Source organism: Balaenoptera physalus (assembly GCF_965194825.1).
Source record: "Balaenoptera physalus genome assembly, chromosome: 1".
NCBI classification, from domain to species: Eukaryota; Metazoa; Chordata; class Mammalia; order Artiodactyla; family Balaenopteridae; genus Balaenoptera; species Balaenoptera physalus.
The window spans coordinates 115,935,153-116,007,241 of record NC_138882.1 but is presented as its reverse complement, the minus strand read 5'-3'; the positions used below and the strand labels follow the sequence as shown (position 1 = coordinate 116,007,241).

The following is a 72,089-nucleotide window of genomic DNA, read 5'->3' as shown; positions in this document are numbered from 1 at the left end:
CTTTTTCTTCTGCATATCTAATCTGTTGTTAATTCTATCTAGTATATTTTTACCTCACATATTGTTTCATCTCTAGAAGTTAGACTTGGGTCCTTTTTACATTGTCAATGTCTCTAACTTTTTGATGATATGAAATACAATTATAACTATTTTCTAATGTCTTTGCTAATTCTAACTGTGTGTCATTTCTGGGTCAGTTTCAATTGATTAATTTTCTCCTCATGACAGGTTATATTTTCCTGTTTCTCTGTATAGCTGGTAATTTTTGATTGGGTGCACTGTGAATTTTAACTTATTGGGTCCTAGTTATTTTTGTATGTCTATAAACATTGTTGGGCTTTGTTAAGTTACTTGGAAACAATTTGGTCCCTTTGTGTCTTGCTTATAAGATTGTTAAACAGAAGCAGAACAGTGCCCAGTCTAGAGCTAATTATTACCCACTATTGCAGCAAGTAGCATTTGTATAATGTACCTAGTGCCCCATAAACTTGGAGGTTTTCCTGTCTGACTGGTGGGGAATGGGCATTATTTCTAGCCCTGTTACTTCTAATCCATGCGGGTGGTTCTTCCCAGCCAAAGGCACATGTTTCCTGGCCAAAGGTGAGATTCTTTACTCTTATGATCATGCTTATCAGTACTCAGCTGAATACTTGAGAGGACCCTCTGCAGATCTATGGAGTTTTTCTCTGATATCTCTCGTCCCTGTGATTCTCCTTCCTGTAAGCTCTAGCTGTGTTGGTCTCCCTATACTTTCAGCTCTATCTCCTTAACTCAGAGATTCTTCCAGACTCCATCTGGGTTCCTCCTTCCTGTGCTGGGACCTAGAAACTCTCTCAGAGCATACCCCACCCCCAAGTCATGAATGGAGCACAAAAAAATTAAAGAGTTATTAACTTATTAATTCTATAACTTATAGAGACTGGGGTGCTCATGAAACAATGAGACTGGAATCTCATTCTCCAAGTGGGCAGATTCCTAGGCAGTGGTCCTTTTGATTGTCCTGTATCTACCTAAGCAGGGGAAAGCAATTGGAATGGGCTATAGAGAAGGGGTTTTAGGGAATAGGCATAGTAAGAATGCATGAATTCCCCATGGGTAATATCAGGAGAGTAGGAGGGCTTTAACCATCGTACTAGTGCCCCAGCTAGATGGGAATTCTGCTGGTTGACATGACACCAGTAGCAAGAGGCAATCAATGGGGTAAACCATCCTTGAGGGTGTCAAGGAAGTGGTTCCTCTGAAAAATCCCACAAATGCCCCCACCAGAAACAGCAGTCAGACATCTGGCACAGAGGGCACAAATGTCGAGTCAACATTAACCAGAGAAGTGATGCACATCCATTTCAGTAATGGGCTCAGCTAAGTAAAAAGACTAGTGCACTTTTCCTTTTATCTTTTTCCCCTTCTCTCAAGTCCAAGGAGCTTGAAGAGGGAGAGGGAGAAGAGAGCATGAAAAAGCAGCTCTTGTCTCCCTGTCCTTGTCCCCTGAGCCACAATCAAGCCAGGGCTGGGGAGGAAAGAAGATGATGTTAGAGTTTTAAACTGACCAGACTGATTGTTTAATAACTGAGGGTGACTAGAAAGTTATGTATTTGCCTACGATTCTATTGAGAGAGCAATGATTGGAGAAAAATAAAACCACTCCGTGTTTATTCCCCAGTAAGTTCAAACTGCTAGATAAATTGGTTACATTTCTACCTTCAACACAGAGTCCCCCAGAACATAAGAACTATTTATTAAACTAATCAATTAATAGCCCCTGATTATTTGGAATTATAATTTTTATTTATTTATATATTTTTTAACATCTTTATTGGAGTATGATTGCTTTACAATTGTGTGTTAGTTTCTGCTTTATAACAAAGTGAATCAGCTATACATATACATATATCCCCATATCTCCTCCCTCTTGTGTCTCCCTCCCACCCTAGCTATCCCACCCCTCTAGGTGGACATAAAGCACCGAGCTGATCTCCCTGTGCTATGTGGCTCCTTCCCACTAGCTATCTATTTTACATTTGGTAGTGTATATATGTCCATGTCACTCTCTCACTTCGTCCAAGCTTACCCTTCCCCCTCCCCGTGTCCTTAAGTCCATTCTCTACATCTGTGTCTTTATTCCTGTCCTGCCCCTAGGTTCTTCAGAACCTTTTTTTCTTTTTTTTAGATTCCATATGTATGTGTTAGCATACAGTATTTGTTTTTCTCTTTCTGACTTACAATGGAATATTACTCAGCCATAAAAAGGAATTATAATTTTTAGATGATGTAAGTACATAATGCAAATTAAAATCTGTCAGGACTAAATCTTAGCTGTTAGGCAGCTGCCTGGATTCTCCAACATTTAGTCTGATAAAAGAAACAATTATATGAAACTGATTCTCAAATATAAAAGCAATTATTTAAATTTTTTATTTCAACTGTCAAATCAGGTATTTCCTTTGTGCTGTTTTTCAATATTTGTGATGAATTTCTCCCTTTCTCTACGTTAGGAAAAACAGTATGCTTTTATGAAATACTGTCTGGGGCTAAGGTGATATTTACGTGACAGTTCTTTGTTGTAAAAAGGTAAGTGACCCACTAAAAATTACCCCACCCTCATTCAGCATCGAATGTAAACCACAGTGAATTTACACTGCCGCATGTGATAGATAAGTCTCTTTACCACTAGATGGCCTGATCCTCTCAAAAAATGTCTAAGAGCAATTTAATATTGGAGACTGGCATTAATTGCCCTGTAAGTAAAGAGAACTAAGTTCAAGTAAGGGTATGAGACTGAGAAATTTTTGTTGAAATGATTGAGCTTTAATTAACTTTTCCTGATATATTTTTTAAAAGATTATTCCCGGGCTTCCCTGGTGGCACAGTGGTTGAGAATCTGCCTGCCAATGCAGGGGACACGGGTTCGAGCCCTGGTCTGGGAAGATCCCACGTGCTGCAGAGCAACTGGGCCCGTGAGCCACAACTACTGAGCCTGCGCGTCTGGAGCCTGTGCTCCGCAACAAGAGAGGCCACGATAGTGAGAGGCCCGCGCACCGCGATGAAGAGTGCCCCCCACTTGCCGCAACTAGAGAAAGCCCTCACACAGAAACGAAGACCCAACACAGCCAAAACTAAATAAATAAATAAATAAAAAAATTAAAAAAAAAAAAAAAAAAAAAAAGATTATTCCCACTTCTACTATTATATTTTATCATTTTCCACATGGTATATGCTATTTGCCTTTTAAAATTCTCAGAATATCTTGCTATGGAAATGATTAGGAATAAGCTGTATAATTCCCATAATCACACTCTTTTCAAACCGCATAGTTATAGTTTCATCATTGGAAGGATACTCATTGCCTTTTAAGCATTTCATAAAGGAAAAAAAAAATGAGGAGTCTTCATTTTAAAAAAGACCATATGCCTGTCATAAAATCCTTAGGAGTTCATAAAGCATTAAAATTCTTTAATAAATACCTTAAATAGGGACTTCCCTGGTGGCGCAGCGGTTAAGAATCCACCTGCCAATGCAGGGGACACGGGTTCGAGCCCTGGTCCGGGAAGATCCCACATGCTGCAGAACAGCTAGGTCAGTGCGCTACAACTACTGAGCCTGCGCTCTAGGGCCCTCAAGCCACAGCTACTGAGCCCATGCACCACAACTACTGAAGCCTGAGCATCTAGAGCCCGTGCTCCACAACAAGAGAAGCCACTGCAATGAGAAGCCCGTCGACACAACTAGAGAAAGCCCGCATGCAGCAACAAAGACCTAACGCAGCCAAAAATAAATAAATAAAATAAATAAAATTAAAAAAAAAAAAAAAAGAATCCACCTGCCAATGCACGGGACACGGGTTAGATCCCTGGTCTGGGAAGATCCCCCATGCTGCGGAGCAACTAAGCCTGTGCACCACAACTACTGAGCCTGCAGTCTAGAGCACACGAGCCACAACTACTGAGCCTGTGTGCCACAACTACTGAAACCTGTGTGCCCTAGACCCCATGTGCCTCAACTACTGAGCCCACGTGCCGCAACTACTGAAGCCCGCGTGCTCTAGGACCTGTGCTCCACAAGAGAAGCCACCACAATGACAAGCCTATGCACCACAACAAAGAGTAGCCTCCGCTCACCTCAACTAGAGAAAGCGCACACGCAGCAACGAAGACCCAACGCAGCCAAAACTAAATAAATAATTTTAAAAAACCCTTAGATATCATTTTCTCTCCCTTTACATTCATAGAACTTGCAATTATTCAGGGCTTGAGCATTAATTCTGTAAGCTAATTCAGAGACCTCAAATCCCTATTCTTCTCTTAAGTGCAACTGGCCTTTAGGTTATTTCCCTGCTCATTAGTACCTCGACCACAGGATGGACAAGGAAAACAAAAGCTCTGTTCTTTTCTAAACGCACTCCTGGAATATAAATGACTGGTGCTGCAATAACTCATGTCCTTTATTTAGAAAGGAAGTAGGTAGAAAAGAATTAAAGATGAGATATGTCTGGCACAGCTCTCTGTACCAGGCCCCACAGGCATAGCAAGACTGAGGCAAGTCCTGCTTTTAAAAAGCAAATATATAAGATCTTTTTCCAGGTTCTTGGAATTTCCCTCCATTCATATTTGTGAGCATGATTAGAACTGCCTGAACTTTGGTGCTTTCCGTGATCGTTCCATTTTGTGAGCCCAGAAAAGTAGCACACAGGCAATGTCCATGTTTCTATAAAACCTCCGTTTTATTGTATATTCTTGGGTTTGCATTATTTCATAAAAAGTACATGGAAAGTTAAGGCTACCCTGGCTGCATTCACAAAAGTTCAGACTTACTGAAATATTCCCAATTAATCTATCAACCACAAATACATAAGGTGAATATAACAGCAATTGCCTTGCAGAGTTATTAGAGGATATTATTAGAGAATTACAGACATGGATAATGTATGTAACACAATGCCTTGCATATTAATAGATGCTCAATAAATTAGACTATAATAAAATATATTCAGCAATGATAATAGTCTTAATTTTTTAAGTATTTATAGTACTTACTAACAAATTTATATCATTATTAGATAATTCAGAAGTTAACTCAGAACCTGGAAGTACCTCAAGGTCATTGTCCCCTATATCCAGTTAGTCACCATTATCACCTACAACTCTGAGAGCACCCAGGAGTCCTATATAAGCTAGAACAAAAGTGCTTCAAAACCCCATCTAAGGTTCCTTAGTATTTCTACCAGACTCAGTCTGCCCTCTCTCTGCCTTCCATATCTTTTTATTTCCCATCCATAGCTTGATTCCCCCCCTCTTCCCCTACCCCTATGGATTAGTAACCCTGCTTTTAGTCATAGCTATAATCCTGGCATCCCTTCAAGGCACAATTTCTGTAATCTCATCAAAGAAAAGAAGTAACCAACACACCGCCTCCACCCTTGCTAGAGCCTTGTCTGATGGTAGAGAAAGTCTGGGCACCAGACTCTACTGATTCTGATACAAGTAACAGACATATTTTGAATTAGCTTCAGCAAAAGGAATTTATTGGTAATGATTCTGACTCCAATTCCAATGTGTGTGTGTTCACGGGATTGGTTCCCCACACCACCAAGCAATTCTCCTACACCAGCTGAGCGTCCTACAATTCAACTCAATTCTGACACTATCTACCTGGGGATAGTGTCAGATTCCACAGGGTAAGGGCTCAGTCCCACAGGACTGTCCACCCCTGCCTTCAGACACCAGTCAAAAGTCCAGGTTATCACTTGTGCTTCTGACTAAACTGCTATACATTGGAGGTTCCAACAACCCCTTTCTTGGGTTCAATTAATTTGCTAGAGTAGCTCACGGAACTCAGAGAAACATTTTACTTACTAGATTATCAATTTATTATAAAGGGATATAACTCAGGAACAGCCAGGTGGAAGAGATATACAAGGCAAGGTATGGGGAAAGGGCATGGAGCTTCCATGCCCTCTCCAAGCATGCTACGCTCCCCAAATTGCCATGTGTTCACCAACCTGGAAGCTCTCCAAATCCCATCCTTTGGGGTTTTTATGGAGTCTTCATTATGTAAGAGGCATGATTGACCAAATCATTGGCCATGGGCAATTGATTCAGTCCCTCAGACGTGGGGGGTAGGGGTGGGGAATAAAAGTTCTGACCCTCTAATCACAAGGTTAGTTCTCCTGGCAACCACCCCTTATCCTTAGGTGGGCTCCAAAAATTACCTCATTAACATAACATAAGACACATTTATAGCTCACATCACTTAGGAAATTCCAAGAGTTATAGGAGCTCTGTGCCCGAAATGAGGATGAAGACCAAATACATACATCTTACTATAAATCACCCCCCACCCCCTTCTATCTCTGTCTTTGTTCCAAAGCTGCCCTAAGTTTTTATTTTCATGTGGCCAACATAGCTTCCAAATTTACACCATCTTTGCTCTTGGGAAGACTTCAAACTTACTAGATGACTCAATCCAAATTTCAAATTCTCAGGAAAGGATGTGATTGGCCCAGTTTAGGTGAGGTGTAATCCACCTTGGTCCAGTCAGCTATGGACAAGGGGCAGATTCAAGTAATACAAATATGGCAACAGAGGGTCCACTTTTATGTTCTCAGAGAAGAGATGGGTCGTCAGACCTGAATGGTGTCTCCTACATCATGTCTCACCCATTCTTCCCTTCTTTTCCATTCCCACTGCCACCATTCCTGGCCCTTCAAGTCAAGTAGGCCTTCCCATTCACTTCCCCCAAAGCTTTCCTCCTCCTTTCTCTTCCACCTCTGACTTTTTTCATTCACTTTCACCTATTTTTGTTGTTGTTGTTGTTTTTAACTTTTTAAAAAATTGAGGTATAATTGACATATAACATTATATTAGTTTCAGGTTCCAACATGATGATTTGATATTTGTATACACTGCGAAATGATTCCCACAATAAGTCTAGTTACCATTTGTCACTCTACATAGTTACAAATTTTTTTTCTTATGTAACTTCCGCAATTTACTCTCTTAGCAACTTTCAAATATGCAATGCAGTATTATTAACTATAGTCACCATGCTACACCTTACAACCCCATGACTTATTTTTTTTATAACTGGAAGTTTGTACCTTTTGACCTCCTCCCATCCCTCTCCCCTCTGGCAACCATCAATCTGTTCCTTTTATCTATGAGCTTGGTTGTTTTGTTTTCTTTTGCTTGTTTGTTTGTTTTGATTTTTTAGATTGCACATATAAGTGAAAGCATACAGTATTTGTCTTTCTCTTTGTGATTTATTTCACTTCGCATAATGCCCTCAAGGTCCATCATGTTGTCACAAATGGCAAGATTCCATTCTTTTTTATGGCTAAGTAGTATTACATTGCGTATATATACCACATCTTCTTTATCCATTCATCATCCATCAATGGACACTTAGGTTGCTTCCATGTCTTGGCTATTGTAAATAATGCTTCAATGAACATGGGGTGCATATATCTTTTTGAATTAGTGTTTTCATTTTCTTCAGATAAATACCCAAAAGTGGAATTGCTGGATCATATAGTAGTTCTATTTTTAGTTTTTTGAGGAGCCTCCATACTGTTTTCCATAGTGGCTGCACCAATTACATTCCCACAGTACATAAGGGCTCCCTTTTCTCCAGATCCTCATGTGACATTTGTTATTTCTTGTCTTTTTGAGAATAGCCATTCTGACAGGTGCAAGGTGGTATCTCATTGTGGCTTTGATTTGCATTTCCCTGATAATTAGTGATGTTGAGCTTCTTTTTCACCTCTTTATTTTTAAATTTTTGGTTCATACCCCAGCTTTTATTTCTGCTCCTGGTCTCTTTGTGATTTTGTGACCCTTGACCACTCACTGTCACATTAAACTTCAACTTGCCCTTATGATTTGTGACTCAGCTTACTTCTCTTGGTCCAGCAAATCCACTGGCCATCTCAGATGAAGGGTTCTGTTATAGTCCTAATCCCTCAGAACCCCATTCCCTTCTCCTCTGCCCATTTCAGCAATGGTCCCATGAGAGGGAAGACGGAGAACATGAGCCTGCAAACTGCTTCATGATGAGTACAATATTCCTAAAACACTTCTTAGATCATATCACTCCTTGCCTCAAAAATTCTTCCATGATTCTTTAGCCTGATATTCAAAGATCTTTCAGAGTCAGGCTCCAAGCTATTTTCCCAACCTTTTCTCTATTTCCTTAATGAAGGGTCTAATCCACACACATTCCCTGAATGCTTTGCACAGAATTGTATTGCAGGTCTATTGTATACCTGGCACCTGGGAAGCAATACATACTTGTTTCCTGTATGAATAAATGCAGAGTAAATGTCGGTCTGGCATAAGTTGATTTATTTGACCTTGAACAGTTTTTACAGTATAGCTATATGGAAGATGTGAGAAATTACATTAAACCTATACTGACCCTATGGCATATGTTGGTGCTGGTTTTTAAACCAAAATTCTGACAACAGCATATTTCCTATTTGTCTTTTTTCATAAAAATAGAGTGCAGAATATGACAGGAAAACATCTTAACTATTTGCATATGCTGGTTGTTTGAATTCCAAGCTAAACAAAAGTTTACTGTATTTCTAAATCCATCCTTTACTAGATGCCAGTAACTTGGGCTGTATTGTGAAGCCATCTGTAATTTTTTGCCTCTAGGATCTTTTGGCCTCTGGACAATACTGTTGCTTATCCTCTTTATCAAGTTTAGCCAAGTAAAATGAGACAAAGCCTGTTTTGTATGCTATAAGAGCAACCACTACAAGTAAAATTCTTTCGAGTCTGTTCTCACATAATTTCGTGTCACAGATACAAAAATCTTGACCTTCATTCTCTAAAATCTGTCTTTTGAAAGGTCATAATGAATCACAATACCAAAAAATGATGTAAGCATAAACATTTTTTGCCGATGTATGAAGATACTCTTGTGAAAGGAATATTTTACTATGAAATATACTATATCTGTTTTAGCTCACCACATAAACCAACTTTAGTGTGGGTATCAATAAATACTTGTTAAATGAATGAATGAACAAATATGGAAAGTAAGAGAATCATGCATTTCCAGTCAATGACAGCTGCATTAAATGGAGTTAGATATAGGTTAATTAATTTTAAAAGTAATTAAAGAAAATAAAATACCTAGTTGCGCTAACTAAATTTATTCTATATTATTCATTCCATAACTGTCTTTCTACCCTTTTCTTTTATCTTCTCTAAAAAAGAAAATTATATTTAAAAATTTTGGTGTTAAGATTTTTCAGTTTTTACATTACTGTATAAATTTATAATGCTTATTCACTGCTTCTGTATTGAATTTTAAAATATGTTTTATCTTGGCATAGTGACCTTTGAATTATTTTATTCAACTTTTTAACTGTCATGTATGCAAGGTGGCGTTGGGGCAGGGGAGGCATGGTGTCTCAGCCTGAGTTCCTAAAACTGATGCTGTGACGAATTTTGGATGAAGTTTTCTCAGGCTACTTTTGTAGTGGAAAAGGGCTGTCTTTTTAAAGGGTCATTCAATCCTTGCCTTTTTAAAAATCATAATCAAAATCTCTTTAAATATTCTTTAAATTTTAGAAATAGATTTTTTAATATATGAGGCTCATTCATTAAGCTAAGATTCCAATAAATTTTCACTTATAATATTGGAAATCTTATTGCCAATTATGTTAAATTTATGATAATATTTTCAAGCTTTTAAAATATATCTAATAATACTAATAGCTAACATTTTTTCAGGGTCCTTGGTCTATGTCAGATACTATGTTGGGGATTTAACATGAATTATCTTACTTAAGCCTCACAATAACCTTATTTGTGCCCATTATACAGATAAGAAAACAGTAATTGAGAAACAAACGATGCTCAAGATCATACAGCTGGCAAATGGCAGGACCAGGATTTGAAACCAGATCTGTCTGATACCAAAGCCTCCAGTTTTCAAATCTGCAACATTATGGCGAAGTCCCCTAGTAACACAGTCCTGAGAGAGGGCATTTCAGAGAGGCAAAGCCTTGAAGGAGGTTGATTGCTTTGGCATACCTTCCAGGTCTTCAGTACAGATTAGTATTTGCCTGCTTGCCAGAGGCAAATAGAAATGGTACAACAGGAGAACGAGTTAGAAGCCATTGCATTTCCAGGGTTAGTGCACTACAGCAGCTGCTACATCCTGGTATACCGGATTCTTGCCCTTTGGAAAGTGGGTTGCAAACAGTTGTGCTCAATTATGAGGTTTAGATGAAAGAGAATGGAAAGTCTGGAGAGCTATTTTAAATTGTGTGAGCATGAGGATGTGGGGATGACTGTTTAAGGAGAAGTAAAGGGACCCTCTCCCTGACCCTCTCCAGCCCCAAAGGAGAAAATACCCACTACCCTACTGCTCATGGGTACACCTGGATTTTCCTCTTTACCTGGTACTGCAGGAATCAGACATCTCTGGGAATTTTTCAAAGTTAATTTGTCCCCAAAGGGAGTACAAAGGAATGGCATGCTTTTAGATCTCTTTTTGCTGGTTTAAGCCAAGAATGATGCTTCTAGACAGCAGTGGAAGTTGAGTATGTGGCTGAGTGCAGCATGTGGTCCTTTAATTTCACTAGAGTTCCATCCTGCAGACTGAGGCTGTTAGATGTCATCTTAAGTGTGTGTTTAATTTTTCTCAGTTTTGAACTTTGACCTTAATCAGGGCAGGCATATGCAGCTACTTGTTTTTAAATGGGGACACCAGCATTCTTTTTGTGTCAGTGTTTCAGGTCATACTCCTTGGGTATCAGATATTCCCAGAAAAAGTCTAGCATTTCCAGACTTAATTTTTTAAAGTCATCACTGATGGTTCTTGAAAAGAAAGATCCAACTAGCATGCTAAAGTGAAATTTCCAAGGCTGAGTATACAATAACTGTTTAAAAGGTATTTTGCAAAACTCTGATCCAGTTCTTCCCCTCATGTTAAGTAACATATATTTGCCACACACACTCTCCACCAGCTCTTCTAGGAGCGGGCCTTTGGTTTCACATCCCATTCTCATTCCAGCCTCATCACTATGCTGAAACTGCTTTGTTAAGGTCACCAGAAAACTTTATATTGCTACATTCTAAGATCTTCTTTTAGTTATTTTATTGTTGTTGCTAATCCAGTCAAGTTCCTTATCCCCTTTTTATATAGTGAAACATACATAAATTTAGTCCAAATGAAATGCCTCCCACCCCCTACCGTGGCCGGATAGATGCAGTGGATTTTTCCAAGACTCCTCAAAATCCCCACAGGACATACTGCTGCCAGTGACTGTATCTGCACCAGGTGGAATCTTGCTAAATCCGAGACACTTAACTCCGTGCAGTGCCAAGCCATTTTATACTTGGAACTTACATCACCGTTCAGGAAGTACCTACACGCCTGTCTATAAATGGTTTCTGGTTTTGGCTCAAATTTTCTCCTCATTTTCTTTCTATTTTTTTGGCTGTTCTTTCTTAGTCTCTTATGTCAGCTTCTCATCTGCTACCCAACAATTAAATGTCAGTGTTCCTCAGAATTCTGTCCTAGGCCCTCCACTCTTTGCCCTCTATACTTTCCACTGAGAAAATATCAATTCCCATGAGTTCAGTTGTCTATACACTGACAAATCCCAAATTTGTATCTCTGGCACAGATCACACTTCTGAGTAACACATTTGAATATGGAACTGCCTCCAGGACACTTCAGTGTGGATGTCTCAAATGTATCCCCAAGTCATTCAGTGTGTCCAAGACTGAACACACTGATCAGTGTTTCTTATCTGAGTTTATGGCTCCATTATTCATCCAGTTACTCAAGTCATAATCCTGGGGCCCATCCTTGACTCCTACTTCTCCCTCATCCCTCCCATCCAGTCAGCCAATCAAATTCTTAGATATGATTTACCATTGTCATCATCCAATGGAAAGTGTCCTTGGCCACAGATGCAAGCATCTTAGTCCTTGGGATAGGTATATCTCATTTATGGTTTACCTATTACCAAACACGGAACTGAAGAAAGACCATCACATCTGTGACAAACACTCCCCCAGTGATGATAGTTCACTGCTGGTTGCCCCAGCAGTAACATCAGCTGCAGGTTATGTGCAGTTCCTGGCACTAACACCAACTCCATCCATTTCTCTCTCACAGATGTATGACACATGGAACTCTCCTTACTGTAATCTGTACTCAGATTTCATTTGCTAAGCAAACATTCCAGTCTTTGGGACAGTTACTAATATATAGATGTTCTGGCTTTTTCCATCAGTCTTTGTGGGCTGATTAATATAAGCCACTAATGACAAATAGATCTACGTTGTAAGTGTTGATAAAATCCAGTTTCTAAATCTACAGGACTGAGAGCCAGATCATAGGCTGTGGTAAATTCACCAAGATAATCCATCCTGCGGAGCCTCTTGAAAGGAGGCCAGTTGATCTTGCCTAGAGATACCCATGTGCTTTCCATTTGCAATGTCTCTGAGGTCTTCTTGTGAAGATACCTAAAGCCCTTGAACATTTGTTGAAAAAAATATACAAAATTGCTTGATTTAGTATAATACATGCACAGACTCCCTTTAGTGATGGGGATTATTTGCAAAAATATGCCAGAATCTGGGATAGCAAAGGGAGTTGTTCACCAGCCATTCAGAGTGCCTGGATGTGGTATTCCTCCTACACTGGTAAATATAGTGGCTACACAGAGAATTAACAATGTGGTGTTTCTCATAATAGCAACCTGAATATAAATGCCTTTGTTCATCTAATGTTTTATCCTTCTCCCAAAGAGGACTGACCACCATATGAAATATGCCTTTGGGGTCCATTTTGTGACAAGTAACCTCAGAGATGGTTCAGCCCAAATACAGCTGACTCTGGCACATACAGTGCCCGTCCAAGTCAAGTTCACCATGGCTGCGACACTGAATTGGGTTCACTAAAAGCATCCTGCTGGAATCATTGCAGCCTACATGGCAAACAACTGGCCGTTCTCTGTGTGTGGCAGGCATTTTAGGGCTTCAAGGACACCTTTCGTGGCCCATCCAGTAGAAACCACAAACTGCTTTAGGAACTCAGAACGATGAGAAGAAATGAGGCTAAAAAAGACAGGACTTCAAGGAGGAAACAGCATTCCCTGAGTACAAGAGGAGAAGGTAGGGCATTCCAGACAGAGACAAGTTTTGGAAGCAAAAATGAGCTTTAAGAAGACCAGCCTGCAGAAAGCAGAGGGTACAAATCATGCCAAAGTTTGGAAAACAGTGCAAATGGAGGGTTGGTGCCAGATTGTGGAGGGCCTTGAAAGCCAGGAAAAGGACTTTAATCTTGACCGGTTGGAAAAAGGGAGCATCTTGAGGACAGCTTGGAGAACAGAGACCAAGAATCAGGAAGACTAACCAGATGACTATTGTAATAACCAGGGTCTAAGGATGTGAACTAAACTGGCCGCTGTAAGAAAGAGAGGCGTTTCTGAAAGGAAAATGGTACAGTAGAAAATAACCCAATTCACAATTATAACCAGCTATCATGCATAAGAGATAGTGTAGGGCTTGGCACTATGAGTCTCTCAATGGGGTCCATAAAATGTTTATAAGCACCCACCTTGGCTTTCTTTCATCACACACGCCTTGACTCAAAATTCTGGAACATTTTCCTGTTCCCTATCTGAGCTGCAGATAAGGGAAAGGGGAAAGCTTTCTAGGCTTCTAGAAAATTGTTGTCCCACAGGGCAAGAAAATTACCTTGGTTCTCCCTCTTTGTCCCTCATATTTAATGTCATCAAGCCCTGCAGATCCCAAACCTCCCTTGTATCTGCCCTTTTTCATCCATCTCCACTGCCTCTGTTCTCATTGCTGCATCTGGGTTCCTACCATAGATAACTAACACATCACCCATCTTCCAGTCTTGCCCCTTTCCAATATATCCTCCATACTTCTATCAGTGAACTGATAATCTTTGCAAAACTCTAGTCTGACTATGTCAATTCCACTTTAAAATATTAGTGATTTCCTGCTAAATGTGTTTAGAAGGAAGTTCAATCTCTTTATCCTAATATACAAGGGTTATCTTGATTTGGCCCAGATGTTGCAGACAGATGCATTTTGTTTGGCCACATGATATTTTAAGATGTTTGGGAAAATTCACATAAAAATCTGTATGTTAGATTTCTCTTGAAAAAATAACAAAAAAATATCTGACAATATTTGGACCTTCATTCATAATGACCACATCAGGCTGGAGTGAGGAATTGTTGCCCATTTGGACAAAGCATGTGCTCTCTGGTTTATCACTGTCTCCACTCTCCATATTGTATTTTACCCAACCTGCTTCACTCATTCACCTTATCTGCTTAGTTTCGGAAGCATTTTTGTTTGCAGCCTGTGGATACCCTCATATCATCCCCTATTACTTCTTCCCACACCCCTTATTTTACTGAACTACTTATAAGAAGAGGTAATATTGCAATAGGTAATGTAGCTTCCGGACTGTGTGACTTTGTAAATGCTGCTTCCTCTGTTTAGAACATTCTGCCTTTACCCTTTACCTAACTAACACCAACTTTCCTTCAAGACAGTTCAAGGGCTCCTTCTCTAACTTCCCCTTAGTTCCCAGGCTCATTTCTTTGCCCTTCTCTGTAGTTTTCAACTCTTACAACTTGACTTTTATTGCCCCCATCACACCCTATACCTGCTCATTCACAGCACCTATCATAGTGTGCTATAGTTAATAATTAGAATATTTTCCACACTAGACTATAAGTTCCTTGCTAGATTTGCATTTCCTTTGCTTGGCACAGTGCCTGGCATCTTATAAGAGCTGAGTAAATGTTAAGTGAGTGCTGTTGGAAAAATTTATTTAGAGGTAACAGGCAAAACTAGTAAGTACAAAAAAGAATGTAATGGAAAGAGGAAGAGGACTGAACAATAGTTAGTAGGTGAGAAAAGGGAAAGGAAACAAAGAAGAATTAATTTAGAGGAGAATTTGTCTAAACAATCTTAAAGGCAAAAGGAAGAGAGAGTTTCAAGTTCCAAAGGGAGACTCAGAGCCATCAAATGCCCTAGAAATACCAAGGATGACGGTATATTGAGAAAGTCCAGGCTTTAAACAAACTGATATCCAACCCTCAGTTCCACCACTTACTAGCCGTGTGATCCAGCAAGTTACTTAAGTTACTTAGCTCTTTTGAAACTCAGTTTCCTAATTTGTCAAATAAAACCTACTGTGGCAAGGGAGTGATTGATTAGAAATAAAAAGCCAAAAGCTGAGAGAACTATTTTCATTAAAAATTCTATCATACACTGGTACCCCTTTATCAGTGTGTGGCAGGTACATTCTCCCTCACTTCTCCATAGAACACCATATAAATCTGAAACCCTCAAGACTTCAGGCCATTGACAGTGGTAGCCAACGGAATTGATAGTGATGCCCAGCAGAAACAATGGTACCAATCAGGAACAGCAGTGCAGGACAAGGCTGATGCCCATCAAAGCCCAGAGGAAGCAGCACTAGTGGCTGGCAATCTGCAGCAACGTGTGCGTGGTAGACACAGCGGTACCCAGGAAAGATGGTCACTGGCTGAACTTGTCTGTGAACACGTGAGGCCCCACTGAGGACTCTCAGAAATATTTTAGGGTAAGCAGGGAGTTTTGAAAAGCATTAGCAGGTAAGAGCAAAATCCAGAAAAACTCAGGTTAAATTACCATGGACAGTTGTTAGGATTCAAGACAATGCATAGTAAATTAGCTAGCAGAGCACCTGGCATTTTGTAGGCACTTTATAGTATTCAAAAAAGATGTGTATTGCTGTTATCATTATGAGAAGAGCCAATCATCACAAAGACCTTGTCACAGAAACTGCCTTCCACTTGCTTTTTATAAGTACCATGTTTTACCTTTTCTTTGCCTATGTTTATCTCATCTAAACAATTCAACCAGAATACCAGCTTCTTCTACATACCTTCCCATGCTTACTATTTTATTCTTCCCCCAATCTTGGATTCCAATGTTGCAAAGTGTCAGAGAAGTCCAGTTGAAAGATTTCACTTCGCTTAGCCAATAAAACATATCTTCTGTCTTATTTGCAATGGAAAATATGCCACCTATTCTAATTTCCCACCCCTTCCCCGCCAGGCAGAACCTGCTATCTCCTGAGAATTTCCCCAAAATCTTCAAAATACTAGCAATAGACATTTAATGATGGCCCAGTAGGATGTTCAGTTTTCCTGTCTCTTCACTAGGAATTGGAGTATTTCATCTTCTCCACGTATGACCTGAAGGAATAAATGAGCTTCTTCATGTTTCTAGTAGTCTCTGCTGATAACTTACTCAATAACCAAAAGATAACAAATTACAGGAGTATGCACTGTTTCTTAAAAAAAATTCCACTCATATAATTTTTATGTGCTTGTCTTGATAATAATTAGATTACAAGTTACATTACCCAGTTTCAATGTAAATTCTTTTTTTTTTTTTTTTTTGGCCACACCGCATGGCATGTGGGATCTTAGTTCCCCAAACAGGGATCGAACCTGCACCCCCTGTATTGGACGCGTAGCATCTTAACCACTGAACTGCCAGAGAAGTCCCTGCCATATTCTACAAGTTCCTCAAAGCAAAGAACAATTAAATTTTATCTTTGAAATATTGTAAATTATAGAAAGAATTATTTCATAACACGTGACCTCTTAAAATTGTTTGAATAGTAGACATAAATTTGAAGAAACAGAGTCAATATATTTCTTCATCAAAAGTGACCTTTAGGGAGTTTCCTGGTGGTCCAGTGGTTAGGACTCGGTGCTTTCACTGCTGTGGCCCGCCGGGTTCAATCACTGGTTGGAAACTAAGATCCTGCAAGCTGCTTGGCAAGGACCAAAAAAAAAAAAGTTACATTAAACATACTCTAAAGGTAGAGTGAGACATTTAAAAGAGTAACTGCCATGTACACACACAAAAAAGCTTATTTATTAACAAAAATTAAAGAACTACGTTTCCTAATAATAAAGCTGAAAAACAGAATTTCTGACATAAAACCAAAGGTTGCCAATGAGGACAACCAACAAAATTGTCTAGCAACAAGAAGAAATGAAAGAAGGCAGGGAGTTGTTCTAAACTCTAGAGTTAGTTCATTAGGTTCTAGGACGACTAGTTGACCTGCTGACTCTCTGACCATTCCTGACAACCTGATCTCCTAAAAAGGCAAGAGGTGCTTCATGGGAAGAGGGTAGTGGACTAGAGCAGAGAATCTGTGTTTACTGGAAATCATCATGGCTTCAGGTCTCTTATTTTGGTCTTCAGAATATAATCAGCCTCATAGAATACAAAACATACAGACATATATGCTATCTATGGCTAACATATACAAATTTGGTAATTTTGCTAGAAATTGTCTTAGTGAAAGATCACACAGTGGTTGAAAAGGAGGATTTTATCTAAGTAGCATTATTTTTATTTTACTCATGGATAATTAAGAACTCTAAATATATTGGTATGAAACATAGAACCACAGATGATTTGAGATTCTCTTCGCCACTACAAGTTGAAAGGGCAAAGGTTTATAAAACCACAGTGATAGATGTGTATAATGAAACAAAGGAGAAATGACTAAATAGTATACATTTATTTATACACATATTGAAGTTATGATTTTAATATCAAAGTAGCTGTTGACTTACATCATCCTACATTTAAAAACAAAGATCCTTCTTGATCTCAGGCTCTTGAATGATTACATCAGGAAAAATCTTAGTAATTAAGGCTTTTGGTGTCTCTAGCGTAGCTCCAAATGGGAACATTTTAATAGGCTTATATAAACTAGAAATAGGGTGATCACATAATTTACTGTCCAAGCCATGACAATTTTGAGATAGAAAGGGGGCACTGACCAGATGGCACATGAGGAAATTAGGCATAAACTAGGACTGTCCCAGGCAAACCAGTGTGTGTATTCCTTCTAGTCTAGTGGAGATAAATCTCTTCTCCCATCTCAGCTTTTTATAGACATTTCCCAGTTTCAGCCTTGTCCTACCCCATGGCTGTAAGGTAGTGTGGAGGGAGAAGTCCATCTTTCACCCCTACCCTAATTTCCCCCTTAATTCAAAGAGGCTTCATCTTCCCTTTGAGAGATTTCCTCACTGGCAACATTCAGCACTTGCCTACATGTCCAGCATCAATAAATCAAATGATTATCAAAATCACATACAACATATCTGTCAACTAGAGAAAAGATAAAAGACTTTCAAAGACTAAAGACAAAAAAGATTGTAGATTATCACCTGATGACTCTGCTTAAAATGTGGTGGAATATTATCTATGAAGTATTAACAGAATATTTTTCTTTGACACTTTCCCATCTTTTAACACTTCCCCTCCTTCGTTGCCTCAGGGAAGGGGTGTTACAGAAGAAAGCAGATTTTAAAAGAGCCTCTTCCTTGCTTTTAAGTTTCAAAACCCAGGGCCTCAGGAGACCTGAACAGACTCAGGGCAGTTTTAAGAAAAAAAGAAAAAAGGAGAAAAGAAACAAAAATAAGAACCTGGCTTCAGGCCTGGAGGGTGGAAGGAGAGGAGAATCAAGGGGAAGAAATAAGATCTTAGAAGCTTGGGGTCCTTGAGAAAAGAGCATCTGCACTTCCTCACCCCATCCCTCAGGTTGAATTGAGACCTGCAGGGGTCTACAGAAATTTGGGATAGGTTTAGGAGAGCCAAGAACAGAGGGGGGGTCCTGCAGGTGGCAGGACCCTGGAGAACAGGCACCTTAGACAGCCTCACCCATCTCCCAAGATGGTGCAGAAAGCATGGAACACCTTCTGTGTGCCCAAGAGGGTGATGAATGACCCTGACACCTTACAGAGTTTTCCACTTCCCAGCAGGTCATGGGAGCACTTGACTCAGCAGCAGAATGACCACTGTTGCCCAAGAGGAGGGGCCAGACCCAAAGGGGGCTTTAGGAATGAGCCTGAGAGCTGACTCAATGTCAGCCCGCATAGAGCACAGACTGAGGACTCAGTGAGGCGATGGTGGCCCCAGAGGATGTCAGTTTGGCCAGATGATCTAATGCCCAACCCCCACCTCACACCCTGGCACTCCTGAAACATAGGCACAACCATGGGAAAAGGGAAGAGAAACCCCAATTTAACTGAAATTATGTTTCTGCCATCTGAGGGGAAAGCTCAAAACAGAACTTAGGCTGAGCTAGAGAAAAAGACATTTATATTTCTTATTCATACGTGTTTGTGGATGAGAATTTGAGCCCAGTACATATAAACAAGGACATGCAAAATGACAGATCGTAGTGCGACCTACACAAAAAGAACAAGGAGGAAGAATATCAACCAGAACAGCTTTGAATCCAGACCTCCTCCACTCACACAGTGAATTCAGATAGGTCCTCCGCCCCTCCATTCTTTTCAAACCACTTTAACCACTATGTTAACAAGTCCTTTCAATGCCATTTCCTTGACACCATCCCCTTCTTTCTATCTCCAGTGCCACTGCTTTAGCCCAAGCACTCACCATTTCTCTTTTGCACTAATGTATTGTATTAATAATAATAACAATAACAGCAACAACAAGCTAACATTTATGTGGGCCTCCTATGTGGCAGGCATTGTGCTGTTTGCTGTATCTCTACTAACTCTTTTAATTGTCACATCAATCCTATGAGGTAGTTACTATCTTTATCCCCATTTCACAGAGGAAAAAACTGAGGCACAAAGAAGCTAAATAAATTATCCACAGCCATAGAGCTAGAAAATGATGAAGTCAGAAAATCTGGGCCCAGGCACCTGTCTCCAGAGCTATTTCAAATGACTACTCTATACTGCTTCCTCTTAGTTTCCTAACTCTCCCTGCATCTAATATTGTGCCTCTCTCTTCCACATTATTACCTACATAATCTTTCTAAACCATAAATCTGAACAGAGTACATCTTTCATAAAATCCTTTAAAGGCTTCCCATCATTTTTAGCATAAAATATAAACTTCTTAGAAAGCTGTCATGATTCAGCTCCTGCCTGTCCAGTCCCATCCTATAAGCATATTTTCCTGGCAGTGTAGAATTTTCCTGACATATAGTACTGGCAATATTCCCTGACCCAAATGAACGGACAGGATGTCTCACTCACACAAACCCCCAAATTCCCACTTGCTCCTTTTAAGAGTTCACTTATGTGCTTCCTGGTTTTGGAAGCATGTTTTTTTATGATCCTAACCTAAAATATATAATAATAAATTCTAATCAGTAACTTTCTTGTCTGGTCAGCGAATTTTTTGTCTATCTTCCCAATACACTGGGAGCATCCTAAAGTCAGGCTATATTTGATTTTATTTGTATTGGGCCAGAATGTGGCAGGCACTCAATACAATTGCCGAATGAAATAATCAAAATATCTTTCATATCCTCATCCATTCGGCTCAATTCAACAATAATTTTACAAATATAAATGCCAGGCACTTTGAAATACTTTCAAATTCAATTCTGCCGGCAATATTATAAGATAGCCATTAGCATTCCAGTTTTAAAGATAAAGAAGACTGAAACTGAGAAGTGCATATAGAATAAAACAAGGTAATAATGTATTATCTTGCAATATTTTTTGAGAATTAAAAATAACATAAATAAGTACCAAGTACCAAACATAGCAGTAACTCAATAACTGGCGATCCTTACAATTATTGATCTGTTGTAAGTACCAGGACTTATTAATGTTTCCTAACTATATGTCAAGGCTGGTCCAGATATACCACATCTGCTCATAATTTAAAATTAATGTCCCATTTTTTTTTTCCTAAGAATGTTACTTCCATTCTTTAGTGCTCATTCTGATCCTTGGTGTTAACCCTTGGTTCCCACAAGGTCCACATTTCTAATATCTACAGATCATTTCACAAAATGAGACACAGCTCCCCCCCTGGGGACCTCCTAACCCCATTTTGCAAAATACATTCTTACATTTTTCCCAGCATTTTAAAAGAATTTCCTTCCTGGCTTTAAGAAACTGGATGCTGCCTGCTTCTTGTCATTTTAAGAGTTGATGAGTTACAGCCTTGCCTACACACGGCCATGGAGGACTGTGAGAGAAGCAGCTGGCTCTGCTCAGATGAACTAAGCAAGACTCCCTCAACCTTCAGTTTCACTCTCCAGCCCCTGTCCGCTAGCACCTGGAAATGCTCATGGGGTACCATAAAATATTTGCTTCCCACTTCAGGGTGGGGTGGGGTTGGCGCTGCCCAGCCCAGATGAGCAGTGCCCAATTTTAGGATGCCAGTCCCAACGGGCTCCCACCCTGACTTCATGCTCCCTCCCTCCTGGCACTTCTGAGCCTTCTCCTCAGGAATTTAGGGAGAAGGGAAAGGAAGAGAGGAAAAGAGTGCAAAGAAAAGCCAGGAGCGGGTCCCAGATGAGCTCACACTCACTCAGAAAAGAGGATCTAAATTTGAAGATCCATTAGAGTAGGAGTGAACGTTGAAGCCAACTAGTTTACTGGTGAGTAAACGTCTTTGCATTTGGGCCGCAATGAAAATGTCTGCAGGTGTGGCAGGAATGAATCTTTGCAATTTAACAGAGAGTTTTTACTCCACATTTCCTCATACCTCACAACCCTTCTCTTTACACAGGTGGCAGATAGAATATGAGGCACGTATTACCTCAAAGAAAAGATGACATAGCAGGCCACGTAAAAATTCTTGGCTTATGAATTTCAAATTCATGGGCTTAATAATAATATTTTATCAAACTAAACATTTTGCATGTATTCTCTTATTTAATCTCCATAATTATGTGGTGTGGTAGATAGAATAATGGTCCCCTCAAAGATCTCCATGTCCTAATTCCTGAAACCTGTGAATAGGTTACCTTAGATGGCAAAAGAAACTTTGCAGATGTGGTTAAGGATCTTGAGATGGGGCGATAAGCTTGGATTATCCTGGTGGGTGAAATGTAATCACAAGGGTCCTTATAACAGGGAGGCAGAAGACTCAGAGTCAGAGAAGGAGATGTGATGGTGAGATGAGGTGAGTTGAAGGGGAGAGCAGGGGAGGGAAGGGAATGGAGTTCAAGGAGTCATTCACTCTAACCAGGACCGGGGAACGTTTGTTTACGTGATTTGGACAAGGTTCATGTTCTGTTCTGACATAAGTATAGAGTGGACTTGCTTTTGCCTTGATCCATCCCCTTCACAGACTGGCCTTGTCGGATGTTGCTGTTTTGCGAAATTGTTTATGTTGAACAGGGGAACAGTAAGGCCTAGCCAACAGTACCAGGCTAGCTCTTGTATGTCAGGGGCTGCTTCTTTCTCATTTTTATAGTTTGTATAATCATCCATTTGATGTTTCATTCTTTATTTAACTATGCCCTTCTCTTGAACATATAGGTTGTTTCCAGATTTTCAGTATTACAAATAAACCTGTAAACTTAGGCCTCCAGCTGCCTTAAATAATAAAGGAGATTTACTGGCTCCTGTAACTCATATGTCAAGAAAATGGAAAGACAAGCCACAGACTGGAAGAAAATATTGGCAAATCAAATACCTGATAAAGGCTTTGTGTGTCTAACGTACACAAAGAACTCTCAAACCTCAGTAATTTTTTTCTTTTTAATGCACAAAAGGTTTTAACACATTACAAAATATATATATACATTGGGCATACAAACAAATGAAAATATGCTTAGCATCATTAGTCATTAGGAACATGCACAATGAGATACTACCATACACATATTAGAATGACTAAAATGAAAAAGACTAACCATACCAAGCGCTGGCAAGGATATAGAGGAACTGGAAGTCTCATAAACTACTAGTGAGATGTATAACCACTTTGGAAAACAGTCTGGCAGTTTCTTAAAAAGTTAAACACATACCTACTGTGTTATACAGCCACTCTACTCCTAGGTATTTACCTAAAAGAAAAGGAAATATATGTCATACAAAGACTTGTATACAATTGATCATAGCAGTTTTATTTGTAATAGCCAAAAACTAGAAACAACCCAAATGTGCATCAGCAGGTACGTGGATAAACAATTGTGGTACATCCATACAATGGCACACTACTCAACCATAAAAAGGAAGGAATTTTTGATACATACAACATGAATAAATTTTTTAAATAATTATGCTGAATGAAAGAAGCCAGATGGAAAAAAGTACACCTATTTATATAAAAAGTACATTCTAATTATATGAAACCCAGAAAACGCAGCTAGTCTATAGTGAAAGGAAGCATATCAGATGTTATCTGGGGAATGGGAGGGGTGGGAGTGACTGATTACAAAGGGGCAGGAGGAAACTTCTGGAAGTGATGGATAGGTTCACTGTCTTGTTTGTGGTGATGGTTTTACAGGATATACATACATCAAAACTCATTAAATTATACAATTTAAATATGTGCAGTTTAAATCATTATTTTTTAAAAGGAGGGAGAGTGAGGATGGGCTTCAAAGAAGCCAGTGACTGTCATCAGAGATCCAATTTCTTTCCCATTCTCCACTGTGCCTCTTGGTCTGGAAGACAGAAAGCATCCCCTGATTGACAGGGGATTTCCAAGCAAGATGCCTGAGACCTGAAATTCACCCCGACTGAATATGCTTAGGTCATGTGGCTATTTTCCAAACAATCACTATGGTCAGAGGAACAAAATACAGGGAACTAGGCTCACCACTGGAGAAGGGGTCATATATCTTTGTAGCTCTGATTATTTCCTTGTGAGAATATTATAAGTAGAATTACTCTGAAAAAAAAAGTTACCAAAATTTGTAAGTCTTAATGTCCTGGGGGAAAAAAAAGAAAGGCAGAGTTAGAAGGGTAATTAAGGAGAGTTTAGTGAAGGACTGTTTACAAAGATGTGAGGAAAATTAAGGGCTAATGAAATTCCTGGGGGTACTAACAACAGTGAGAGAGATGGGGAGATGGGGCAGGGAACCTTTTCCATTTTCTAGACCTGAAGGTGAATGGAGGAGCTTCTCTTGCAACCTGGTGAGAGAGAAAACTATGGGAGAGGAAATACGGGTGGGTTGCTGCAGCCTTATGTAGGGAACACAGCCAGTCAATTTGGGGCCCAGCAGGGATGGAGATACGGAAACAAAGCCCCAACCTCTCTTTCCTTCTCACCTCTCTCCTGCCGGTTAACCAACCTTGCCCAGAGTCTGGAGGTTAAAGGATCCTTGGTGATGTGGTCCAGTCAGTAGGGATCAGCTTCCCAGGGCACAGAGTGGAGAAGGGTGAATAGGGGATATTGAACAAAGAGAATATCCAGCACAGTACTTCTTGCTCAGTTGCTTTCCTCAAAGCTACCTTTTATTTTTATTCTTTCATAAATTTATGTATTTGTTTATTTATTTTTGGCTGATTTGGATCTTCATTGCTGCTTACGGGCTTTCTCTAGGTGTGGCGACCGGGGGCTACTCTTCGTCGCGGTGCATGGGCTTCTCATTGCAGTGGCTTCTCTTTGTTGCAGAGCACGGGCTCTAGGCACGTGGGCTTCAGTAGTTATGGTGCACCGGTTTTGTTGCTCCGCGGCATGCAGGATCTTCCCGGACCAGGGCTCGAACCCGTGTCCCCTGCATTGGCAGGTGGATTCTTAACCACTGCACCACCAGGGAAGTCCAAAGCTACCTTTTAAGTTTTTGTATTTTCCTTTCTTAAAATACCGCTGGCAGGTGGTTAATGAAGGACTTCCATGCCCTGCTAAGAAACAGCCTCCTGTCTTATCCCTGTCCCCACATTGTTTGCTAAATATGTTTGAGGTTGTCCTACAACAACTGAAGTTCTCCGAAAGGTAGGACAGCTGGGCATCTGGCAGCACAAACGGGGAATGGCTTTTTACGGGAGTGTCTTGCCAGCTCCAAAGGCCTAAGTCAAAAGAAAGTTCAGATGATCTCTTTCTCTCGGTTTCTGCCCTCTCCCCAAATTCATAAGCAGAATAGTCCTAACTGGATAAAGATGTAAGATAGCAGTCTCCTCAATTTGTCATTAAAAAACGTAAACATATGGTAGGTACCACTGAATGGCCATGTTAGGAAATAGGAGAGGAACTGAGAAAAGATAGTGACTTCCTTTCCATCGTAAAACAAAGAGATTCGTGCCTTTACTTTCCAAGGTTTGGTATCTGTTATAAAATGATATTGTTGTTTTGTTGGAGCAGTAGGGAGCACTGTCTAAGCAGTGAGTCACTCTGCAGACCAGACTTGTCTGAGTGTGTCTGCAAATCACTAGAAGATGGGGGCGGTGGTGGGGGGAGGTGGGGGTGATGGTGGGAGTCCTGGTCTGAGTCAGAAAGCTGAGATCAGGAACACCCACGTTCAAGGACAGGAGAAGGTGGATGTCTCAATTCAAGCAGAGAGGGCAAATTCACCCTTCCTCTACCTTTTTGCTCTACTCTCTTTTGGTTCAGTGGATTGGATCATGCCTACGGGACCTGGCAGGGTGCTCTTGACTCAGTCTACTGATTCAAATGCCAATCTGGAAACACCCTCACAGACACACCCAGAAAAAAATGTTCTACCAGCTATCTGGCCATTCCGTAGCCCAGTCAAGTTGACACATAAGTTTAACCATCACACTGTGTTTGAAAAAAAGAAAAACCTGCTTTTACTACCTGCCTAACAGGATTATTGAAATATTACACTAAAAAATTTAACGTGAAATAAAGCACAATGTCTGGTTCATAATAGGCAAAGTTAGTTTTCTTCTTTTTCATACTATCTGCTTCCCCATTCAATGCCACCGTCTACGTAAAACCTCTTTTCATCAGTCATAAGAAGTTGTTTTTAATCACTTGACTGCTTTGTTCATTTTTTTTTCTTTTTGTTGAGATTTCAGCTGCCACTCAGTCAGGTATAATTTGCTAATATCCTTTTGAACATACTCTGATTTAAGTTAAGATAAATGCTGTGTACATTTAAGGAAGGAAGGGAAAATGGGACAGTCACTATAGTGGATTGAATAGTGCCCCCCAAAGACAGGCCCAGCTCCAAATCTCTGGAACCCGTAAATGTGACCTTATTTGAAAAAAGGGTCTTTGCAGGTGTAATTAAGCCAAGAATCTCAAGATGAGATCATTCTGGTTAATCTGGGTAGGGCTCAAATCCAATGACAAGTGTCCTTATACGAGACACATAAGGAGAAACAGGGAGAGAAAACAAGAAGATCACGTGACGGTGGAGGCAGAGATTGGAATTATGCTGCCGCCAACCAGGGTATACCTGGAGCCCCCAGAAGTTGCACCAGGCAAGAAAGGACCCCTCTAGAGCTTTCAGAGGGCGAGTGGCCCTGCTGACACCTTGATTTCAGATGTCTGGCCTCCATAACTGTGAGAGAATAAATTTCTGTTGTAAACCATCCAGTGTGTGGTAATTTATTATAGCAGCCACAGGTACTGCTATAAGAAATCACATCTACTGCATGCTAGCGCTCTTACAGGAGCTTCAAACATGCTGTGTCATTTAGCCCTCAAAAGAACCCGTTCAGGTAGTATTACAATCAGTGCCTATTTTTAGATGAAGTAATTTATCCACAGTCACAGAGTTAATGAATGATAAGCTGAGATTAAATCTAATAACTTTTATCATAAAGCTCATACACTATCCATTGTATCATGCTACCTGTCAAATACATTATGCTATTTAAAGAGAATGTGACATTGAAAAAAAATCAAGTTTTTTTTTTAACCCATAAACATACAAAGTAGTCTCACCATGTAAGTGTTCATAAATATTTTCCACCTGCTTGATAATTGAATGGACAGGAATGTTTAAGGAGAGATAAGATGACAATACCCTATTAAGTATGTCAAGGAGTGCTACACTTCAGTATTGGTATTTATGTTTCTTTTGAATCTTTTATCTTTTCCTTTAGGTGACCTTAGTTTTTCATTTATTCATTTAATAATTCATATGTGCCAGGTATTGTGCTAGGTGATAGTGATGTAAAAATAAATAAGATACTATTCCCGTCCAAGTTACTCCAAAAGGAAAATTAATTACAGCTTATAGGTTGTATAAAATAGATTGTTCAAACCCTTTAACCATCGATAATGTAATGTTGCTAAAATTTTCATACCTTCTGCTCTTTACTGCTATTCAAACAATGAAGATTTCCCACCTTGGTGTGAAACATAAATTTACAAAAGCTCTGTTTTACATGTATGCATGGAACAAGTTGTCAATATGACATAAGTACATGTAGTTATTAGTCATGACGATAATGTGTGGGAATGGGTAACGGTCAAGGCAGACCCAAAGAACTTCTAAGGTTTTTCATAGTTTAGCTCAGATCATTGCGTGAATTTTCCCAACCCAGGAACAAGAGACTCTGAAGAGATTATCTCATTTAAGCAAGGTGACCAGTCTCAAAAGGCTCTTAACATTTCTGTTACTGAAACCTGTTAAACTCCATTTCTACTGAATACCACTCGTAAATGTTGGGAGATAATTTTCTATTGATCTCTCACTTTTCCGCACGTCATGTTAGTAGAATCACTGATAGCTACTGTTCTAGGCTGTCTTTTTAAGGATGTCTGTCTATATAGCAAACAGCTTGGGACGACTGAGATAGTATTTGTCTCTGGAGTAGAGGGCAGATTTATTTGCTGACCAATAAAATAAAGATCATGTCTTTCACCAGGGAAAAGTTTGAGCAGGTCTGCTTGTGGCCACTCTGGCATGTGCAACTTGGAAGGGAGGAGGGAGTTGACCAACGGGGAAGAGAAAGCAGTGAATAAATACTTGCTTCCTCTTTTAAACCTGCGTGAAAAGTTCTATAACACATTTCAAAAGCCCCCTCAGAGGATTCTGCAAGATTGTGCACCAGTCACCCACAGGGGTGGCCAGACCCTTAACACATCCTTGTCTTGGCTTCTCCACCTTCCTGCCTGTTATGCCTGCTCCCTGGAATAACACAGTTTAATAAATGTTACTGGCCTTAAGGGGAATCCACACAAAGATACCATCTTATATATCTTGGTTTTAACAATTGTTATTTTCCTGTAAATTAATGTCTGGAATATTTGAAGAGTTATTATTATCAGTGTTGGGACTAAGCTGTTAGTGCAAAAATCCTGGGTTCTAACAGAATCCAATGCTTTTCAGGTGCCTTAAGAAGAGTGGTTATTTCCTCTCTTAATTTCTTTCATAGGACTCCCTAATTTCATATTGAAAAAGAGAAAATGTAAACTGATAACCACAAAAGAGCATGGAAGAGAGAAGTGGGCATATTCCATGAATACATTAGTTTCTATAACTGCCTACTCAAGATTAACTAAAAAAAAAAAATAAGAAAAAAGACAGGAAAATTTGGGATGCTGGTTGTTAAACCAGTTTTACAATAAAGTGTTCACTTTGTTCAAGCAAAGTGTAAAGTTTAGGGAACTTATCCTTCATTTTTAATATTCATGATGACTATCCATGGGTAAACTGCAGTGGAAATGTGGTGGAAAGAACTCACTGGCCAGAGGTCTTGCTACAAGGAACTATCTTGTAAAGTTAACTTGCTTTGACAAGTTCCAGATGTGCTTCATCTGACCAGAATTATTGACATACTGGAGCTGAGCATAGATCAAGGAGATGTGATTTCTTGAAATATAGAAGATGAGTGTTTATATAATCAATTGTTTGTCTTATAGAATCTAAAACTAGAATATATATATTTTTTATTTTAATCATTTTTGGTAAGACTGTTGTTATGCTTTATGTGTGTGTCACATGAAAGAAGGCACCAATCATTTTCATTTCTGGGCCTCTATTTTCCCTTCTCTTTTATATTTTGGTTACCACCTTCCACCACTTTCTTAGCTATGTGATGGCTTGAAGTGATAGTGGCTATACCTTCTTAAAGCCAATAACTCACTACCTTCAAGGATGGCTAGTAGGCAAGGGACCCTCTTTAGGTCCCTCTAACATATTCTGAGATCAGAGTTACCCTTTCTGAGGAACTTGCAGGTTTCTATAGAGGTGCCATAAAAACTCTCCAAGAAAGTTTATGATGTAGCTTATAATCTGCTCCAAATTTTAAGATACATGTGCTACTCTATCCTTTTCATGTGGATATGGAGAAAGCATGTATTAGAATGTATGAGTAACAACATAAGTGTGACTTAAACTGTTAAGAAGGATTAGAATCATTGCTGTTGAGAACACTGAAGTAATTTTACTGGCTTTACCATAACCCATTACCAGCTATACAAATGCAGGAAGGAAAGGCTCAGTGGATCTTTGCCTTCACTTCAAAGAGGCACTGAGTATTTGCTGCCTTCTCCCTCTTCATATCAAAATTAAATACCAGGGGCTTCCCTGGTAGCACAGTGGTTAAGAATCCGCCTGCCAATCCAGGGGACACGGGTTCGAGCCCTGGTCCGGGAAGATCCCACATGCCGCGGAGCAGCTAAGCCCATGCGCCACAACTACTGAGCCTGCGCTCTAGAGCCCGCGAGCCACAACTACTGAGCCTGCATGCCATAACTACTGAAGCTCATGCACCTAGAGCCCGTGCTCCACAACAAGAGAAGCCACCGCAGTGAGAAGCCCGCGCACCGCAACGAAGAGTAGCCCCCACTCGCTGCAACTAGAGAAAGCCCGCGAGCAGCAACGAAGACCCAACTCAGCCAAAAATTAATTAATTAATTAATTATTTAAAAAACGAATGTCAGTTCGTTATCAAGAGTCTTAAAAAGAGTATTTAAAAAAAAAAATTAAAGACCAAAATCATTGTCCATCCAGAGTCACACTGTTAAAGACTTCAGGATATGGATTTGTGCCATATTTCCTCCACTCTGCCTTCTGTACTTTTTTCACACGGAGAGGGTGAACTGGGGCTTTCCTATCAAGAAAAAGAAACTACCGTTAGAAAGTACTAGTCTCAATTCTTAACTGTTGTAATTAACAAATACTAGTGCACTTGTATCCTCTCTTTTTCTGTATTAAATAGCTGATTTACTGTATGGTAAAAATTTCTTCTGCACTCCTTAATGGCATTTGTTTAATTTGTATGTTCATGCTAAAATGCAAGCTGCTTTTGTGAGAGTCTAAAAGCTGACAAACTTTTTCCATAAAATATTTTAGACTTTGTGGGCCACACGTCTCTGTGGCAACTATTCAACTCTGCCATTGTAGGACAAAAACAGCCATAGATGTTACATAAACAAATGAGCATGGCTGTGTTCCAATACAACTTTATTTATGGCATTGAAATTTGGTTTTCATGTAATTTTCATGTGTCACAAAATAGTATTCTTTTAAAAAAAGTGTTTTCAATAATTTTAAAATGTAAATTCATTTTAGCTTGCCGTGTGTACGAAAACAGGCAGCAAACTAGATTTGGCCCACAGATCACTGATGCTCCAATATCAAACTTATGAGAGTTACAGTTTATCATTGTGCTTAAAGCTTCAGAGTAAACCATGCCTGTGCCTCCATTTTAAATTCTATTTTAGTATTTTGGGGGAGGGGCAAGGATTTACAACCTTACTGTAAAATTCTTCTTTGGGATAAAATTTGGTATTTAAAACCTAAAATAGAGAAGACAATTGTTCTAAATCTGAAATATCACTAGGACTGAACCCCAACTAACGTTGCTGTATTAAACTATATCTTGCTTAACTGTCTTAAAAATAATGAACATTCACCTCTTTAAGTATTTTAAATAAAAGTTGACTAATTATAATTTTCTTCTGTAATTTAAAAACATACAGGAGGGACTTCCCTGGTGGCACAGTGATTAAGAATCAACCTGCCGGGGCTTCCCTGGTGGCGCAGTGGTTGAGAGTCTGCCTGCCAATGCAGGGGACGTGGGTTCGAGCCCTAGTCTGGGAGGATCCCACATGCCACGGAGCAACTGGGCCCGTGAGCCACAACTACTGAGCCTGCGCGTCTGGAGCCTGTGCTCCGCAACGGGAGGGGCCGCGATAGCGAGAGGCCCGCGCACCGCGATGAAGAGTGGCCCCCGCTTGCCGCAACTAGAGAAAGCCCTCGCACAGAAACGAAGACCCAACACAGCCAAAAATAAATTTAAAAAAATAAATTCAAAACAGTGATCAAGAGAAAGACAAATAAATCATCAGAGAAAGCTGAGCAAATACACATTTAAAAAAAAAAAAAAAAAAGAATCAACCTGCCAATGGAATCAACCTGCCAATGCAGGGGACACGGGTTCAAGCCCTGGTCCAGGAAGATACCGCATGCCGCGGAGAAACTAAGCCCGGGCACCACAGCTACTAAGCCTGTGCTCTAGAGCCCGCGCGCCACAACTACTGAACCCACGTGCTGCAACTACTGAAGCCTGCGTGCCTAAAGCCCATGCTCCACAACAAGAGAAGCCACTGCAAAGAAAAGCCCAGGCACCGCAGAAAAGAGTAGCCCCGGTTCACCACAACCAGAGAACGCCCGCGCACAGCAACAAAGACCCAAAGCAGCCAAAAAATTTTTTTAAAAAAGCGAATGGCGGTGCCATTTAAAAAAATAATAATACAGGAATATTAAAAGTTTCATACAAAACTGATATATCATTTAAAATTTTTCCTCAAGCATATTTCTTTTCTAGCAAAAGGGCGCCAAGACAAAGGCCCTGAACTTGGAAATTCTAGCGATTTTTCAAAACCTTAAATCATCTTCTTTAAAGATAACAAGAAAATGGAAGTCAAACAATTATGACTTCACTGTAGTGGATATTTTTCCCATTAATGGCTGAAGTGAAATTGTCAGCTCATTTTGGAGTGATACAAGATGCTAGCAAGATTTAGTCCCAGGAGATGAAACTTGACACATCACAGTACTTGCTCCTTGACCTCCCTGTCCTAACAGTATTTTACATTATATTGGAGCCCGGTGAATGTAAAGAAAAATCTCAACTTTCATAAGTTTGCATTTGAACTTTAAAAATATGAATTTGGTCCTATGAGTCTCTCTGAATTTTAGTGGTAATAACAGGGTTTATTCCAAAGTGTTTGAAATCTGTATGTTTTAGGGGGGAAAAATATGTTGTTTTCTTTGTATGCTTCAATCACCTTCAAGTATAGCATGTTTATTTCATCTTATGAATACTTTTTCTCCCTTGGTAGATTGCCAGTTATTTCTTACAGATCTTTCCATTCTTCATGTTTTTAATTTTGGAACTGAGTTACAACTACCCACATGTACCACATAGATGGATAGATGAACAAGTATACAAAACAAAAAGAGAGATAAATATTATACTAAATAGGTTGGCTTCTTCTTCTTTTTTTTTTCCCTAATCATGAGAGATTTGTCTCTCTTTAAACTATGCTACAAAACAGTATGTTCTTTCCAATAATGGAGCATGCAATTACTTATTCTGTACTTTCATACTGAATTACAAATTTAACTTAGCCTGAAGCACTCATTTGCTAGCTATGTTAAACAAAACATTTTTGAAAATATAACTGAGGTATACTGGAAAAACTGGATATCCACATGCAAACAAGTGAAGTTGGACTTTTACCTAACACCATATACAAACATTAACTCAAAATGGATCAAAGACCTAAACATAAGAGCAAAAACTATATATCTCTTAGAAGGAAACAAAGGGCAAAAGTTAGATTTGGCAATTTCTTGAATATGACACCAAAAGCACAGGCAACAAAAGAAAAAAAATAGACAAATTGAATTTCATAAAAATGAAAAACTTTTGTAAATCAAAAGACATTATCAATGGAGTAAAAAGACAACCCACAGAACAGGAGAAAATACTGGCAAATCATATATCTGATAAGGGATTAATATCCAGAATATGTAGAGAACTCCTAAAACTCAACAAAAACAAAATGCAATTCAAAAAGGGTGAAGAACTTGAATAGTCATTTCTTCAAATAGGATATACAAATGACCAAGGAGAACTTGAAAAGATGTTCAACATCACTAATCACTGGGGAAATGTAAATCAAAACTACAATGAGATACAATCTCACACCCATTAGTATGGCTTCTATCTAAAACAAAACAAAAAACCAGAAAATAAGAAGTGCTGGCAAGGATGTGGAGAAATTAGATCCCTTTATGCACTGTTGATGGGACTGTAAAATGGTACAGCTGCTGTGGAAAACTGTACGGAAAACTCAAAAAATTAAAAATAGAATTACCATATGAGCCAGCAATTCCTCTTCTGGGTATATACCCCAAAGAAATGAAAACAAGGTTTTGAAAAGATATTTGTACACCCAAGTTTATAGCAGCATTATTCATAATAGCTAAAATGTGGAAGAAACTTGTGTCCACTGATCGATTAACGGATAATCAAAATGTGGTAAACGTATACAGTGGAATATTATTAATCCACAAAAGGAAGGAAATTCTGACATATGCTACAACATGGATGAACCTTAAAGACATTCTGCTTAGTGAAATAACTCAGGCACAAAAAGACAAATACTGTATGATTCCTCTTTTATGTGGTACATAGAGTAGTCAAATTCATAGAGATAGAAAGTAGAATGGTGGCTGCCAGGGGCTGAGGGAAGCAGGGAATGGGGAGTTATTGTTTCACGGGTATAGAGTTTCTGCTTTGCAAGGTGAAAAAGAGTTCTGGAGATGGCTGGTGCTGATGTTGCACAACAATATGAGTGGACTTAATACCACTGAACTGCATGCTTAAAAATGGTTAAGATGGGTAAGGTTATGTGTATTTTACCACAATAAAAATTTTTGTTTTAAATATAGTCGAGGTCTAATATAAACCAAGACCTTTGTAAACAAAGAGTCCTGGATTCAGATTCCAGTTCTGCCACTTACTGGCTGGTTGTCGTCAGCAATTTACTTAGTCTTTTCTAAAGCTCATTTTCCTAGGCCATAAAATAGTTTCAATAATTAAAGAATTAATGAGATAGCACATATAAAGATCTTACTACAGGGCCTGACTGAGTGCCTGTGACAGTACCCATTCAATATATCCTTTTCTCTTCTTCTCATTATACCAATAATTCAAACATACATCAAACGGGATTGAAAGGGAATTCTTGGAAGTTTTCCCTTATTGCACTGCTATTGAACTTTCCTAATTTCTATTCAGGATGCCTGGCTGAGAGGGAAGTCCCCTAGTTCGGTTGCTAGAATTTATGTCCCTCAATGCCACTACTGTTTACCTATAAATGTCCATTTCTCTCACTATTCCAATTTAAGACTAAGCTTAAACATTATGCACCTACCTCAACTGGAGCTCAGCCCTGAGAACAGGGGTGGGGTGAGAACCATCTATCCCAATTCTCTCTCAACTATCCACCAGGTTTTTAAAAACAAATAGGCCTATTTATTCGAGAGGCAGCAAGCCAAAAAGAAAGTAGTGCCAACAGCTGTCAGCCTCTTTTTGTGAGCCAGCACCTGTATACAGGGAATATCTGTTCTGTTTGTTCATGTTCTCCCACCATGGACCCCAGAGCAGCGTAGCCTCCTGTTTTAGGTGTTTTCTCACAGGAGAGATGTGTCTGGAGGCAAGTGCCATGTTAGTGACCTTTCCTGGCCTGTGACTTCAACTGCTACTGACTCTCATCTTCAGGGGGAAGCAAGCAAAGGTAGAATCCAGTCTCAGTCATCACCCAGACAAGCAGGATACACATAGGAGGTTCCTCCTGTGCCCAGGCTTCAGGCTGTTCCCTCTCCAGCCCCTACTCCACACAGGGCCCCACTGCTCACTAATCCACCTCCCTCAAAAACGGCTACATCAAAAGAAGGGATGTCTTCTTCATTGACTAATTTGTTCCTACATCCACTCATTAGAATCACTGACCTACTTATTATTGCTTCAGCTGTTTTCTCCTGCAAAGGAGACCACATTTGGCAACACTAGAAATAACATTCTTGTGGTCACATCAGCAATGATGAGAACAGGGTTGTTACTTTTGCTTTCTTGTAAACTTTTTAGTTTATAAACAAACTAGATGCGTCTCTCCTTTCAACATCTCTCAAGGAGAAATAAGCACAAACAAAATAGAAAGAACGTGTATGCAGCATAAAGCATCATGTAGGAATAAACTCCTTTTGAAACTTTTCCATAAAGAGACCATGACAGATCATCTATTTCAAGTTTTCACTCTCGCTCGCTCTCTCTCTAAACACTTATTGAAAAGGGCACCTTGCTTATAGCTACTTCCTCCTACACTCTCTCCTAAGTGATCTTAATAAAACTTGTGCTTTTCTCTCTCTCTCCTGCAGTTAATATCCTTTACTAGCTCTCTACCGCCCTCATTTTGAGAATAGCACACGAGAAGCTTCATGATGAGGTTCCTGTGTACTCTCTAGCTTTTCTGCTACCAACCTTTCTCTATTTGTGCTGAAATAATACCAAACAACTTATAGTTCCCTGAGCAGTCCTCTTAGAAAGCCTAAGAGAATGCCTCTTCCTTTCCCCATCACTGGGGAACTTCTATCAAATTTTCAAAGCCCAGCTTGGACTTCAATTCCCCTGGAAGAAGTTTTCTGATTCAGAATTAATAACTCCTTCTTCTATGCACTTATTCCATTCTACTCATTCACTTATTTGACAAATTCAATAACATTCGACAAATATTTACTGACCTACTTAACACACGTCAAGTACTGTGCTAGAGAATTTCATCACCATTATTTTCATCCTGGCTAACACTCACATAGAGTTCACACTGTGCCAGGCACTGTTCTAAATGATATACATGTACTAATTCATTGACCTGAGTAACAACTCTCTGAAGTAGATACTCTTACTATCACCATTGTGTAAATGAAGCAACTGAATCCCAGACAAGTTAAGTAACTTGCCCCTGCTCCCCCTGGCAGTCCAGCTTCAGAGTGCATGTTCAAGACAAGCCTCATCCATATCGTAACAGAGATAACAAGGCTAATGAGGAAGATGGACATTAACAAGCAATTATAGCACAATGTGATAAAAGAATGAATACAAGATTCCATGGAAGTGTGCATTTGAAGAACTAACCTATTCAGTTGGTGAGGCTTCCCTGAGAAAGATGTGCTTAAAGCTGGGTTGGTGAAGGATGAGTATGGAAACTGTCCACTTCAACCCCTAGATAGACTTCAAACTACAGTCCTCTTTTTAGTTATCTCCGTATAACAGGACCTACTCTACTGCTAGGCACACGAAATGTGAGGAGGTATTATTTACTGAATAAATACATAAATTAAAATGTTAGGTATCTTCTATGAGCTCCACCAGGAGCTTTATTTTTATTTTTTTAACATCTTTATTGGAGTATAATTGCTTTACAATGGTGTGTTCGTTTCTGCTTTATAACAAAGTGAATCAGCTATACATATACATATATCCCCATAGCTGCTCCCTCTTGTGTCTCCTTCCCACCCTCCCTATCCCACCCCTCTCGGTGGTCACAAAGCACCGAGCTGATCTCCCTGTGCTATCCGGCTGCTTCCCACTAACTATCTGTTTTACATTTGGTAGTGGATATATGTCCATGTCGCTTTCTCACTTCGTCCCAGCTTAACCTTCCCCCTCCCCGTGTCCTCAAGTCCATTCTCTACGTCTGCGTCTTTATTCCTGTCCCGCGCCTAGGTTCTTCAGAACCTTTGTTTTTTTTTAGATTCCATATATATGTGTTAGCATACGGTATTTGTTTTTCTCTTTCTGACTTACTTCACTCTGTATGACAGACTCTAGGTCCATCCACCTCACTACAGATAACTCTCGTTTCTTTTCATGGCTGAGTAATATTCCATTGTATATATGTGCCACATCTTTATCCATTCATCTGTCGATGAACACTTAGGTTGCTTCCTACCAGGAGCTTTAAATATTTTACTTAATCTGTACATAACAATTCTGCAAAGCAGTTATTTTTCTCTTTTGAATTGCTAATTGAGAAACTAAACTTCAGTTCATTCGTGGACCTTTGTGTATTTCAAAATTCCTTGCTGTTCTGCAGTTTCAGAATTGACTCATGGACAGCTCTCTGACTTTTAAATAATTTATAATTTTATTTTATTTTTATTTATTTATTTTTTGGCCATGCCACGTGGCTTGCAGGATCTTAGTTCCCCAACCAGGGATTGAAACTGCACCCTCTGCAGTGAAAGCATGAAATCCTAACCAGGGAATTCCCTATAATTTTATTTTTGAAATACACATTTTCCCCATGAAACTCTAAGTGTTTTGTCTTATGTATATTTTACAATGAAAATCTAGGATTTTATTTTGTAACATGTGGGTTTATTTCATTTACCTATTTCTTAGTCCATTCAATCTGCTGTAACAAAAATCATAGATTAGGTGGCTTAAACAACAAACATTTATTTCTCACAGTTCTGGAGGCTTGGAAAGTCCAAGATCAAGATTTAGATAGAATGAATATCTGGTGAGAACACGCTTCCTGGTTCATAGACAGGAACTATTTATGTCTATTACTATTGCTATGTCCCCACCTGGCAGAAGAGGTGAGGTAGCTCTCTGAGGTCTCCTATATAAGAGCCCTAATCCCATTCATGAAGCTCCACCCTCATCATCTAATCACCTCCCAAAGGCCCCACCTCCTAATACCACCACTTTGGGGATTAGGGTTCAGTATCAACGTGTGAAGTGGCTGGGGCGAGGGGAGCGGGGGGAGGCATAAACATTCAGTCTACAGCAATTGCCCTAAGAGACAATTTTTGTTCATATTCAAAAGCTATGTACCTTGAACGACCTTTAAAAAACACGGGGTTAGGGGTGCTAACCCTCTATGCAGTCCAAAATTTTTTACAGTCAGCCCTCTATACCCATGGTTCCTACATAATCATCGTTCTACATCCGTGGATTCAGCCAACTTCAGACCCTATAGTACTGCAGTACATATTTATTGAAATAATCATCATATAAGTGAACCCACACAGTTCAAACCTGTGTTGTTCGAGGGTCACTTGTAATTGCTAAGTTGTCTATCTTTGAGGACTTTCTAAGAGAGTACCTCAGCTTCTCAGCTTAATAGTGAAAATAAAAAAAATAAGTGGGGAGAGGATAAGCCTTCTCATAACTTTTCCTTTTTATACACTAGGCGTTTCTTTCTTTCTTTTCTTTTTTTCTTTTTCTTTTTTCCATTAGTAGGTACCTCCACGAAGAGAGAAGAGATGAACAGAATTATTTGAAAGTTGTGCTGGGAACTTATTCTGCGTTGACTGTACAACTAACCAGGAACTCCACACTCTTCCCAGAGTGAGAGACTGTACTCAACTCAAATTAAGTCTCTACTTGGTGGGCACCTGGTTTTCCCCATACTAGCTGTCTATAATCACTTGGAATCTAAACACAGATCGCCTGGTGACCAAGTACTTTGAACTCCACTCATAAGATTGTTCACCCCTGTTGCACATGGGAGACAAATGGGGAGTTTTAAGAGAATCTGATGTTTGGATCCCACCCCCAGAAATTCTTATGTAACTGGTCTGGGCTTCGGCATTTTTAACAGCTTCTTAGGTGATTCTAATGTGCAGGCAAGGTTGAGAACCAGTGTTCTAGAACACTGGACTGTAGATTCTGATCCAGGAGGTATGGGGTGGGGATGAGGTTCTGCATTTCTTTCCTGTGCCTATGTGCTGAAATGGCTGCAAGCAGAAAGTACTAATGGAGCCCAGAGATGGGGCTACTACTTACTGCCTGGGGAGAAATTGGAATAGGCAAAATAACTGAGCCTGAGCATGGGAATCAGGATATTTTAAATCAGGATAATTTGGTCTTTTCACACCAAAACACAACTTTTCCTCCAGCAAATTTAACTACCCTCTGGAATGCTCTTATCTCTGAAATCCCAGTTTTCACCACTCCGTGAACCATCTACTACTTCTATTCGTCTAACTCAACCTTATACCTCCATTATAACCAATCCTTACATTACAGAGAGAGTTCCAATTCATTGTTCCCAGCACTTCTTATCTACCTATCTATTGATTCAACAGTCCATCAATCTATATATATCATTATCTATCACCTTCCTAAAAACTTTCCTCTTCACCTCCCAGAGATTCCGTGGTGCATCATTACAATCACTTCCTTGTAAATATCCTTACTTGCCCCTCTCTGTGTGATGTCCATCCTTAGTTAAATCCAGCTATTCCTTTCCACATCTGCATTCTCTTGACTGAAGTTTACTTGAGGACTCTTGACTGAAGTTTACTTGAGAAAATAAACATAACACTATGCTGTCTGGACTCACTTTAAATTTCTGACACAAATAGAAAATGGGCATTCAACCCTGCTGGCAATGTCACAATCTTTCTACACTTCACCTCCTCACTCTCAGAAGATACCTCTGACCTTCTCACTCCTCCAACCTTTAATACCCCCTTCTTGCTGAAGACCTCATCTCATATTTTATTAAGAAAATTGATGTGATCAGGTAGGAGCTATCTTATTCTCCCACCCAAACACAAACCATTGCATCTGAATTAAATCTTCTGTCTTTCCCGCCTGTTAAAAGGTTGGGAATCTGGGTTCTTTTCAAAGGTCCATCCCCCCTCCTTATGCTTTGGACCCATTCCTTCATCCTCCTCTATAATTTCATTCCTGTAGGTATTCCCTTTTTCTCCAGCATCAAATATTTCTTTCTGCATTACATCATTCCCACAAAAATATAAGCATTTATCTGCCAACACAACATCAACAACAAAAAACTTCCCTTGCTCTATTTGACCAACTATACCCACCATCCTATTTCTCTGATCTTCCCCCTCCAAAAAAACAAAAACAAAAAGAAAACACAAAACAAACAAACCCAGAAACCAACCAACCAACGAAGCAAAACCTTAAGACTTGTCCTACTTGTACACCTTTTGTTCTTCATACACTTCAGTCTTTCTGCCTCACTATACCTCTGAAACTACTCTTGCCAGAGACTAATGATTGCCATGTTGCCAAATCCGTTGTCACTTCTGTCCTCAATACTTGACTTCCATGAAGCATTTACTATTGTTGACCACTCCTGTTCAATTGTAAAACGCTCTCCTCTTGATTACTATGACATCACCTTCTTACCTCACAGGTCATTCCTTCTCATTCTCTTGCTGGTTCATCTTCCTCCTCTGCCCAACTTTGAAATGTTGGAGATTCCCCTAGCCCAGTTCTCTATCTACAATCTTTGATTAGATAATCTCATCTAGTCCCAAAGTTTTAAGTTTCATGTATAAACTCATAACTACCAAATTTATGTCTCCAGCCTAGAATCCATTCCAGACCAGTATATTCATCTGTTTACTTGACATTATCACTTAGATATCTAACAGGCATCTTGGACTTGATTATTGTCAATGCCCTCCAGCAAAAGACCGCTAGGAACACAACTGTAATTGAACGAGTTAGGTTTATTACTTGCTTCTATGAGAATGCAAACCATGCAGAACCATGTGACATCTCAGTAAGAGGGTGTTAGAAACTTGGGTTTGTGTTATGTGATTTAGGAAAGGGTTCAAGGAAGAGGGATTTTACTCTGGATTGGAAGCTGTAGGAAGGCAGGAGTAATTCTATAATTGTGTATTTTAATTAGTACTATCTAGAATGACTGAGTATTATCTGCTGGACAGAGGCTAAATAATTAGTACAGGAGCAGCAGTTCAGTCATATTATCCAGGATAAGGAAATGTTTGCTCATTTTTGTGGCTTGGACAATGTTTATGTTTAGTCTATATCCAGGCATGATTACGGAGTGATTTTTTTTTTTTTCTTGTCTTGATCAATCATGGTCACAGAGTAGCCTTGTCTGGTGTTGATGTTCTGTGAAATTTCCCCCCTCTAACTTACCAAGCTCATTTCTACCTCTGCACTTACTCTGTCCTTTGCCAATTAGTCTCTTTCCCATTTGGCTCCCATCTTGGTGACTCCTTCTTAGTCACCATCACATCCTTCCACTTTTTTTCCTTCTTTGGAGCCCTAATCAATATCTAAAAAGAATGTTGCTCATTTGTTTATTGCCACTGCCTCACTGGAATTTAGCTTCATAAAGGCATGGCGGTTTTTTCTATCATGTGTTCCCCGCTGTAACTCCAGCCTCTAGAAATCAGCCTCAGAGCCAAGGGCTCAAATATATACTGACTGACCGACTGAGTGAATGTCACTGGGCTCATTTCTTCGAATACAGCCATAAACAATTAGTACTTGCCTTTCTCTGTTTGCTTGCTTTTAACGGAGAAGTAGGGCACTCAACAAAAACAAGTGAAGCTGGGAGTCAAGAAAATGAATGTCTTTTATTCAGCGGGCCCAATGTCTCTGTAAGTAGGGATGTGTTACGACTCCAGTACCTGAGAATTTTCTGTCTCTGAATTATCCTGTTTCCTGAAAATACTGTTAGATCCTTAACCTTACGTTTCACTCTATTTTTCAGTAAAGGATTATGCCCGGACTTTATATCTGTAACCGTTATTTCAGCCAGCCACAGCCTTGGGAAAGAAACCCAACCCGCTTGCGCAAGCGCCCAGTAGCAGATAAAGCGGCGCACAGGCATTTACAGTGCGCATGAGCAATTAGAAGCAGCAAGGCGGGAAGTGCTGCGCAGGCGCGTTTGGCAGACTCGCTAGGTGAGCACTCTCGGCGGCGGCGACCCAGGCGTTTGGGGAGCCAGAGAAGTCGTATTCCTTTAAACCGTGAGTTTCCGACGGTTTGCTCCATGGCGCGGGATTGTGGGGGATTAGAAACGAATTCTGGATCGTGACTTCGGTCTCTTCGCAGCGCAGTTACCACCCCGCCCCCCACTTCGGATCCCGCTGACGTGCGGCGGGAATGTCGTGCGCCTGCGCACTAAGCATCCCGTTCGGTCTGGCGTCTGAGGGAAGAAAACCCTTCCCCGCGGAGCTCGCAATCCGCGCTCGCCGAGGGATGCCGTTCATTCCCCCTTCTCTTCCTCCGCCCGGCGCTCGTGAGCCGTGTCGTATCAGTTCTCCACCAACTTAACTGGGGCCTTGGACAAGCCGCCTGGCGCTGCCTTTCAATAGTCAAACGATCTCCTCCTCCAGCCCTCTTCCTCAGGTCGAACCGCTCTCCCCACTAAGGTCTCTCGCCCCGCATTCGCTGCCTCTGCAGTTCCCACCGCCGCCCTTGCCCCTGACGGCGGCTGCCGGGGAGACTCCTCTGTTAGGCACGTTTCCCTTTGGCCCCCTGCCGGTGTTTCTGGGAGGTGAAAGTGAAGCCCATGGAATCTTTAGAAATGGCTCACGGTTTTCTTTCCTTTGGGGATTTGGACATAGAGTGCGTTTTTAATTGTTTGCCCCTTTGGGGACAGTAGCATTTTTTAGTGCTTAGTTCACTGAGTGATTTAAACTTCTCATCTTCTCCAGTATGCCGAGTTTCACAGCTGCTTTGCTCCCCCTGTGGACATGACCCCTTAGCTGGCGTTTTGCGCCGCAGTTGCTTTGCGATGGAGGCTTCTTTGGGGATTCAGATGGAGGAGCCAACGGCTTTTTCTCCCCTTCGTGGCCGGTTTCTGGCGGATGGCTCATTAAAAAAACATGAGCAGAATTTTAAACTACCAGGTATGTGTTCATTGCCAAAGATGTACAGGCAACAATTCTGTAATTTCGATTATTTAAAAACAAACAACAACAAAAAACACGTCCTGAATCTTAAAGTGAGTTATATGTTTATATAGGAGCATTTTACGAATCAGTGAAGCTTCATAAGATCTAGATTTAGGATTGGATTGCATTTTAGAAGGAGGACTGTAGTCTAACCATGTCATTTTACAGATGAAGTTGCTAGAGTCTAATATTAGTCGTTGTCTAAGAACACAAAGTTTGTTGATATCCAAACTAGAATTTCTCTTCTAGACCTGTGTTCTTATTTCTAATCACCAAATTGCATTAAGCTTGAATTTAGAAATCGGCATTGGAGGGACTTTCACTTACATATTCAAAGGCAGAATTAGTTGACAAAAGTAAATGAAATGTTTGTAGCAGTAATGAAGGACTGTATCTCAATGTACATCATGAAGTGTTGCTTCACCCTTACCCAGACCTTGAAATGAGAAGGAGAGGGTCAAACAATGCCTGATCTTGTACACTGTAACATGCACCTTCATTCCTGCAGTGTGCCTGGGACATAGCAGGCATTCAATAAATATTGGTTAAGTAGGAGTTCCAATTGACTGTTGTTTTTTTTTTCTTTTCTTTTCTTAAAATGTAGCTAAATGTTCTTTTCTTTGTCTTAAGCATATTTAGTGCTTTTTCAAAAATATTAATTTTGACCTTTCGTCCATGATATATACTTATACACTACAAAATAGACTTTAACTCGACCCTAGAAAAATATGACATCCCATACTTTTGCTTTCTGACTAAGGGTAAACTCATCTTTGATGTTAAAATGAGTACCATTCCTGATGTCCCCATTTGATGAAAGCCACTGTTATTCCAGTTAAAGTTTCTATGCTTAAAACTTTAGAGTTATCTTTGACTTATGCTTTGTATTTGCTCCTCTCATCCAGTCACCCAATTTTATCTTACATCCTTTTAGTAGGTATAGTGTTGCCTCTTCCCATTCCCACTTTCACCACATTAATTCATTCCCTTACACTTTGCTCCTGAACTACAACGAAGTTTCTTACTTAAACTGCCTGCTTTCACTTCTTTTTTCATCCTCCAGTTCATTTTGTACACGGCCACTAGAATAATCTTAAAATGCCACTTTCATCCAGATTCGTGGATGCTTTCCCTCTTCCCTTCCATTTTTCTTGCAATTACCTGTTTTTCACGGTTCACCTTTCCCTATGTCATCAGACACATAATACAATAACAGTCATTATATTATTATTCTTCTTGTATTGTTTAGCACTCTGTGTATTTTGTCTCTTCAGTTATACTGTAAGGTCCTTGAAGGCAGTATCTTGTATAGCTCCTGATGTACATTGTGCATTAGGCAGAGTGTATGAATGAATGAATCTGACTTGGCTCTAGCATATACGTTCAGGTAAAAAGTACTATTCTAATACTCTTCTGAAAATCTGCTAGGAAGTGAAGAGTGGTGTGAATTTTATTCCAGATTTCCAAAGTTTGGTGGCTTTTATATGGAACAGAACATTGAACATTATAAACAGTACCTTTGATAATTTATAAAACATGCTGAAATTTTATTCATATGGTTCTTTTTTATTTGACCCTTAATAAAAGCTAAGATTATATCAAAACCATAACTTGAATAAGGAGTAAAGCTGATGAAGTCCAGGCACATAACTGTCTCATGATCTAATGTGATTTACTCTCCTTTGATGTAATAACTTTTGGATGGTGGGATTTTTATATATCTTTGTATTCCCAGAGCCTAACAGTCTTCAACACATAGTAGGTGCCTGAAAATATTTGGTTGAATGATTAGATATCATTCATCCAAAGGATATAAAGTAAAATTTTTAGTACAATGGCTGCATAGTATGGCCCTTTGTTTTGGGATATTTGTCAGCTTTTTATAACTTTTTTTCTGATAAAAATTATACATGCTTATTGAAGAAAATACAGAAAGTCAAAGTAAGAAAATATCCCACTGTACAGATATTGCCACTGTTGACATTTTGTTGTATTCCTTTGGTTTCCTGTGCATATAGAGATACATTTTGTAAAAAACTGAATTAGGATCACAGCCAACTTATTTCTGATCTCCATTTTTAACTTAGCAATATATATCTTGAACATTTCTTAATGTAATTAAATACTCTGGGCTTGGACTGCCTGATGTTCCGTTGCATGGTATCCTATAATTTATTTAATTGCCTTTTCTTATTGAACCTTTAGATTGTCTTCTGTTTTTTCCTATTAAGAAAAATGCTGCAATGAACAAAGTACCTGGCAAAGTATTAGATCAAATGTTTATTCTTTCATTCTTTCAGCAGGCTTTTTTTTTTTTTTAAGTATCTACCATATGCCAAGTTTAGTAAGTGATAAAGATCTTTTCAGTGAAAGAATGAAGTATAAACTGTATATATACTGAATGTCTCCTCCATACTGTTGAACTGTACTGGAAGGCTTGCTTTCATTGTGTTATATGGATGCTGTCAGCCTACGATTCTAAAGTGGGTTATAGGTAACGTCCTCGTTTGCCTGAGACAGATCCAGTTTATGCCTGTTGTCACAGTGTAATTATTAGTGCCCCCTTTCACTCTGAAGACTGTCCCAGTTTGGGCTAAATTATATGATATCCCTAGTTGTAGGAAGCATTATTTTAGGCAGTACATGAAGCCCCAGAATAAGGTCAGTTTTACTCCATGGTAAGTAATTGAAAACATTTCATTTGTATGATGAATAGTTCTTAAATGTCTATGTCTATTATGTGCAGGCACCTTTCTAGGTGCTAGGTGCTAGGAATAAATCCGTTCGTAAAATAGACAAAAGTCAGTGCCCTCAATCTAGTGGATAGAAATAGAAAATGAATAAATAGTATGTTCAAAAGTGATTAGTGCTGTGAAGAAAATGTAGAGGGGAAGGGGAGATAGGAGGTATTGGGAGAGGAGATGGTGATTTTAGTAAGTGTAATTGGTTGGAGAAGGCTTCAGTGTGGTACCATTTGAACTAGGACTTGAAGGTGGTGAAGGAGTGAGCTGTGCATGTATCTGGGGAAGAGCATTCCAGACAGAGGAATCAGCAAGTACGAAGGCCCTGAGCTGGGAGTGTGCCTAGCATTTAGAAATAGCTAGGGGGTCATGTGAGTGGAAGTGCGAGAGTGATGAGAGTGAAGTCGAAGAGAAGGGTGAGGAAAGGAGGTAGTTCTTTGGCTTTTACGTGGCACAAGAGGAGGGTGAAAGCAGGGAGTATGGTTAAGGACGCTGTTGCTATAGCCAACTTGGATATATTATGTAGCAGAAAAAAAATTAGCTTAAAATTTCAAAACAGAAGCGTAGACCTTCATAATATTTAATGAAGACCTAAACAATATTTTACTTTGTGGACTTTTCAGGGTCTTGCCCCAGTCCTCAAAGTATATATTCATTGGTCTCTGCCTTTAGTAGTATTTTCTAGCTTTTGATATGAGTACTCTCTTTCACTGTCTACTCTCATCTCCCAATTCAGAATCTGGGAATTTTTCATTCACTTTGGTCATCAGGAAATTTTTCTGTTGTTCAGAAACATCAAAGTTGTTCTGCAGTGACAGGAAACCTTAATATAAACATAGTTTGAGTTTTGTAGAGATATGTAAGTACATAGTAAGTGAGTGGTGGTGTGGAAGCACATTGAGCTTGCATAGTCATTCACATGGCCTTGCATTACAGTATTTTCTTACTACTTATATTTTCTTCCTGGATATTTCTAACAGTTAACCAGCATCTCTACTACTAACTGCCAGCTCATGTTTATGCAAAGGGAAGTTCCAAAATGCGGAACTCGTAGGAAAAGCATAGAATATTGTAGTTGGAAGGTAAAGTTCATCTAATCCAGTTCCTTTGTTTTAAAGGTTAAAAACCTGAACACTAATGTGGTTTAATTATAGGAGTTGAATCCAGACTCTTTAGATTCCAGGCTTTTTTCTATATCAGCACTGTCCAATAGAACTTTATGCGCTAACAGAAATGTTTGTATGTTGTCACATGTGGCTAAGGTGACTGAGGAAGTTGATTTTTAATTTTATTTAATTTTAATTTAAATAGCCACATGAAACTATGTCATCCTACTACAAAGCTTTTGTAATTAATCATGTATATACAACAAAACATGCACACAAACACTTCAATACATTTAGTAATAAAAAGACCACAAATGGTTCTTGAAATATTTCATCATACCTAAACACCATTAATTGTAAGATACACCATTATTTTATGTACTGGTCAGAAATACTGCCAGTTATACTGTGACAGTGCTTTCCTTAACACCTAGAATTTTTTTTATATAGTTATTGGAAGAGTTCTTTTAGATGTAATTAGACAAATAATTGTATATCTCTGGGACATACATGAAATGGAAAATAAACATTTCAGATCTGTCTCTTCTGAATCACTTTTTATACTCAGACTTGTTGATATCCTATTTTTTTCCCTCACAATATTGTTCTCATACATTAGTTTTTGTTTTTTTTGGCTGCATTGGGTCTTCATTGCAGTGCACAGGCTTCTCACGGCGGTGGCTTCTCTTGTTGCGGAGCACAGGCTCTAGGCGCGCGGGCTTCAGTAGTTGCGGCATGCGGGCTCAGTAGTTGTGGCTCACGGGCTCTAGAGCGCAGGCTTAGTAGTTGTGGAGCACGGGCTTAGTTGCTCCGTGCATGTGGGATCTTCCCGGACCAGGGCTCGAACCCATGTGCCCTGCATTGGCAGGCGGATTCTTAACCACTGCGCCACCAGGGAAGTCCCTGTTCTCAAACATTAGTGATGCAGAATTTCTTTGAAGAATTCATTAAAAAAAAAAAGTCATTGTTAATGAGTTCTTAAGAACAGCCCAGTTATGTGGAGCTGGCCTAGGTTTGATTTCTACTTCACCACCTCTACTATTCCTCCCTACAGCCATTTGGCTCTTAAGGGTTAAATGTGAATGCTCCTCTGTGATTTCTTGAATTTTCTTCAGGTCATTGACACCTGTTGTATAAGTTTTGATGCTGGCCAGCAACAGTTGTAAGTTGCATCCCAATTTCAGAGTCGTTAAAATTGTGTCTTAGAATCAAAGAAATGTAATAACAAATTGAATATATCATTTTAGTGCCTTTTCATGATGCCTTTCCTATGACACTGGAATTTGAAGCTGGTTGGACTTGACACTCATTAGGAATGATTGTAATTGACTGTGGCAACTATTACTGCTAGAAAGCCAGCTTTTCCCCCAGGCCTTGGTTTTGTTTTCCAGGGAGAAATAGTGTGGTAGCTGATGGTGAAGTGACTGCTTTTGTCTTTGGCTTCACTCTGTTGTAACTTGTAAACTTTTGCTTTTTTTTTTTTCCTACAGCTGTCTCTGAACAACCATGAGGATAGTAAGAATTCATTCATTCAACAAACATGCCAGGCAGTTTTCTAAGAGCTGAGTGCATTGTGGTGTATTATACAGACAGGGAGCCTGTACTGGTGGAGCTTATATTCTAGTGGGAGGAGGCAGACAGCAAACAAATAAATAAACAGGATAATTTTATAGTGGATAAGAACTCCAAAGACAATAAACAGGGTAATGTGGATAATGGGAGGAGCACTAATTTAACTAGCGATGTCAGAGGAAACTGTGACAATTGAGCCAGCCATAGGAAGTTATAAGGGAAGAGGATTTCAAGTAGAGGGAATAGTAAGAGCAAAAGCCCTAAAGAAATAATGTTAATAATAGTTACCACAACAATAAGAATCACCAGTATAATTTAATATTTACAATGTGTCGGGCATTGTGTTAGAAGCTGCTCTTGTGTTATGTATATTATTTCATTTAATCCTCAGTATTTCAGCGGCATGTGTACTGTTATGCCCCCTTTTCTATAGATGGGGAAATTAAGGCTCACAGAGGATAAGCTGTGTGCTCTAGAAAGGTCATACCAGCTGGGTAATAGTGGAGCCAGCATTTTGATTTGGGCCTCTCATCTCCAAAACTGGTTCACAGGATTACTGTTATATTGCTTGTTATATTGAAATCCATGAAGCTTCTCCAGTTCATCTGCAAGGTAGATGGGAAGGTGAGGGTAATTTAAGTAAGTTCTTCCCATTACCTTAGATGGAGTGATATAGTGGAAAGGCTACTGGATTAGGTCTTCTTGGCCTCTTATTTAATCTCCACCTCTTCGTATTCTTCACCTCAGATTTATCCTCCACTTGTCATCTTCCTGCTTAAAAACTTTACATGGCCTTCCTTTGCATCCTCTGCCTTTCCTTTCTCAGCCACATTGAATTTTATTATCTCTCCTACTCTCCCCTCCCTCCACAATAATCCATGCCTTTTTCCTTTTCCATGTCTTTGCATAGATAGTAGTTCCTTCCTAAAATGCCTTCTTGCACTTTCTCTACTTGGTGAATGCTTCAAAACACAGGTTAACAGTCACCTGAAGCTTCCTGGCACCTTCAGAAGTGTTCATTCCCCTCCCCCCTTCTACCTAGTAGTATGTGCATTCCTCTAATATTACAGTTAAAATCTTGTATTAAAAGTGAGCTTTTAACATCTGTCTCTTCCACCAGACTAAGCTCCTAGAGAACAGGGGCTTCACCACCTTTGTTCATTTGTATTTTTAATATGCCAATTGCTGGGCATTTTTAAAAACACAGTGTTTGTTAAATGAGTGAGTCTATAAACTTATCAGCAGTACCTCTGTGAAATTGGACAAATGATTTAATTTCCCTGAATATGGATTCCTTCTCTGAAAGATCAGGATAATTATTTCTGTTCTCCCAATATCACAGTGCTATTATGTAGATCTGAAAAGATAATATGTGTGAAGGTGCTTTGAAAATGTCTTAAAACTGTTGCATGATGCAGAGTGTTATTATAACTTTAAAAGTAGCTGATGCTTGGCCTAGATATTGTAATAAAATCTGAGGACTCTTATGTAGTTCTTTTTTGTATCCAGTAGTTTATCACATTTTGTATTATTGCCTCTCTGAATTTTAACCATGTAGGTTTTTGTAAAGAGCTTATATTTATTTAAAAGTAATGATTTTTCTGCTGTCAAGATATAGGATACTACTGGTAATTGGGACAATTTTTAAAGAATATTTTTTTTAACATTTTTGACACCTTTAGTAGACCTTCTTTCTAGAGTATACTGTGAATATTCAATATGTAAAACTTTTCCAAGCCTATAAGATTTTGTATCTTTGGGGGAAAGAAATAGTTTTCAAGAAGATTGCATTGTGTCCTTGTCATGCCATCTAGTGATCACAGCACAAATTGTTTAGTTATTTTTTAAATTTAGCTTCTTCATTGTGTTGCACTCTATGCAGTGACAGTGTATCTATATGTTAGTATGTAATTTCAGAGTAGCAGCAATTGGGTGTGAGTGATTCAGTTACTTTGCAGTTTTGTCTGTTCAAGAGGTGTGTGAGTTAGAGCAACTTGATGGGGTTTTAGTCTTATCATGAGTTTAAGGTTTTTTATAGATATTTTTATTTGTAATATAATTATGTTTTAGAAATTATTTTATTGAGATTTTTTAACCTAAGTAATTAATTGTACCTAAATTCTTTTTTCCTTGATAGGTGTTAAGAAAGATATTCAGAAGCTTTACGAAGCTGTACCACAGCTTGGTAATGTGTTTAAGATAAAGGACAAAATTGGAGAAGGTAATCTGGGGATATACTTCATTATCTTTATAAGCTTTTTTTTCCTCCTGTTTTCCTTTGTATAATCTTGATTTTCATTATTATTTCTTATTGGAAAAATACCCCTTTTAAAAATACTAAGACCATGGTTATATTACTAATTATCAGATTTTCTTTTTTCCTTGGAAAGAATGGAAGAATAAATAAATATTTACAGTAGAATGAACAGTCCTATTTTAACCTTTATAATTTTATACTATTAAAAGTGTTGCTATATTAATAATATATTATTAATGATAATTATGAAAAATAAAAAGTTTAAGATTTAAGTGGGGGGATTTGATCAGGGAAAGCTGAATATTTTTTCTCTTTCTACATTGCGTTTAGGTAGAATTGTATGTTGAACAATGGCAATTTTTCATGGCAAAATGATGAAAATAAAGTGGTAACAATATTTATAGGATAGTCAGTATTTACGTAAATACCATTGAGAGACTGGCAATCATATTGATTGAATGAAGGGTGAATTTGGCAGACAGATGTGAAGGGATTGAGAAGATAAAAGATAATAGAACTTTTTAGTGACTATACTGAGAAATAGTAAATAAAAACTTAACAGTGAAAAAACCCCAAAAAGCAACAAAACTTCCATTTATTCATTGCTTGCTTTTCACAATGGAAAGTGTGAGATGAGAAAAGGCTGAGTCAGTGAAGGCAGAGAAATTAGAAGATGAGATGATTTGGGATGTAAGAAGCAAATCTTTACATTTTTTTTCTTAGCTTTTTTTGAACACTGACTTAGTGTTCAAAAACTTTGTTCTGGAAAACTGATGTCCTCATAACAAGTAGTTAACTATTCCTGGAGAGGGGGAGGAGTGGAGTGTGATCTAAGGCTAATAAGTTTGAAAACTATAGCATGTATAGCTCCCTTTTGGTTATTTATATTGTACTTCAGTACATTAAAGGTCTAGAAATAATCTATCAATTTGCTTTAACTTAGTATTTCTCAGATTTAACTGACCACCAAATCTTATATTTTTTCTGTTTAGTTTCATGGTGAATTTAAAAGTTTAAAAACCTTTTTAAAATAAAAAATGTAGTTTTTTTTTCCCCCTAAGACTGTTATCATTTTTACTTCTAACAGAACTGAATCCAAGTCTTAAGAAAGTAATTTCCAATGATAATATTGTAGAAAGATACTTGGTAGATTGGGTCATACTATGGAAATATTTTATGCTAACTCAGTCAAACAGATTTACTGTATAGCTTTGCTGAATTAATATACTCCCTAAAGATGTGAGGACAGTTAAGAATGTATTGGAAATTGAAAATAAGTTGTATTTACAAATGTGTTTGCTTTTTGTATTCAGTGTCATTAAAATATTGATGACAGATTATGATAATTTTATGGGTTCCAAACAGTTTTTAAGAATATTTTAGCATTGTCTCATAAACATTTTTAAAAACCAAATATTGAAAAATCTAATAAATTGTTTTACAGGCACTTTCAGCTCTGTGTATTTGGCCACAACACAGTTACAAGTAGGACCTGAAGAGAAAATTGCTCTGAAACACTTAATTCCAACAAGTCATCCTGTAAGAATTGCAGCTGAGCTTCAGTGCCTAACAGTGGCTGGGTAGGCAATTTAAAGATATTTTTAATTGAACTGCTGTATATAATTTTTAAGATTTTTAAGTAGATATCTAATAGGGATGATGAGATTGTGGATTAAACATATTCTTCAGTCAGGTATTTGCAGTTTGCTAGTACTTTTCCGCTAATCTTGGAATGGCTAGTTAAGTTTATATTAATTTTTAGAGTGGATTTCTCCTGAGGCTCAGCTTGACTTCCTGCTCTCTTACCACTTCTTTTTCTAATCTTCCTGCCAAATCATAAACCTTGGCTTCCATGGTGTAGATATTTTTTTAAATGTGGGGAACTCATTTCACATCTCCCCAGATATTGACAGCCTCATCTCATATTTTATTTTGAACAACAGAATCCTCTGGCATGTCTTTCTATTTGGTTTCTCTCTGCTAGGTCATTCCTGTCAACATAGAGACATGATGTAGTATCTCTTATCCTCCCTGTACCGCCATCCCTCTTCCAGCTACTCCATCATTTCTTTGCTTACCTTCATGGCCAGACTTCTCAAAAATTACCTGCACAGACTGTTTTCATTTCCACACCCGCCTTTTGCCACACACACACAGTGAGGCTGCTCTCCGCTATGCTAAACGGAAACTACTTTAGAGGCAACCATGACTTTGTTTTGCTGGTTCCTTTTTCTGTTCACATGAACTCCTGGCAGTGTTTAACATAATTGATTTGAACCATTGTCTTTTGACTTCTGTACTACCATATACTCCTTGATTTCTTCCTGCTTTATTTGGCCTTTCATTTTCAGTATCCTTTGCCAGTTCTTCCTCTTCCACCTGACCCCTAAATGTTGGAGTTCCTCAGTGCTTGATCCTGGGCTTTCTTTCTCTAGACTTCTTTAGGTGGTGTCATGTATTCCACGTGGCTTTAAATATATAGTAATGATTCCCATAAGTGTATATCTAACCTCAGACCTCTTAACTGCAGATTTGTATATATCCACCTGACGATTTGATATTTCCATTTGGGTACCTAATAAACATCTCAAACCTAATATGCCAAAAACTAAATTTTAATCCACCTTCACCTGCCCCAAAAATTACCTGTTGCAACAATCTGTTTTCATCTACCCATCTCAGCAAATGGTACCACAGTCTACCTAGTTACTCAAGCCAGAAACCTAGTAATCACACTCAATTTCTCCATTTCTCTCCTAGTCCACTCCATCACCATGTCCTGGAAATTCTGCCTCCAAAATGTATCTAAAATCTCATCCATATCTTTGTCTTCTCAACTGCTATCTCAGTCCAAGTGTAGATTACTACAATAGCCTGCTTCTTCTCTTCCCCTCTTAATCCCATAGTCACAAAACAGCCAGAGTGATGCTTAAAGTATAAAAATATGTATGTATGTAATATAAATTGGATACTATTACTTCCACTACTTAACAGTTCTTCAGTGGTTTCCCAATGTTCTTTGGAAAAAAAATCCAACTTTATCCCATGCCAGCCTTTCCACCTCCTTCACTGTGCTCTATTTTCTTTAGCTACTCAAATTTGTGTCAAGAGCTTTCTCATTTCAGGGCCACTACCCATACTTCTTCCCTATCCAGGAAGATCCCTCCCAGTCCTTGCATGCTGACTCCTCATCTTTCTGCTCTGAGCAAGAATGGTACCACTTCAAAGAGGTCTTCTCTGAATTAGATTCTATTTTTTATTGTCACAGCACCTTTTGATATATTTCAAAACCCTTACCATAATTTGTCATTATTTGTTACCTGGTTTATTATCCATATTGCCCACTATTTAGTAAAGTCCATGAGGGCATAAATCATGTTAATTTTTATTCACCTTCTCATCCTTAATGTCTAACATAGTGTCTGTCAAGTAACAGTGCCCACTAAATATCTATTGAATGAATAAACACACCTATTAATTTGTTTTACACCTCTGTTTATTATAGAAGACAAGAGAATAAGATGGCTTCTGTAAGGCGTGATTACATAATACCTTCTAGTCCCCTGAATAAGATTATTCCTTTTTCCACACTTTAAATAACTCCCTCTACCACTTTTTCTTTCCTTGTTGTTCAAAAATGTGCATGCTAAAAAATGTCTACCTGATCTTGCTTCCTTTCTAGCTCCCACACTGGTTTTTATTCTTTGACAGATATTTCAGGAAAATTGTCTTTATGTTCTGTTTCCATTGTATACTATTTTCCCTCCTTAAATCCTGTTTGGCCTCTTCCTTTCCACTTAAACTGCTTTCTGAAAATTAGTTAATTCCTTTTTGCCAGTTAATTCCTCTTTGCCAGACTGAAAGCCTTCCCTCAGTCCTTATTCTAATTGACCTCCTTGTTGATCATCCCTTCCTTGAAAACTCCTCACTTGCGGATGTCCCTATCTGGGCTTTCTGCTCCTTCCTTATTTTGCCCTCCAGCATGAGACTTTTCCAAGGCTCAGTTTTCTCTTCTCTAATAATTTCACAGCTTTAGGTATCATTTTTCTATAATACTGTCACTGACTTACACTTGACTTCTCACTTAAGATATAGTCTTGTATCTAGATATCTCTGTCAAAATGGTGAGGTTTTGGTTTTTGATGCTTCTTTTCCTGTTTTCTCTACATATTTTGTTGGTATCCATGTTGTTTTACTTACTCAGTCTCAAAACTGTGAAAATCCAGTTTACCCTAGTTTCCTCACCTTTCTCTGAGGTAGTATAGTATAGTGGTTAAGAGTCTAGGTCTGGAGCACACTGCCTGGATTCAAATTCTGGCTCCATGACCTACTAATTGAGTTACCTTGGGGAAGTTCCTTAGCCTGTCTGTCCCTCAGTTTCCTTATATGTTAAAAAAAAAGGGGGGGGTAGGAAATAATGGCACCATCCTTATAGGGTTGTTGTGAAAATTAAGTGAATTTGTTGATAGGTGTGAAGTGCTTAGATCAGAGCTTGGCATGTAGTGAATGTTCAATAAATATTAGCTATTATTAATTTTTACTTGATTTATTTATTACTGTTACCATCTTATCTGCTACTAAGTCTTGTTAATTCATTTTTATTATTCCTCTTTTCCTTCCCATTCTATCACCTCCCCAATTAAAACTGTAATTATCTCGTTTTGAATTATAACCCCATAACTGGTACTGTTTTTGTTTAAAAAAAAAACCTTTATCTTGTATAAGTCAGTTAAATGAGTAATCTCCCCTATATGGTGATTGTTTTAAGTTAGTTTTCTGGCATTATTTATGCATTGCTAAAATTGCATTTTTTAAAAAACTGCATAAAGTTTCAGTTCATTTGACCTTTCTTCTTAAGTTCGTTGTGCATTTTTCCACTAGGGGGCAAGACAACGTCATGGGAGTTAAATACTGCTTTAGGAAAAATGATCATGTGGTTATTGCTATGCCATATCTGGAACATGAGTCCTTTTTGGTAGGTTTTAATATTTCTTGAATTTTTATTAGCTAAATATTTCATTGAAAACAATCTTATAACCTTATTCATAACTTTATTTTAGGACATTTTGAATTCTCTTTCTTTTCAAGAAGTACGGGAATATATGTTTAATCTGTTCAAAGCTTTGAAACGCATTCATCAGTTTGGTATTGTTCACCGTGATGTTAAGCCCAGCAATTTTTTATATAATAGGCGCTTGAGACAGTAAGTATGGAAAGTTACCAGCAAATACTTAACACTTGACGGAATCTGTGCTGTGGGGTCCATCTCTTAGATGCAGAGCATCCTGCAACAGCCACACACATCTTTTTCTGTTTCAGATTTTCACTGTGGTTGAGGAAGGGAAATACCCTCAAGGAGAAGAAAAAATTGTATTAGTAAAACAGTGTACGTCATGAGGTATAGCATGGCTCAGTGGAAATAGCTAAAAGAGACTTAGAAAGGGTCTGGTTTTTTGTTGTTTGTTTGTTTAACCTTATACATTTATCTCTGGGCTTCATTTTTGTTTTCTAGTAAATGAGGGGATTGGACCACATGATAGCCAATTCCATGTTTCAACACTAAAGTTTTGTTTTTTGAATATTTTTTATGCTGATTATATACATAGAGGCATTGTAAGCTGAAAACTTAAAAACTGCTGTTTATATAATGGCTCATATTGAGTATAATAAGGATAATAGAACCATAACTTCTTGGGCTTTTATATTCCTGACTTTTAATTTTTTCTTTAATTAATCAGATTTTTAAACCATGATTTTAATATATTTTTCTTTTAAACTTGTTAATTAAAACTTATCTGCTATGATGCCATCTCTGCCACCATCAGAGGACAAAGGATTGTGTTTACATCCTGCATTCCTTGTTGCCTTGTCTGCACAAGCCATTGGAAGAAGGGGAGAAAAGATGTTTTCTTGTGTGGGATACATCTTTCCTTAATTTTCAGTAGTTAGCTATTAAATCCTTACCTTGTCTGTAAAACTTACTCTTCTTTTTTCAAGAATGTTATAAATCCTTAATTTATCCCCCACAGAATACAGTTTCTGTGTGAATATGGTTTGAGCATATTATGATATTAACTAAGCTTTGTTACAGAGAAGTAAAAGTGCTTATTTTTGTTTCATAGGTATGCCTTGGTAGACTTTGGTTTGGCCCAAGGAACCCATGATACTAAAATAGAGCTTCTCAAATTTGTCCAGTCTGAAGCTCAGCAGGAAAGCTGTTCACAAAATAAATCCTATGTAATCACCGGAAACAAAATTTCATTGAGTGGCCCAGCAGCACCTAAGGAGCTGGATCAGCAGCCTACCACAAAAGCTTCTCTTAAAAGGCCCTACCCAGATGCACAAATTCAGATTAAACAAGGAAAAGATGGAAAGGTTCTACCTCTTTTATTTCTTAAGTACTAATATGGTTCTAGACATGTACTCCATTCAACAGAGGTAGTTACAATTCTAGGATAACACTTGCAACAAAAAAAAATGTTGTTTACACGTGTTATATATTCAGTTGATTAGATTTCACTAAGATTTACAATGGATTGTTTTGATTTCAGAACTGAAAATTTTGCTTGGTAGATTTATAATGTCTTTGTCATTATAATTGCATTATATAACAAAAATGGAAAATAATAAATTTTCCCTGCATGTTATAAAGTTCATATTAATTATCCTTTTTAAAAGAAAGCATTAGTTATAGGGGAAAAATTCTGAAGTGTCTATCTCCATTTTAGCTGCACAGCAAAATGTAACATCCATGCAGGTGGTTTTAGAATTTTTTAGTTATTTATATTTGTGGACTGTGATAACATTGTATGGGGGTTAAGAGTTCTGTCTAGACTGTTTTCTCCTTTCACAGAAGTGTTTTGGTGCCTGAGAATGACTTGGATGCAGCTGTTTTTGTTTTATGTCACTTAACTCTTTCAAAACTATGGCAGAGTACAGCTGGCAGAAAGTGTTAGAGATATAATCCTTATTTTCCTTGTTTTTGTTGGTATTGTAGGAGGGATCTGTAGGCCTTTCTGTCCAGCGCTCTGTTTTTGGAGAAAGAAATTTCAATATACACAGCTCCATTTCACATGAGAGCCCTGCAGTGAAAGTAAGTAATGTAGCTTAATAGTGCAATCATCAGTCAGTCGTACACTGGAGAGAATTTGGGGAATGGCTAGCTTTTATTATCAGTAAGTTTTTAAGAGTTTTGCTTTAGCAGAAGGTATTACTGCTTTGAGCATTTAGTCAATGCTTTCATTTTCTCCAGTTCTGAACTTTTCTTTTGGAATTTTTCGTCATTTTTGATTAGCTGACTATTGTTGCTCTTTCTCTAAAGGAACACTTAGAACGTTAAGGCCTTTTCTCTCATTGGCTGGAACGTGAGCTCCCAACAGCTAACACATTTCTGACACACAGTTGATAGCGTAAAGATGTTTGTAAAATTTACAAAATTATCATCAATGTTAAGTGGTTTTAAATTGACTTATGATATCCTGTAGCAGCTAGATAGCATGAGGAACAAATTAAAACTAATTTTAGCCAATGTAATTGTGCAGTTTACAGTTCTGAAATGCAGTTAGACACTAGAATGTAACTGTTTTGTAACATTTCAGGAAAAGTTCTAATGAAGGTAATACAAATATTCACCAAACTAGGAATGGTTAGTAAATTTTTAATATGTTTATTCAACACAGTAACCTAAAGAGACCTTAAATATTTTGATAGATGAGTGTTTATTTACAATCCAACAGCACATTCAGCAGTTTTGAAAGTTACGCTTCCCCTATTGCTTTTTGCTCTACTAGCATCTCAAAGGCATCATGTTAAATGCCATGAAAATAGAGAATATGACTTTTCTTTTACAGCTTATGAAGCAGTCAAAGACTGTGGATTTACTCTCTAGAAAATTAGCAACAAAAAAGAAGGCTGTTTCTACAAAAGTTATGAATAGTGGTGTGATGAGGAAAACTGCCAGTTCTTGCCCAGCTAGCCTGACCTGTGACTGTTATGCAACAGATAAAGTTTGCAGTATTTGCCTTTCAAGGTAATGTGTTTTGATGGTGCTATAAAATCACCAGCATGCTGCCAGACAAGATGAGAAATTGCATTGATTTTGGTGGACAGTTGATTTGAGTGAGTGAAAGGGAACAATGCAGTTCTGTGAACTGCATAGGCACTAATGCAGATTGGTACCTTGAAGAGCAAAGGACAAGTATTGTCATATTTGTTCCATTGACATGCAAATGCTCTTTGCTTTTACATGCAAATAATTTTGGTAGGGGTAGGGATAGCTCTTAATGAAACTTCAGAATTGCATGTTTTACTTGCTGATTTAATCTTGTTTTCTTTCTTTATTCCTGCCTGTGTAGAATAACCTGAACCAAATACTAGAACTCTTCTCTCACTCCCACCTTCAACTGTTTGCCACATAAATTTCTTTCTTCCCTTCGACTTTTATAAGCTTTCATGAGCCTTTCCTGATTAACGCAAGTATATAAGTGAACAGGTATCTCAGAAATTAATCACTCCAAACAGAAATAAATTTTTATACCTCAGAGTTCCCATTGTATTCTATTTTTCTGTTATGGTTCTTACCATGTACTACCTCTTTTTATGCCTGGAAGTTACCTTAAAACCCTTCTGGAATAAGGCCTGGGAACTGGTGTGGGGGGAGAGACCTATAGAAACAAAATCCAGGATTTTCATCACACTGGATTATCATTTGCTTTGTAATAACTTATATTTATATAGATATCAAGGTAGAATTTACTGTGAACTAAATTGATAAATGTTTCTTTTGGTCTTAAATAATTAAACTTTACATAACTAGAAAAATCTTATTTCATCATCATAAGGCAGCAACAGGTTGCACCTAGGGCAGGTACACCAGGATTCAGAGCACCAGAGGTCTTGACAAAGTGCCCCAACCAAACTACAGGTATGTTGCACTAGAAATACAGAACCCAGTTAAATTGGTTGCCGTGGGTGTATTTTATTTTATGATTTTTGTCTACTTATGATTAAATTTGAGCTCTGCTGCTTTTAACTAAGTTATGTAAGTGGTTCTAGCAGTGTGGCATTCCCATTTTTGAGATAGTGCTATTTGTGAAAGCTCCTAATCCTAGTGTTTCCTTTTTTTTTTTTTTACCCGATAGATTGCATTTTGCTTATCTATTTACAAGATGATTTTACCAGGAATAATTTTAACATCACCTTTGTGGGGGGAAGAATTGTGTTTAGTAGTATTTGCTAACTTAAGACTTGAAACATTTTGTGTTTGTCTAATACCTCAAAATTCTTCTGTGATACGCATATGATTGTGTGTTTGATTAAAATTTTTTGTTGTGAAAACAATATAATAGCATTAAAGAGATTTTTGAAAAAGAAAAAAGTCTACAGCCTGAAAGAGTTGTCATGGAACATCTTATTGAATAGATGAACCCTGCTATTCACTTGGATTATGGACCTTACAGAAATGTATTCATTTTTTCTATGTTTATTCTGTGCTTGCTAATGATATAAAAAATGAATGAAATTCTCTGCTTACACTCTGGTCAGGACACACTTGCAAATATAAAATAATCTGTTAAGTATGGTTATAAAACTTTATACAGAGTATTTTAAGGGTATCTAACCTTATCTGAAGGGATTATGGAAGGAAGTTCATGGAAGATAGAACATCTGAAAAGAGAATGTAAATTGGAGTGAGGGGTTTGCATGAGCAGAGGAACTCAAGAAATAGCATGGTCATACAGGAATCAATAAAAGTTTAGTGTTGCTGGAATGTATGATGAAAGTCAAGGAGTGTCGGATCACAGTTGTTATATGGCTTGGACTGTATCCTGTAGGTTTTGGAAAGTTATTCAAGGAAAAGGGATGGTAATAATTGTATTCTAGATGGGTCATTCTGGCAGGTGTACAGAGGGGACCAGGTCCAGGTGAGAGATGATGAAAACCTGAACGAGGGCAGTAATAATACAAATGAACAGAAAAGTGAAGAATTGGGGACTTCCTGGCGGTCCAGTGGTTAAGACTTCACCTTCCAGTGCAGGGTGTGCAGGTTCGATCCCTGGTCAGGGAGCTAGGATCCCGCATGCCTCACGGCCAAAAAACCAGAACATAGAACAGAAGCAGTAGTGTAACAAATTCAATAAAAACTTTAAAAATGGTCCACATCAAAAAAATCTTTGAAAAGAGAAGCGAAATATTGGAAAGGCAGAGCTTGATGGATAATTGGATGTAGGATTTGGGTATGAAGTGGTGGGGAAAAGGCATCCAGGATGTTTATCAGACTCCTAGATTGGGAGATTTGAATGGGTACCAGTAACCAAGGGGAGAAGAAGTAACTGGTGTACAGGGAAAGATGAAGATGATTGGGGGCATAATTGGTTTGCGATATATGTGGAACATCCAGATAGAGATGTCCAACAGGATAAAAGTAAGTGAAGCACAGGGAAGTCTGGACTGGAAATACAGTTGACTGTCATCATTACTATATAAAAGGTAGTTGAAGCTGTGAAGTGTATGGGCCAATAAGGGAGAGTATATAGGGTAGAAGCCGGAACTCTGGGTAACCTCAGCCCTTAAGGCTTGGAGAAAACATTGAAGGAGCAGGCGGAGGTACAAAGGGAACCAAGAAAGGCAGATGACGCAGTGGCCAAGGGAGTAGAGCCAATAACTTGATGATACTGGGAGTTCAGCCATTAGGAGAGAAGATGTCCCTAAACACTTTTTTTTTTGGCCACACGGCATGTGGGATCTTAGTTCCCCGACCAGGGATCGATCCCATGCCCCTTGCAGTAGATGCGCAGAGTCTTAACCACTGGACAGCCAGGGAAGTCCCCCTAAACATTTTTTTAAAAAATGAGTTTCTTCACATGAGGCTGAGCTGGTCTTAATCATAACTGCCAGAGTTCTAGAGATTAATAGTTTCTACAGCAAAAGTTAGGGTTAACATCTTGCTGAAGACGAGCTTCTAATGTTTAATACTTTTCGCTAAAGTGAAACACTTTCATTACTATGGTGTGTAACTCTTGGGGTACATCCAGATTTTTTCCTACATAGCTACTTTGGATTTATTTTGATGTTATAAAATGTGCATTTACTTAGTGATGAAATATCCTTTTAAACTTAGCAACTTTCATGTTGCTCGAGAAAGAAAATACTGTATTTTGCATTAAGGATGTTAAACCAGGGATTCTTAACCCTGAAATCATTAAAAGCACCTGAGGAACTTCAAAAAAAAATACTGATGCCTGAGCCCTACTCCAGAACAATTAAATCAGAACCTCTGAAGGGATTGGCCAGGGCATCAGAATTATTTTAAGGCTCTTAAGAGGATTTGAATATACAGGAAAGGTTGAGAACTGCTGATGTAGGAGTAAAATTATAGATTGAGGATTTTTTTTTGTTTTCTGTTACAGCAATTGACATGTGGTCTGCAGGTGTTATATTCCTTTCTTTGCTTAGTGGACGATATCCATTTTATAAAGCAAGTGATGATTTAACCGCTTTGGCTCAAATTATGACAATTCGTGGATCCAGGGAAACTATCCAGGCTGCTAAAACTTTTGGTAAGCAATTTTATAGAACAAAACAAATACCTTTGATTATCTCCTACAAATCACTTAATAAATTATTATGAAATTCTCTTTACAAATAAACATATTCATAATGTTCTCTGATATTAGATACAAAGTTTCTCAATTGCTTGAAAATTAATTGCATTGTGTAAGAAAATAATTTATCACTTCTCTTCTCTACATGTAATCAGTTTATCTTATCAAGTGCAGAGTACTACGCTTTTCCAATATTTAAAGTTCAACTTTATAATCTTAAACAAAAGAATAAGGAATAAAATCTTAACTCCCTGTGGTTATGGTTTCACTTTATTCCATAAATATTTTTCATAATATGTTTTAATTTGTTTATTGTATATTTATTAAGCATCAGGTGCTCTTGGGCCTGCCTTAAATACTCTTAGTCTGTATTAACAAGTAAATAGTTAATTCTAATACAGTGTAGTAAGGACTGCAGTAGGGGACATAATAGGATGCATGTTGTTGTCAGGTTCCTTAGGGTTAGAGTAGCTGAGAAGTGAAATGAACAGAATACCTTTACTGATGGAGTAATATTGTAAGCATTTATTGGACGTGGGAAGTCATCTTAGCTACACAACTTCTTGTACTTCAAGTCTGGGATATGCAGTGTACCTCATAGGGCACCTGAGAATTATCTCAGCCTTGCTCTTGCCAACAACTTGAATTCAAATGGCCACCTTGTATTTATTCTCCATGCACAATTATAGTTAATACTTTCCAAAGTGGGTGGGTGTGATTGAGTCAGCATGCTGCCCCAAAATATGGAACACTTCTTTGGGACAAAATTTCAGTCAACCCACCTCAAAAGTCGTTGGGCTGCCTCTTGCCCAGCCCCCAAATCAGTGGGTCTTAATCAGGGGTGCATATCAGAATTATCTGAGGAACTTCAAGAAATACATATGCCTGTCTCACCACACCTATTCCTGGAAAATATGGTTCAGAAAAGTATGATACCTAGAAAGCGTTGAGACTTGTTAGTTTGAAAACACAAGTGATTTTGACTAAGAACATTTCTGAGTAAGAATCACTGCAAAAATGATTGTCCCTCGCTTGGGCACCAGTGCTGTGGTCAGATCCACCAGGAAGGCTTAGTGGTGATTGTGGTTCTGCAGCACAGTCTACGACTTGCACCTTTCTTGAAACTATAATAAGAAAATTTTATCTGAGGGTGATAGGGTGAGATATTACATACACACATGGGAAATGGAACCATGAAGCAAAGCCTTGGAAATTGTATTCTTACATGAGAATGTTTATTTTCAACTGATGGGGAAAACTATCATCTGCTATTGAATAACTTCATAAGAAGTTTATGAACATGAAATTTATCAAACGCTAAAACATTTTGTTGAAGAGCTCAAATCTCCCCCATTTGTAATAGTAAATAATGACCAAAAATGGAAGTGCAACATCTAACAAAAAAACACTGTAGGGCAAGCATCATGATAGCAGGCAAGGGCTTTTAGAGATTTATCATTGTAATGCTTGTTCTCATATTTTTAAAAATGCTGTACAGCACTTGTCTTAGTTTCATTAGTATGACTTCTGTAGTTACAGCTGACCCTTGAAAAACGTGGGTTTGAACTGCTTGGATCCACTTATTTGCAGATATTTTTCAATAGGTACTACAGTACTGCACGATCCACAGTTGGTTGAATTCACATATCAGAACTGCAGATACGGAGGACAGACTATAAATTTATATGTAGATTTTTGACTGCGTGGGGGTCAGCCCTCCTGACTCCCTTGATATTCAAGGGTCAGCTGTATTGCAGTCAAATCTTACTATAACTTTGGGCTGAATACAAAAGGATTCAGAACTTCAACAACGATGACCTTGTTCCCCTTTATGACCCAAAGAGACTTACCAGAACAGCAGGAGCACTTCTCTACTTCTCTTGTGTTGTGTGTAACCTTCCCCTCTGTCCTCAACCCCTAGACCTGGCCCCATTGTAGACTGTCATTAAGTACTCGTTGAATTAAATAAATTCAGAAGAAAAACCTTGAGCTATTCTCCTCTGGCTATAATTTTTTAGAGAGAATAGGAATAATGAAATAGATTTAAAAGTAAAACAGGATTAACACGCTCTACCCTCACAAACTTAGTTTTGGGTAGTTTATTTCCTTTGTCCCTCACTGCTTCCCCCCACCACCTTTTTTCCCACCACCTTAGTCCACCTATCCAGCAGAGATGAGTGTATGTAAAAGTAACTTTTTATCACCCAGAGATAGATTGTTTTGTTAACGATCCACATACCCCAGAAAGGAATCTAAGTGCTATGCAAACTCATTGTTTAGAGCCATTTCTATTTAATAAGGAAATAATACGGCAAAAGTAACAGACTATTGCCTATTTGTGTGCCTAGCTTATTTTTGCCGATATCTAATAATTTTGTTGGGGAATTGTTTCAAAGACATTTATATTTTTTAAAACAAAGATCTGGTTGGTTTATTAACTGATTTTAAAACATTTATTGAGACCATATGTGTACTAGGTTAGATAGACTATTATTGCGTCTCTTCTCATAGAGCTTAAATTCTAATGGGAGAGAAAAAATAAATACATACTGTCAGACAGACGGGTGGTATTGAGAAAAATAAAAGGGGAAAGGGAGTGAAGAAGGCTTAGCTATTTTGAATAGGTTGGTTAAGGACAGCATCTGTAATAAGGATGTGATATTTGAACAAAGATGTGAGAAGCTGAATAATGCCTTTTTGTCTAGTCCAACAGGCATTAATTGAGAACCTAGTATGTACCTAGTATGGATGTCTAGGTTTTGGGGGTTCGAAGATAAAAAAGACAGTCCCTATCTTCAAAGGCTCATAGTCTAGCAGGTGAGACAGACATATATTTTATCAGTTACAATACAGAACAGCAAAAGTAATAATAGAAACCTTCACAGGATATAGCAGAAGCTTAGAATGATCAACTCTGTGAGTGTCAGGCCTCTTAGAGGTAACGCTTGAACTGAGTGGTGCCCTAAGTGGGAGTATTCTGGGCACGGAGTTGAGGGGGAGGTGCAGGGCATCCTAATCAAAGACAGGAACCATGTAGTCAGAGGCATGTAGAAGCTTGGAAGAGGGAGAGGGAATGGGAGCTGCAGCTGATTAAAGATTACAGAAGAATATAATGAAGCTGGAGACTTTGACAGAGTCAAGTGTGTCCTTATTAAGCCACTGCTTTCTACTTACTATCTTTCACTTTATGATTTGACCTTCAACTATGTAAGGTAAAACACAACTTAAATATAGCACGTGATGTTCTATCTCATATTCAGTGTAAATATATCCAAAAAGCATGCAGTTGGACTTGCATGTTTCTCATGGGAGAGACTTCTGATATAGTCAAATAATATAAAATATGTATATTTTTTCTCTTTTAGGCAAATCAATATTGTGTAGCAAAGAAGTTCCAGCACAGGACTTGAGAAAACTCTGTGAGAAGCTCAGAGGTGTAAATTCTAACACTCCTAAATTAACAAGTGATATACAAGAGCTCACTTCTCAAGACCCAACTTTTTCAGAGAAGATGGACCATAAAGCTGCTCACCTCATACAAACACCTAAAGCACAACACTCAGGGAATTCATTGTATAAAGGGGACAGTAGTGGCTGTGGGAGTAATTTTGATGAGTCTCCTACCAATCTAGAAGGCTGGGATGAGGTACCTGATGCAGCTTACGACCTGCTTGATAAACTCCTAGATCTAAATCCGGCTTCAAGAATAACAGCAGAAGAAGCTTTGTTGCATCCATTTTTCAAAGATATGAGCTTATGATTATTGTTCTTTAAAGTTTGCTGTTGTGTATTATGAGGTGAGGTGAAAAAGAGTTATTTGTAATAGCCATAAATTCTTGATTGGAGACCCGGGCAGGGTGAATAATTTATTTAAAAATTTTAGTATTTGCTCTCCTGGCAGATTCTAAAATATGGATTAAGATTATTTAAGATGACTAGGATAGTTCTTAGACTAACAAAATGAACTTTGAGTTAGATCTACCCGAGTAGAATCAGATCTTTCATTTCCCTAATTGCTTGTCACTGCCATATGCAGAAATAAGAGCAGTCTTAGCCTAGTACATAGGGGTTCAAGGTACGAGTCTTAAAATTAAGGGTTGTGACAGGGATTAAATGAGTCAAAAGACTTAGCTTACTGGTTTCTTTGAACTATCTGTACTTTTGGAAAACTCCACCTGGTCCTGGTACTCTAACCATTCTGTAGGTAAAGAAGATAATTTCCTTTTCTAGAGGCATATATTATACCTTTTATGAACACTAAAACAATGAAAAAATATTGGGGGGATATTACTTGAAATTGAATTTAATTTATTCATTTTTTTAAAAGTATTTTGTGAAAGCATTTTTTGTGTGAATTGCCATGTTTTTCTTAATGGTTTCTCTTGATTTTTCTGCCTTCTCTACCCTCACCTAACACATTCTCCTTGGAAATTTTATGATACTTTCCACAGAGTTTCTGGGTGCTTTGTTAAATATTGCCTGTGTTCACAGTTGAGAAATTAAAATAGTGTGTTCACTGGTTGATAAAGGGAAGCTGCAGGACTATGGTGAAGATTGATAGTCCAAAATGCTTTTCTTTTTCTCTGAATGTGTATGGTTTTTTCATACCATCTTAGATATGATTAGGTAGCTGCTAAAAGGAAAAGTGAACACAGAATTGAGAATATTATTGGAGATTTTTCCTCTGGCTAGAGCCATTCTATACCCTGTTTTGACCAAGTTGGTCCTGCTCAGAGAAGGATGCTTACTAGAGTCTTGGGGTAGGTTGGGAAGAGTTCTAAAGAAGTAGGCAATGCAGAAAAGGAACTAAGAGGTTTATGTATTATGACATTCCAAAATGATATACATATCAATGACAGCATATCAAATTTACTATGGGAAATAAGTCTGCGAGTGTGGGTCTGCTGAGAAGTTTCCCACTTAGTAGTCATAGAGTTATAGTACAGCTAAGGTAGATACAACATTCTTTTTGTTGTTTTGAGCACTGAAGTTAGTATGTCTTATCTATACTCCGTTTGGCAAGTATTATATATATATATATATATATATATATATATATACCATTACCATTGATCTGCTAGCTTCTCATGCTGTAATCTTTTTAAAAAAAAAACTTTAATGTTCTTGAATTTGTATGTTTAATAAAGTCATCCTTTTATATTTTTTATGTCAATGTCAGACTACTCATTTGAAAAATGCCCTTTTTTAAAAAAGTATTGACCACTAGGAGTATTTGCCTTCTGAGACTGATGAATTCTCTCTGTTCAACAAATAGTTGGTAGTAAGTTAACAAACATTGACCTGACTCAAGTAATATATGAAAGATAGATGTATTTCTTTATAGAAATGTGGCTCACAATCAAGTTAACATATTCTCAGAAAATTAACAGGAAGAAAAATTTACCAAACGTGCAAGTAAGGAGACATTCTCTAAGAAAGTTTAATATTCAGGGCTGTGGTTTCAACTTTCCATTAATGTCTTTTGAATAGAAAAGTTGAAATACTCGACTTTAAGAATAGAATTTGGTTGATATGTAAGGGAAGGTAAAAGGAGCTAGTGTTTTAAAAGATATCCAGTGTTACAAGTTAGTTAGTTCTCAGGGAATTTCAATCCCACTAGAGAATGTTGCCTCAATTTTTGGTGTTTTGTAGTTAAAAATTAGGAAGGCGCTTCCCTATTCATATTCTTCAGGTTTTTCAGCCTTCTGAACACTATTTTACAACAACAGATATCTCCCTAAAAGATGATATTAATAGGCAGAATAGTCATTTCTAGGGAAAGACTGAGAAGGTAACTAGTTAATGCCATTTCCTATTACTATGGAATCTCCCAGAATATTCAGCTATTTTTCATTGTCAGCTTTTTAAAATTCTTATTGCTCAGACTCTTGAGATAAAACTGTTATGGGTGTTTTCATTTAATAAGCCTTAGACATTTATAACTATTAATACAACAAGCTACAAGTATTGGTTTTCAAAACAGGCTGCAGCTCTCTAGCATTTTTAATGAAACTTTTCCTTATAAGGAGATGCTTATGGTTGTCTTAATGACCTAAATAAAAATGTGGCTCAAGAATGGTTATTCCAAAGAATTAAACTTAGTTTATTCAAAATCTGAACATAAGTCATCAAGCAATGTTATTAATCTCTTACGTTCCTGGCATCAGTAACAAAATGGTGTTACAGATGTCAGAATATTGATTGCATGAAATCTTGAAACCCACAAAACTCGTAGGCTTAGGTCTTAGTAATTTCTGCTGTTTATGTAATTTCAGCCCTACGCGTCACCGAAAAGTTATTTATCTTAAGAAACTGTGGCCAAATTTGGCGGGTAATGCTGTCTGCCAGTGTCTGCAGATGTATTGTTTCCGCCTACAACTGTGTGTGCTGTCTGTGGTCTTTAAAGAACACTAACACCAGGCAGAAATGTCAATTCTCTGTTCAGATTTTTTCCTATGTTCTTAGAACTGATGTTGCCATTTCCTAATTTTGTCAAATTCGGTGTTTGAACTATCTTCCTTTCTTGAAAGGTGGATATTATCGCCCATGTACTAGATAAGTAATCAGTAGTTAATGCTGTGTCAAACTACAGCAAGATTTTCAACAAAGTCACCACAAAGTTCAGTGCTAAGGCAAGTATATAGTAAATAACGACATTTTAGATACCTGAAGTAAAAAGGCATGATCTTCGCAAAGCAGTTGGAAGTTGGGTGAGAAAATTATAAAAATGAAGTTCAGAAGAAAGAGATTGCAAAATAGTTTGTGCTTAAAAATAGTTTGTGCTTAATGTGAGCTGCTATTTTTTTTTTTTTTTTTCTCAATAGAAGAAAATGAACTAAGAGACTAGAATTTCCCTGATCTCTGTTTTGAGTACTTTAAAAAATCAGCAATGTATGTAAAAGAATTCGAGAGGACCAAAAAACTTATTTGGAGAGTATGTACAAACCCTTTATAAGGCAAGAAAGATGACTACAAAACAGATGTAAATGTTTTATCTTTTGGGCCGTGCTGGGGTTTATGGGATCTTAGTTCCCCGATCAGGGATCTAACCCAGGCCCCCAGCCATGAAAGCACTGAGTGGTAACCACTGGACTGCCAGGGAACTCCCAAGATGTAAATGGTTTAGAATTTTGATGCACTGAATGCAAAACGCCCATTTAAACTTAACACATGACACTGTCCTAGCCCTTAAGCAGATTCCATCTCAGACCCTACTGAAGCAATTCTTTGAGGAAAGTAATGGATTTAACACTAGAAAATTTAATCCTATCTTATGAAGGGAAATGAAGACCAAATAGTGTCTAGATTGATCTCTACTTCTAGATTTAGAGAAGGCCAAGGTCACCCACTCTAGTAGGGAACGAAGAAGATGAACCAAGGGATAGGCTTCCGACATCCTGAAATCAGAACAGTAATAACGACACTGTCAGCTGCAGGGGTGAGTGGCACAAATCAGAAAATGAAAGAGCCGTCTGATAATTCTTTCTAATTTTTGCATATGTTTCTTGTCTACATTCTATTCATGGTGTGTTTTTATATGTGTGTATTTAATTATGTATTCACCCTTTGTGTAAATTCCTTCTGTAATTTCTCTGAAGACTGTAGCATATGATCCAGAAATGACTCCAACTAGGACAAAACTAAGACAGTAAATCAGAAACAGATGTATGGCTCCGTAGCTTCACATTGTTGTTTCAGCTCTGTCCATAAGCAAAAGGAGCAGGGGGCCCGGGAATCCAGCCACCTTCGAATTTCTCTAGACACTCATCTTACTGCTTTTTTACCCGATGGAAGTTTCTCTGTTTCTTCTGGCATGTTGCTGGTCTTCCTACACACAAACGTTCTGACTGAAATCAAAACCAGTCCCACTGTATGTGTATGTATGAGTCATCTTTAGACAAATATGATCAATGCTCCTTTACGCTTTTCCCCAAGGTTAGTGAAATGAATGTCTGGTGTTGTGTGAGTGTCCTTTTTGTCATTTTCACTTTTTATTTTAAAACTCCATAAATGGCCATATCAAATGTGTACTCCTCTTTAAAATTTCAATCACTTTTATGTGTTAAACACCACCATCTTTACATCTCTATGTTGCGTATTATGAAGAAACATCTTTTTTGTTTGCCCCTGTACAGTGTGAGTGACTAGGCATTTATTGAGTGGGTGTTCAATGGATATTTGTTGAGTGCATGCATTTAAGTTACACTTAATTAATCTGCTTCTTTTGGCAAGATATAAGCCAAAAGCCTCTCTTAAGAAGGGTGCCTATTTTTCCTGTTTGGTACAACTTATTTGATAGGGAGTGACACCAAATGGTAAGAAAAATGAAATGCCTCATCCCTCCTTACATAATCTCTTTCCAGTCGACCGTCTCCTCCCACTCCCCACCCCCTAACAAATATGTAGTGTAAAGAAGGCACAATTTTGATGCCAGGCTTTAGGTTCAGCATAGCCCTAAAGGGGTCTTTGGACTTTTAGTTGCCCTTCCCTCCCTTAGCCCAGATGCATTCATTGTTACTAGGCTATCAGTAGTCCCACTCCTTCCTCTACAAAACCTTCCCTGATCACTCCAATCCAAAGGATCGTTTTCTTGGTTCCCTGTACCCAGATTGTAGGAAGGTAGAGACTGTTTTATGTCCCACCGCCCCCCCCACCCCCACCCCACACACACACACATTTCTTATCAACGCATTAGAGACTTAAGTACTCAGTCAAGAAAAATGGGTTGACGAAGGACCTGACACCAGGGGTTATTTCCAAACCCCACCAAAATAATCTCAGCCTAAAGGCAGCCACTTTCATTCTTAAACATCTACAGGATTAGAACATTTTCCCGTGGTAGTCTGTCCTAAAATTTCCCAGCTTCTCACCCCCTTCCCATCCATATCATTTCTAATTTTTCTCCAGTCCAATTCCCATCGCTTTGACCTCAGAGACAGAGAACAGCTGGTGGACATTCTGTTTGTAATAACCCTTAACATCCTTGTATAAGAGGCAAGTGAGCAAAAATTTTATAATTATTATAGTCATGGTTTTAGCGCCTACTGTGTGCCAAGCACCATAACAACAAAATCAGTTTGTTTTAATGACTTATAAGCATGTGTAAATTCCTATGGGAAATCATTATATACACACTTGATTATGCTTTGCTAATGCGATTCATCTTCATACATGCAGGACCCTATTCATCTTGGATTTTTCTGAGGCAGCTTCTGTTACAAAAATATCAGTCCTCATTGATGTGTTCTGAGAATCCCAATATTTTCTGCATCCAAATTGCGTTGGAATGTCTTTCTAACTAGAAGTAGTGTGAAATTGTTAGAAACGCATTCTCCTTTTTTATCTTTGAAAATGTGTCCATTATAACATATGTGGCATTTGAGGTTCTCTTCTTTGGGAACCAGCTGATGTACATATTATTGAGTAAAATGGAGAGTCTTTTAGTGCCTTTTGAGCACCAAATGGGGCCTTAAGTATTTTCATTGAGGTCCTCACACTTAAAAGTATAGATGTCACAACTGGGGAACTAATGCCCTCTTACTCACCCTTTGTCCATTAAAAATAAACCCTAGGGAATTCCCTGGCAGTCCAGTGGTTAGGACTCAGCGCTCTCACTGCCAAGGGCCCAGGGTTCGATCCCTAGTCGGGGAACTAAGATCCCACAAGCCGAGCAGCTCGGCTAAAAGAAAAAAAACAAACAACAATCGAAAAAACCCTGCCTAGAGGCAGTATAACGTAAAGGAGTCAGCCAAGGCTGGCTTTTCCCTTTACTGAGAGTCTTGGTTTCCTCAACTGCAAAATGGGGTTTATATGCCTATCTATTGTTTGGAGGAATGAGAGCCTGCTTCCTAAGTATAATGTTGACACAGTACACAGTTGTTCTCCTTTCTGCCCCAATTTTCCCTTCATCTCCCCCATACAGGGGAGTAGGGCCTGAGAATATTTGTATATATTTCTTCCTTAACTTTTAAAACAATTTTAGCACATCAGGGTTTTTATACCTTTGAATGGAAAACTGTGATAATCGGGGATGCTGTGAGCCCGACGTTATAGTAATGCTAATTTTCTATGCATTGTGATGTTCTGTCTGTCCACCAGATGGCAGGAGTTCCTCTGGCACGTCCTGTCAGCTGCCTAGACCTGTTCGGACTGGTGTATCAGTAAGGCTACTAAAACAGACAAGAAGGTACCCCAAAATACTGGCCCTTACATAATCAAAACAATTTTACCAGGCAAAGGAGGAGCTAGTGATCATCTACCACACACTCATGTTTTTCAGTCACAAACTTATATGTTCTGCTCCTTCTCTCCTGGGCTTCTACATATCCTGCTTCCTTTGCCTGGGGCACTT

At 38.4% G+C, this 72,089-nt stretch overlaps 1 protein-coding gene across 3 annotated transcripts; it reads left to right on the top strand.

Annotated features, from left to right (window-relative positions):
* Nucleotides 1-36,419: 36,419 nt before the first annotated feature.
* Nucleotides 36,420-66,905, top strand: CDC7 (cell division cycle 7). Of its 3 annotated transcripts, none has more exons than XM_082423000.1 (12): nucleotides 36,420-41,529; nucleotides 42,220-42,414; nucleotides 50,016-50,099; nucleotides 51,580-51,715; nucleotides 55,017-55,110; nucleotides 55,196-55,338; nucleotides 56,258-56,510; nucleotides 57,133-57,228; nucleotides 57,986-58,164; nucleotides 58,976-59,058; nucleotides 61,544-61,693; nucleotides 65,104-66,905. In XM_082423000.1, exons 2-12 carry the CDS (start codon nucleotides 42,300-42,302, stop codon nucleotides 65,496-65,498), a joined length of 1,728 nt encoding a protein of 575 aa, XP_082279126.1. In that variant the 5' UTR covers nucleotides 36,420-41,529; nucleotides 42,220-42,299; the 3' UTR covers nucleotides 65,499-66,905. The 3 variants fall into 3 exon arrangements, with proteins under 3 accessions (XP_082279126.1, XP_082279127.1, XP_082279128.1); XM_082423001.1 differs by lacking the exon at nucleotides 36,420-41,529 and adding an exon at nucleotides 41,572-41,911; XM_082423002.1 differs by lacking the exon at nucleotides 36,420-41,529 and adding an exon at nucleotides 41,945-42,130.
* The last annotated feature ends 5,184 nt before the right edge of the window (nucleotides 66,906-72,089 follow it).

Bases quoted from the DNA above. Each gene is read 5' to 3' on its own strand.
- CDC7 (XM_082423000.1), top strand. From the start codon at position 42,300: ATGGAGGCTTCTTTGGGGATTCAGATGGAGGAGCCAACGGCTTTTTCT. The intron at 42,415-50,015 runs GTATGTGTTCAT...TTTCCTTGATAG, and splicing joins GCAGAATTTTAAACTACCAG to GTGTTAAGAAAGATATTCAG. The intron at 58,165-58,975 runs GTAATGTGTTTT...CATCATCATAAG, and splicing joins TGCAGTATTTGCCTTTCAAG to GCAGCAACAGGTTGCACCTA.